General features: G+C 36.7%; 1 pseudogene; it reads left to right on the top strand.

Moving 5' to 3' along the window:
• The first annotated feature begins 43,162 nt into the window (after positions 1 to 43,162).
• LOC117033694 (40S ribosomal protein S2-like) lies at positions 43,163 to 44,060 on the top strand (annotated as a pseudogene).
• The last annotated feature ends 28,029 nt before the right edge of the window (positions 44,061 to 72,089 follow it).

Genomic DNA, 72,089 nt, shown 5'->3' with positions numbered 1-72,089 from the left:
GTATCTATCCGGAGAAATCCAAAACTTCAATTCAAAAATCTTTATGCACTCCTATGTTTATTGCAGCACTATACACAATAGCTAAGACATGGAAACAACCAAAATGCCCATCGGTAGATGACTGGATTAAGAAACTGTGGTACATTTACACAATGGAGTATTATGCAGCCATAAAGAAGAAAGAAATCTTACCATTTGCAACAACATGGATGGATCTAGAGAACATTATGTTAAGTGAAATAAGTCAGACAGAGAAAGATAAGTACCATATGATCTCACTTATTTGCGGATTCTAAAGAAAAGAATAAGTGAATGAACTAATCAGAAACAGTTTGGGAGACAATGAGGAAAAACTGAGGGTTGCTAGATGGGCGGGAGGGGTGGGGGGTGGGGGGGAGGGTGAGGGGATTGGAGGGCAATCGGTGACCATAGGATGGCCACGGGCTTGAAAATTAATCTGGGGAACGTAATTTAGTGGTTACCAGAAGGTAAAGGGGTTGGGGGATGGGGGATGAGGGTGAGAGGGATCAAATGTATGTTAATGGAAGGGGAGCTGACTCTGGGTGGTGAACACACAATGTGATTTATGGATGATGTGATACAGAATTGCACACCTGAAATCTATGTAATTTTACTGACAATTATCACCCCAATAAATTAAAAATAAATTTAAAAAAAAAAACATATCCTCAATTTGCTTTTGTGTTTAATTTTGTAATTAGCTTTTGTGTTTAATTTTGTAAAATTTTTGTAATAATTTTGTAACAATCATCATCCATGATTCTCTATTTCTTCATCACATGGTGATTCTTGGAGTATGTTCATATTTAAGAATAAATCACAGGTTAGCTGGTACAGGTTTTCTTTACTATGTTCTAGGAAGGTCTGTCTCCGCATTAGGTTTATGTCTTTAATGTGAAGTGTTTCTAGAGTCCTAGATATTAAGTCCTAGACATTACAAAATATGTAGTATCTTCTTCTAGACTTTATTTTAAAGCATATGTTTTGGGAGTGGGGAGTGGGGAGACCTCTGATTAGGTCTGCAGTCCTTTGAAAGTCAGAACAAAAAAGTTTTACTCTGGAAATGATAAGCTTACATATTTATCTCCTTATTTATTAACTTTAGATAATAGTTCTTCACCTTCTCTGAAAGAGATGTGAAACTTGGGCTCTTTTCCATTCTTGATCTTTGAAAAGTTGTAAACTTACTATAATAAAAAAGTTTTCTCTCTATTCCTGGTTCCCAAGCCTGCCTCCCTGTTTCCTGCTTTCCCATATCCCAGTAATCCTCCTTCTGGTTTTTGTTGTTGTTCATTCGTTTGTTTGTTTGTTTGTTTGTTTGTTTGTTGTGTTATTGTTGTTTCATCACTCAGAACCTCTGATGGAGTTCAAGTTTCCTTACTGTCCACTATTCCTTCCTTTATATAAAATTTTTCCTCTCCTGGATAAAATTGTCTTAAGGAACTAGTTGAAATTAAGTTAATGGGACAAACCATTTGATGCTAAAAGATGCTCGAGTCAGCTTCCATAAGAAATATTTGCATTTTAGTCAACTCAAATCAATAGTTCAATCCAATGTGCACAGGTATGAGTGAAAATGGATTTGATGATTTTATATCCTAAGCAAGGTTTCTAAGAGAAGTACTCTGAGAAACTGGAGACTGAAAATAAGAGGAGTGAAGGATTTGGAGTGTATTTGGAATGCTGAAACTAAAAATAAATAAATAAACCAAGTGAGTTGAACAATAAGGAGATTCTATTTTCTCATTTTAAGGAAGTTCCAATGCTGGGCTAATTCAAAGAGTGAATTCAACAGCTCAAAGATATCATCAAGGAACAGGTGCTTTACATCTCTCTTCTCTGCCAGCCTCAGGCCAGCACCTTCATAATTACAAGGTGGCAGCTCCAGTTCCAGTAATAGAAGCATCATGCTGTTTCTTTCTCTAAGTCTCTTTCTTAAAAAAACTTTTTTTAAATTTCAATTACAGTTGACGTTCAATATTATACTAGTTTCAGGTGTACAGCATAGCAGTTAGACATTGATATGACTTACAAAGTGATCCCCCTGATAAGTCCAGTATCCACTTGGCACCATACGCAGTTATTACAATATTATTGACTATATTCCCTGTGAATACTTTACATTCTTAAGACAATTTTGCAACTGTCAATTTGTACTTCTTAATCCTTTTACTTTTTTACTCTGCCCTCTTATCTGGCAACCATCAGTTTGTTCTCTGTATCTATGAGTTTATTTCTGTTTTGTTTGTTTATTTTGTTTTTTAGATTCCACATATAAGTGAAATCATATGGTATTTTTCTTTCTCTGTCTGACTTATTTTTTATTCAGAAGCCCTCTGAAACCTCCCGGTTGCAATCTTCTTCTTTCTCATTAACCAGCATTGAGTCACAGGTCCTCTCCTCTGCCAATCACTATTGGAATAAGAATAAAATCACTATTGTTGGCTTAAATCGGTCAGGATTTACTCCTGAGTTATGTGTATATGTCTGGTTGGGGGTTGAAAATTTTAACAAAATTGGAATTCTGCAGCAAAAAAGAAGGGAGAAATGGTTAAGGGACAGCAGGCAGCCAGTAGCATCTCCTTCAGTCTTAAACATTGAAGCATCAGAGAACCAAAGGAGGAAGCTTCCTTTTTTTTGCCCCGTGGCTAGACAGAGTGCACTTGTATGCTGAGATGTGGATATGGAGAAGACAATTAGAATATTAACAACATATCACTGATCGTGATTGGAGAGTAACATTCTTCATAAAATTATTCATCAATTTGAACAGAGAATCAACGAGAATTATTTTTCCTGCAGCTATGAAATGAATTTTTCTCTTCCTCCTACCTTTTTTTTTTTCTTTTACTGCCAGTGAATTCCAATACATCTTCTTACACCACAAAGATGACAGGCTGTCTAAGGTACAGTTCTTCTCCTGACATTTTTTGAGTTCAGTATTCCCGATGGTAACAATTTGAAGTTGCTTATTCAGTGCAGGGGTGAAGGTCCTCACTAGCAGCCCATGCAGCCTGGTACAGCCTGATAAGGGTTGCCAAGGAGACAGGTGGCTGGTTTAATGATAGCTGATAACAGTCCTTTCAAAGGCTTCACACAGTGAAGGAGGGGAGGAAAAGTGAGGTAGAAACAAAACAGTGCTGAGCTGAGTAGTGCATTGAGAAGATGTCTCCTCAGTCTTGCATCCCCCTCCCAACTCAGTACTTAATGATATGATGGTAATATAACTTGCATATGACTGAATAGCTTATTGACAGGTGCACAATGCTCTCTCACCAAGCTAATTTATGTTCTGCTTATGTCGGCCAGTGCACAATGCAATAAAAATTATATGGCTTATGGAAAAGCAAAGTGAACTCTGGAGGGTCTCATTCAATTAGTTTCTCTACCGAACACCATTCCGTGTAAATTGACATTGCCAGTGGAATGGATTCCTCTCCGAGCCCCACCAAGAGCAAAACCTGCAGTGAGCACAGCCTCAGATTCTCCCTGAATCTCTTGTTTGTGATGTGAGAAATTTAATTTTTATATTCGCATTTCTTTCCATGGCTTGTAATTGACAGTTTCTGAGTATAGCAAAAGCTATTTACTTACCTAATTTTAAATGTGGGCTGAGAAAAAAGACCCTATGAGCTAGATAATCTGTTTATTAACACCAAAGCAAAACAAATAAGACAAGCAAGAATCTTTGCATACCCATTCAGGAATGTTTTTTTCTTAAATCAGATGCTGAACTATTTACATAATAAGAAGCTTAACATTTACCTACATTTTCCTAATTAAATTTATTATTCTTTGAATTTGAAGAAATGAAACAGACAAGTGTGAGGTGATGTTCTTTTCAAATTTTTTAATGGATAACACATTTAACATCATGGAAGTTCTGGCTTTGGGATCATAAAATGCTTTTGGCCTTCCCTTTGGCCACCCAATAATTTGGATAACGAGATTCTTGATGCCCTCATGGATCAAATGAATTTTCCAAGTTCTCTTGAAGAATCTGGACTAATTTCTCCAGAATAAGTTTGTTGACACATATAGCTTACCTTGAACACCTTTCTCTTGGTAACTGCTGGTCTTAGTGGATAGTGGGAGAAAGACTTTGGGAAAAGTCTGCAGCCCATCCACAATTTAAAATAAGAAGTTGTTATCCTCAAATTTGGAAGGATTTTAATTCACTTAGTTTTGGAAAAGCAACAAAGAATACAAATTTTTATGGATTTGGTAACCAAATTTCTGAAGGATAAAATCACGTTTCTTAAAAATAAACCATTACATTTTAATGGGTATGAAAGTGTAAAAGAAGAATTGCATTTTATTTAAATTGTATACATCATCAAAGGAAAAATTTTGCACAATATTTGTAATAACATCATGAAACCATGCTATCAGGAAATAGTTGGGGGAAAAAGAAGTACTGTCTTGTCTGCCCTTCTGTTTCCAGGAAGAGGGTCCTTCTTTTAACCCAACCATTTTTTATTCTATAGTAATAAAAGGAAGGAAGAAAGAAAAACCCATCACCACATAACAATTCACATCACGATTCATTTTGAATCTCAAGTATTTATTTAAATGATCCTTATTTTGTTAATCTTACATAATTTATTAATTTTTAGCTATTCTCTGCATGTGTGTACCTGGTGTTTGTATTTTCCTGAGCCTGAAACTAGGTAGCATTATTCCATATTTAGTTGCTTATTATATGTCTCACCAAATAAGACGTTAACTTTCAGCAAGGCACAGTTTCTGTTTTGTTGCCTTATCCTGTAAGCCTGTAGCATTGCCTAAGACTCAATAATATTTGTTGAGTAAATTTAATGAATATAAAAATACTGAAAATATCTGTGATCCAGTGTATACTGACCTTTATTTAAAAATCTGGGAAGTAAAATTATTAATAAAATGTTTTACCAACATATTTTTGAGACTGCTCAAATTCAGCGCCCTTTTAGGGGTTAGCGCTGTGCTAAACACAGTGATATGAAAAACTTACAATCTAATTGAAAAACAATATTTAAAAGGATTAGAAAATAACAAAACATGGCATGTAATTAATTAACTTTAGGAAAAAGGATAAGTGACAGAAGAGTTTTTATCAATATATAATGGAGTCAGAATGTTTAACAGACACTTGGCATGTTTATGGCTAAACTGTGTACCCCCTAAAATTCATATGTTGAACTCTTAACCCCCAGTACCTCAAAATGTGACAGTATTTGGAGATAGGGACTTTAAAGAAGAAATTGAAGTAAAAGGTGGTCATATGATTGGACCTCAGTCCAATAACTGGTGTTATAGTAAAGAGAGGAGATTAGGACATGACCACACACAGAGGGAAAATGATGTGAAGACAAAGGGAGAAGACGGCCGTCGACATGCCAGGGAGAGAGGCCTCAGAAGGAACAAACCTTCCAACATTCTGATCTCACAATTCTAGTCTCCAGAACTGTGAGAAAATTAATTTCTTCTGTTTAAGCCACCTAAGTTTGCAGACATAGCAAACCAATACTTTTGGTACTGAGAAATTGAGTGCTGTTGTAACAAGTATCTAAAAATGTGGAAGTGACTTTAAAACTGGGAAAATGTATAGACGCTGGAAGAGATGCACGTTAGAAAAATCCTAGGTTGTCTGGAAGTGATTATTGATAGAAATATGAATGTTAAAAGTTCTTCTGGTGAGGTCTCAGATGGAAATGAGGAACACGTTATTAGAAACTGGAGAAAAGATGATCCTTGTCATAAAGTGGAAAAGAATTCGGCCAAATTGTATTCTAGTGTTCTGTGGAAAATCGAACTTGTAAATGATGAACCTGGATATTCAACTGAGGAGATTTCTAAGTAGTGTTGAAAGTGCAGCCTGGTTTCTTCTTGCTGTGGAGAGTATAATGTGAGAGGAAAGAGATAAATTGAAAGAATTGTTAAGCAAAAGGAAAGCAGAACTTAAAGATTTGGAAAACTCTTAGCCTATTCATATTGTAAAAAAATGAGGATGTGTGTTTTGAAGAGAACATCAAGAGTGTTGCTGGAAAACAATGTGATAAAGAGACTGCAAGCATGTGACTTATAGACACACTCAGCCATCCCAACAGAAGCCAGGACCAGAAATGGGGTTGTACTAGCAGAAAATGCCAGCATGGACTGGAGCAGATGAAACAAGGCCAAAATGTGGAAAGGCTATCCGATTCCACAGGACAGGCCAGTAGAGCTATCTGGTGGCAAATATGCATTATTCTTCAAGAAAAGGGACGAATGCAGAGATTGACAGGCTCTCACTGCCAGGGCACAGGCTTGAGGATGAGGCTGTATCCTCCACATTTCCGGAGGGGTCAAGTCTATCGCTCAAGGCTGAGGGGGCAGCGTCTTTGCCATGGTGAGCGCAGAGCCAGGGCCACCCCAGTGAGCCTGAAGGATAGAGCATGGAGCCAAAGAAGATGATTCTTGAGTCTTAAGATTGAATGGAATTTGCCTTGCTAACTTTCAGACTTGCTAGAGACCTATCACCTACTTCTGATTTCTCCCTTTTAGAATGGGAATGTCTATCTTATGTCTATTCTTATGTGTATTTTTGAGGCACATAACTTGTCAGATTTCATGGGTTCATAGTGGGAGAGAAATGTTGCCTCAGGATGAATCATATGTCGTGTCTTACCCATAACTAATTTAGATGATATTTATGAGATTTTGGATTTAGAGTTAATGTTGGAGTGGATTAAGATTTTGGAGGCTGTTGGGATGAAGTGAAACTCTTTTGCATGTGAGAAGGACATGAATTTGGTTGGGCCAGAGGGCAGAATGTTATGAACTGAATTATGCCCACACTCTCAAATTCATATGTTGAAATCCTAACTTCTGATATCTCAGAATGTGACTTTATTTGGAGATGTGGCCTGTAAAGAGACAATTAAGTTAAAATCAGGTTATGTGATTGGGCCGTAATGCAATATAACTGCTGTCTTTATAAGAATCATAGATTAGGACATAGATATCCACAGAGGGAATACACACAGATACATACAGAGACCATGTGAAGACACAGAGAGAAGACAAGCATCTATGCGCCAAGGACAGAGGCATGAAACACGCTGTTGACATCTTAGTCTTGGACTTCCAGCCTCTAGAACTGTGAGAGAATTAATTTCTATTGTTTAAATCACCCAGTGTGTGGTACTTTGTTGTGGCAGCCTTAGCAACCTAACACAGCTTGGGTGCTTCAGATAATCTATTAAAAGAACTGGAAAATAATTTTACCTGCAGTAGCAGAATACTCATTACTTTTTCATCTAGAAAATTTGCTGACATTAAGCAACAATTGTGCTTTATTGCATTTCCAATAGATAATTTTGATCCTAATCTAAATGATTTTTTTTAAAGTGTTTTTCACTATTCCAAGTCTTTGAAGAGCTGAGAGATCTTTCTTATCTCTTATCTCTTACAGGTGAGATGGCAATGCAATGCTTTCCCCTTCACATTATGACATAGGTCTTAATAACATAAGATCATGGCCAATAAATAAAAATTTGGAAAAAAATTGTAGAGCAGTTAGAATTTAGATAAGCCCCTTGGATTCTCATCCCTTGAAATTTTGCATATGGCAGTGTTAACACACATAAAAATTTAAAAACAAACACATATTAACACTGAAAATCTTATGTTGCATAGCAATATTCCCCTGTCCCACAACTTCAGTCCTGAACCAACAAAAGAAATTGCTTCTTAAAATGTTTTAAACTACTTATTTTTGTAACCACCCCTATATCTGCAAATGACATGATGTTATAGTTTGGAGAGTCCTTCTGTTTCCATTCTGATAAATGATCCTGTAGTATTATTTTTACATTATTTTCCTATTTTCTCATTTTATTACTTCTGAAACTGATATTAAGACATTTGACCACATAGATTGATCAATTATCTAAAATTTTAACTTTTTAAAAACTCCTCTCCTACTTTCTATTGTTTTTTAAATCATTTTCTTCTAGAGGAGTTTTTTAGCACTATTTTGTAAATTACTTTATTGTTGGTTTAATCTATTTTGGTCTTTGTATTTGGCTGTGTCTTCTGAAGACAACATATAAATGGATCTTGCTTTTTTATACAGTCTGAAAATTTTGCTTGTTAATTGGAATTTTCGTTCACTTATTAATATGGTGCATTTTTCAGAATAACATTTTAATTCTTATATTGGCTTTTTAGCAGAAGTACTTAGCAATATCTGTAAGTGGCCACTACAGGGATATAATATACTTTCTTAACTAAATACATGCTCCTTAAATTTAATATCTTACCAATTCAAAAGACGATAGTCACAAAAGACCACATATTATATGATTTCGTTAATATGATAGTCCAAAATACAGAAATCTGCAGAGATAGAAAGTATATTAGCGGTCACTTATGGCTTTTCCATTTCTGCAACAAAGGCTGTTGGGATTTAAGTAGGGATTACATTTAATGTGTAGATCACTTTAGGCAGTATTGCCATCTTAACAATATTAAGTCTTTCTACCTATGAATACTGGGAATCTTTACATTTATTTAGGTCTTTTTTTATTTCTCTGAACAATGTTTAGTATATTTCAGTGTACAATTCTTTCACTTCTTGGTTAAATTTATTCCTCAGTATTTTGTATAGTTTAGATACTGTTATAACATAATTTCTTAATATCTTTTTTAGATAGTTCATTACCAGTATATAGAAATACAACTGACTTCTGTGTGTTGATGTAGTACTCTATGACTTAGTTGAATTCATTTTGCTGTTATTTGCTGAGGATTTTTGCATCTATAATCATAAAGGATATTGGTCTGTAATTTTTCTTTTCTTGTAATGTCTTTATCTGGTTTGGAATTACGGTAATATTGGCCCCGGAGAATGAATTGGAAAGTGTTTCCTTCTCTCCTATTTTTCTGGAAGAGTTTGAGAAGGATAAGTGTTATTATTATTCTTTCTTAAATATTTGGTAGAATTCACCATGGAAACCATCTAGTCTTAGACCTCTAAGGAAGATTGTTAGGAAGATTTTGTTAGGAAGATTTTGATGCTGATTAAATCATTTTACATATTATAGGTCCGTTAAGATTTTTTACTTTCCTTTCATCAGGTTAAGTAATTTATGTATTTCTAGGAACTTTTCCACTTTATATGGGTCATGTAATTTGTTGACATAAAATTGTGCAGAGTATTCTCTAGTAATTTTTTTTTTAATATTTCTATAAGGTCAGTACTAATGTCGCCACTTCATTTGTGATTTTAGTTATTTTCATACTTTATTTCTTTGTCAGTATAGCTTAATGTTTATCAATTTTGTTGATCTTTTCAAATAACCGACTTTCAGTTTTGTTGAATCTCTGCTTTTCTACTCTCTGTTTTATTTATCTCTGCTTTAACCTTTATTCCTTTTTTCTGATAGATTTGAGTTTAGTTTGCTTTTCCTTTCGTAGTTCTTCATGGTATAAAATTAGGTTATTAATTTGAGATTTCTTTTCTTTAATGTAGGCATTTATAGCTATAAGTTTTCTTTTCTGCACTGCATTCACTGCATCCCATAAGTTTTGGTATGTTGTAGTTTTATTTTTATTCATTTTTAACTATTTTCCAAATTTCTGTGTAACTTCTTCATTGATTCACTGATTGTTTAAGAGTGTGTTGTTAATTCTACACACTTTAAAATCTTAGTTTTCTTTCTCTTGTTAATTTCTAGCTTCATTTCATTGTGGTTGTAAAATGCACTTTGCATGATTTTCATTTTTTTAAATTTATTGAGACGTGTTGTGGCCTAACATATAAGTATATCCTGGAGAACGTTCCATGAGCATTTGAAAAGAACGTGTATTCTGCTATTGTTAGTTGAAGTGGTGTCGTGCAGGGCAGCCTGCGGGGTCTCTGCTCCCGCACCCCACATAAGAACGCAGGATGTGACTAGGCCAAAAAGAACACCCACGGAGCCATAGGTAGGGGAGTCACACCACTATAGTCTCACTGGAGGCTGGATTCACACAACGTGTGACCTGCTGTCCGCTTTTCTGCCAACCAACCGACTCCCCTACCGGGAGTCAACCGGCCCCTACCGGGAGTCAACCGGCCAAAGCTCTCCGAAGGGCGATGGAGCAGTTTGTGTCTATGAACCCTCAGTCTCCGCAAGACCAGGAAGAGCAGCTACCGGAGAGCTGGACTCCATGGAAAGGTAGGAAGACGTGGACGGTACCCGACCAGCAAAGGCTGGAGAAAGCGAGGGTCCTTGCAGCCCGGTGGGCTGGGAAGTGCTTGCTGAGGCAGCCCGGATACAGGACTTATAGTCCCAGGAGGAAACGCTTGCTGAGTCCTCCGTGGGAGCTGAGGGTGAGGTCAAGGTCGTCGCTCACCCCCAGGACAGCCTGGCGAATGACTATGGACTATGGGGAATTGCCTTCTATCCCTAATTTAATGGACCGCTTGACTGTTTGTTTGGGAACGCACCACCATGTAATGGAACTGGCGGATGCTTGCTTTGGTTTCCCAGCCAGCCGCCGTCGAGAATATGTGAGAAACCTTGGCTGTGCCCAGGAAGACTAGCGGTACCCTGAGGAACCCTGGCTGAGTCCAGGAAGTCTGGCTGTGCCCAGAGAGAGTGGCAGTACCTTGTGTGGGGACAAAGCCCCAGAGAGCAGTTTCCAGGCTCTCGGCCTCACGTGGACAGGTGCTGGCTCAGGGAGTAGACGGCCTTCGGCTGTGGCTAGTTGGCCGTCAGCTGTAGCCGGTTAGCCAATTGGCCACTGATATAACTGCTGTGGCTGTGGTGGAGAGAGAGAGTCGGTTGGTTGGCAGAAAAGCGGACAGCAGGTCGCACATTGTGTGAATCCAGCCTCCAGTGAGACTATAGTGGTGTGACTCCCCTACATATGGCTCCGTGGGTGTTCCTTTTTGGCCTCACCATATCCTGTGTTCTTGTGTGGGGAGCGAGAGCTGAGACCCCGCATTACACCCCGCGTGACACCCTGAGAGCCCTGGCTGAGCCCAGGAAGTCTGGCTGTGCCCAGAGAGAGTGGCAGTGCCCTGAGAGGCTCTGGCTGTGCCTGGAGAGATTGGTGGTTCCCTAAGAAGCCCAGGAAGTCTGGCTGTGCCCAGAAGGACTGGTGGTGCCCTGAGAAACCCTGGCTGTGTCCAGGATATTGCATTCACCTCCAGGCTCCTCGCACAGGGCCCCTCGCAGAAGACACCTGTCGCATAGATTGTGAGGTGAGACTCTGTAGGGGTGGAGTGTGGGGACAGAGCCCCGAAAAGCAGTTTCCAGGCTCTCGGCCTCACGTGGAACGATGCTGGCTCAGGTAATAAACGGCCATCAACTGGGATTGGATGGCCATCAGCTGTGGCTAGTTGGCCATCAGCTGTAACCAGTGAGCTGTTGGCCACTAATATAACTGCTGTGGCTACGCTAGCAGAAAATGGGGTCTAGCAAGAAGATGGTGGCTGAGCTAGCGAGAGCAGATTGCAGAGAGGTGAATGCCATCAGCGAGAATATAGTGGTATGACTCCCCTATCTATGGCTCCGTGGGTGTTCCTTTTTGGCCTCACTGTGTCCTGCAGTCTTATGTGGGAGCAGGACCAGAGACCCCTCAAGCCACCTCATATAACAAATGGCACAGCAAGCAGGGTCTCCCGCATGACTTCCTGCATGACAAGTGGTCTACATATGTCTGTCAGATTTAGTTAGTTTATAATGTTGCTTAAGTCCTCTGGTTTCTTATTAGTCAGAAGATATTCGATCCATTATTGAATAGTATATTGAAGTCTCTATTATTGTATAACCGTCTATTTCTCTATTTAAATTCTGGCAATGTTTTTTTAACATATTTTAGTACTGTTTGGTGTATACATGTTTATAATCCTTATTTCTTTTTAAAGAATTGACCCTTTTATCAATGTTTAATATCATTGTTTTCTCTTGTAACAGATTTTTTTTAACTTAAACTCTATTTTGTCTCATAATATAGCCATCCCAGCTCTTTTTTTATTATTTGCTTTGAGTGTCTTTTTCCATCCTTTACCTTCAATCAATTTGACTTTGGATCTAAAGTGAGTCTTTTGTAGACAGCATATAGTTGAATTGTGTTTTTTTTTTTTTCATTTTGCTCTCGTTTTGTTTATCTATTCTGCCAGTTTCTGCTTTTTAATCAGAGAGTTTAATCCATGCACATTTGAAGTAATTAGTTATAAGGAAAGAGTTACTTCTGGTATTTTCTTTTTTGTTTTCTGTATGTCTTATACCTATTTCATTCCTCATTTACTCCATTACTATCTTCTATTATACTTAGTTGAATTTTAGATTTTTATAGCGAATCATTCTGATTCCCTTATCGTTGTCTTTTGCACATGGTTTTTAGATATTTTCTCTATAGTTATAATGGAGATGAGATAACATTTAACCAAAGACCAAGGTTCTACTCTGGGAACATGGGCTTCTCTCTTTAAGATGACCACTGAGCCAGGTAGGGGTTGGGGTAAGGGTAAGTAAAAATGCCACAAAGCTTTTCCTAACAACTTGAAGTTGCCTTTTTCTGGATTAACTGTTATTTGGCTGCTGTAAACCTTTGACTCTTTTCCAGAGTTCTGATAATGTTAGTTCTGACATTTTTGCCTGTTTTTTAATATTTCAGTAGGGGAATAATAGCTTGGAACTGCCCATTTTGCAATTTGGCTGACATTACTTCTGTTTATTTTCGTAACCAGAATTTACTTTAATTTTGTTTGTAATGCAATATGAAGACCTCTACTTTTATTAGAAGAAATTAACACATTTAATATATTGACAAAAATAACATGCTGTCTTAAATCTTAATTTTAATGCTTCATTGTTTATTTTTGTTTTTAGCCTTTTTCTGTGTGAGCTTAAGCTGTCATTTCTTAATTCTTTTTTCCTCAGTTTTAGAAATTATGCATTCTATTTTAATACTACTATTTATTGCTTTTAAATTTTGAAAAATATTTCTTAATTTCTTCTTCTCTGTTTCTGAAGGTAAAAACGGAATAATATATTTTGGACTTCCCTAATATAAAACAAGTATATTTTTACTGTTTCCTTGTTTCCCAAATACCTAGTTTTTGTTAGTGTAACATAAAGTACAAAATCCAGCTCAAATGTTATTAAATTATTATTGTAAAGTATATGCAAGTTATGTTCAATAATTATACGTACATTTGTAACCACATTTATTACCGTTTAGGTCTGACTCTAGATTACAAAGATTCCAATTCTCACTGTACATCTTTACACACTGTCTTAATCAGTTCATGCTGCTATAACAGAATACAAAAGACTGTGTGACTTAAACAACAAACATTTCTTTCTTGCAGTTCTAGAAGATAGAAATCTGAGATGAGGGTGTCAACATGGCACGCTTCTTGATAAGACTCATATTCCTGGTTTACAGATAGCAGCCTTCTTGCTGTATTCTCACACTGTGGAGAGAGAGCTCTGGTCTCTTCATCCCCTCGTAAGGGCACTGGTTTCATCAAGAGGTCTCCACCTGCATAACCTTATTCAAACCCAGTCACCCCCAAATACCATCACATTAGGGATTAGGGTAATATGGATTTTGGGGGACACAAACATTCAGCCCACAGCACATGCCATGACATCTTTGTGATTTTATTTCAATACAACTCTCCGTTGACTAAATTATGTCTATTAGTAATTTTGTTTTAATATATGCATATAAATATATCTTTTCATTACAGTCATATCTGTCCTCACTATACATTTATGATAACTTAGCTTCTCTTAAAATGTCTAAACATTACTTTTTCAAAATTCTGGAGCAAATACAGATTCTATTATTTCTGGAAGTTAGTAATCTTGCCAGAATTATTTTTATTTCTCTGCAAATAGTCTACTTTTTCTTTTGAATAATTTTAAAATTTATGCTGATAATTGATAATTTTAGCTGAAGAATATATAGATATGGGTCATTTTTCATTAATAGTTCCTGGGCAAAAAAGTACTTCTGCCTAAATACACATTGTTTTTTTTTAAAGTCTGAGAGGTCTTTCCAATTATGCAAAATTATGACCTCTATTCCCGTTGCTCTAAATTTTTCCTCAGGAATACCTATAATTTTTAAGACTATTTCTTTAAAGAGGTTTTAGGTTCACAGGAAAATTGAGAGGAAAGGTACAGAGATTTCCCATATTTTCCCTGCCCCAGCACCTGCGTAGCCTCCCCGATTACCGTATCAACATCCCCCACCAAGGAGGTACATTTGTTACAACTGATGAACCTACATTAACATGTCATAATCACCCATAGTCCATAGTTTGCCTTAGGGTTTACTCTTGGTGTTGTACATTCTATGGGTTTGGACACATGTTTAATGATATGCATCCATCATTATAGTATCATGGAGAGTATTTTCACTGCCTTACAAATCCTTTGTGCTCTATCTATTCATCTACCCTCCCCCGCCGCTCCACCGCAATGCCCAAAGTCACTGATCATTTTACTATCTCCATCCATAATTTTGCCTTTTCTTGAATATCATTAGAGTTTGAATCATACAGGATGTAGCCTTTTCCAATTGTCTTATTTCATTTAGTGACGTGCATTTTAAATTCCTTCATGTCTTTTCATAGCTTGATAACTCTTTTCATTTTAGTACTTAAAAATATTCCATTGACTGGATGTATCACAGTGCATTTATCATTCACCTACTGAAAGACATTTTGGTTGCTTCAAGCTTTGACAATTATGAACAAAGCTGCTATAAACATTTCTGTGCAGGTTTTTGTTCGGACATAAGTTTTCAACTACTTGGGTAAGTACCAAGGAGCATGACTGCTGGATCATATGGTAAGAATATGATTACTTTTGTAAGAAACCACCAGACTGTCTTCCTCAGTGGCTGTATTATTTTGGATTCTCACCAGAAATGAATGAGAGTTCTTGTTGCTCCACATCTTCACCAGAATTTTCTGTTATTAGTGTTCCAGATTTTGGCCATTTTAATAGGTGCGTTATAGTTTCTCATTGCTGTTTTAGTTAGCATTCCCTTGAAGACATATGATGTGGAGTATCTTTTCATATGTTATGTTTTATCTGTATATTTTCTCTGGTGAGGTGTCTATTAAGACACCTATATTTTAGTTGAGTTTTCTGTTATTGTTGAGTTTTAAGAGTTCTTTGTGTATTTTGGATAACAATTCTTTATCAGATATCTCTTGCAGATATTTCTTCCTAGTCTGAGGCTTGTCTACTTGTTCTTTTGACAATGTCTATCACAGAGCAGAACTTTTTATTCTACTGAAGTGCAGGTTATTATTTCTTTCATGAATTGTTTCTTTGTTGTTGTATCTAAAAAGTCATCACCAAACCCAACATCATCTAAGTTTTCCCCTATGCTATCATCTAGGAGTTTTATACGTTTGTGTTTTAGACAGATTTATGATCCACTTTGAGTAAATTTTTGTGAAGAGTATAAGGACTATGTCTGGATTCATTGTTTTGCATGTGACTGTCCAGTTGCTCCAGCACCATTTGTTGAAAAGACTATCTTTACTCCATTGTATTGCCTTTGCTCCTTTGTAAAAAATCAGTTGAATATATTTATGTAGGTCTAGTTATGGGCTCTCTATTCTAGTATGTAATTTTTAAGTTGGACTTCTTCTCTCTGCCTTTTGTAACTTTTAGTTTCCTCTCTTCCTTTTCTTCTGTCCTCTGAAAGTTTTCTTAATTTTTCCCTCCATATCACAATTTAATATTTGTACCATTTCATTTCTTCTTCTCTAACTATTAATAATTTCAATGCAGCATTTGATTCTATCATTCTATTGTGCTTTTTTTTTTGCAGTCCTTGTGTATTGCACTCAAATCTGTTTTAAATTTATTTCTTATGAATCTTATTATGCTCTGTTTTATTTTAATCTCATTCTTAGTGGTCTTTGCTGATTGCCTCTTCAGTTTTCATTTCTACTGTTCTAAGCTAAGACTCCTGGTTTATCTTGAAAATTATTTGTGACCTGACAAGTCTCAGGGGAAAGCAAGAGTCCTGGACTGAAACCAATCAGTGAAATCATCTTCAGCCCCAGCAACTGATTCCAAGAAGAGCACCTGACCTTGACCAGCCAATGAAGCTACAAGAGAATATGCTGGGTGAGAGGCTGCTGCTCTATTTCCATGGATACAAAACCTGAAAAGTGTGACTAGAACTTTTGCAGCCACCCTTCTACTGAAAAGAAAGAGCTTTTCTGAGGATAGAACCCACAGAGAGGAAGATGGCTCTCCTCTTAAAGCATGGATGGCAAGAAATCATTTTGTGAGAATATTATCTGGGCCCCTCTTTGGAGCAGAATGTAAAGCTAGTGTACTCTTAGACATTTCACTTATAGGAGTTAGTTAATTTTTTTTTTCACTACCACCACTTTGCATGGGTCTTTCTGTTCACTGCAACAGAAAGAATCATAATTAGTACAACCCAGTCTGTTCTTATTGCTTTTCGGACCTGTTTCATACAGATGTTTTTTGTTTGTTTGTTTGGTTGGTTGGTTTTTTATTCTACTGGTTGATATTCATTTAGGAGATATTCTAAATATTCTTATGGTTCTTACAGTAAAAGATTTTAGAAGGTTTGCTGTTCTGCTGAGCCTTTAAGATAATGTTTTCTGTTCCTAGGTTCAAGAAAAGTTGGATGATTATTTTCTCTTACTGGAGAGATTTGACCAGTGTATGGGTTTCCCTTGCCCACTGCAGAGGTTAGTAAGTGCAGTTTCCAGTGGAATTCCCAGTGCCCAGCAGCATTCACCCAGTGCTGCTCTGAGGAAGGACCTCCACTCTTCCCACTTGGGCCATTTGCTTTGCACAGTCTTGGAGTAGCTGCAGCTTTCTAGCTAGAACTTTATTAACCTCTGTGCCCTTTGATTAGACTTGTGTAGCTGTGGAGGGGGTCAGGAATGACCCCCTCCAATAATCAGTGTGAACTGGCAGGACAACAGGAGAGGTAGGTTCTTTGTAGTTTAGCTGTTATCTCACAATGGACCAAGATTTCAAGTTTCAAGTTTCTTGTTTTGCTATTTTTTTTAAGTTAAAAAAAAAAAAGATTTAAGGATATTTTTGTGATACTTAGTCTCTAGTGGTACTGAGAACCCTGATGCAATCTCAGTACACCTCAGTCACCTTTGGGGAAAACCCCTCTGTGTTTTCAAAGCTTCTCCTGCTGCTCCCCTCCTCTCATTCCCCACTTATCATGCTCTCCATCTATGGAAGTTACAATATACGTGAAGACCAACATATTCGCATTGTCTCCCAGCTCTAAATACAACTCTCTAATTCTCCCCTTCTTCATTATTTCTTATAGAAAATAGCTTGGGGCGGTCGGGTGGCTCAAGTGGCTGGAGCACTGTGCTCCTAACACCGAGGTCACTGATTGGATTCCCACAAGGGCCTCTACAACTAGATTGAAAACAAGGGCTGGACTTGGAGCTGGGCTGCTGTGAACTGCCGTGAGTGGTGGCAGCAACTGACTCGCTTAGGTGGGTAGAGCGCAATGCTCATAATACCATGAGCTGCATCCTCCACAACTAGACAGAACGACGGCTTGACTCGGGGTGAGGGGGGAAGAAAATTGCTTGCACATTTTAGATTTCTGAAGTTTTCTTTAAAGAATGTAGTTTTTATAGGTTTGCCTGTATTCTGATGAAATATATTTTTAAAAATTCATTTCCCTGAATATATTCCTTTTACTGCCAAAGGTTTTCTCGAATCCGTTCTCACTACAGCTCTTTGCATGTGGGAACTGTAGTTCTCAAGTGAGAGAAAACCACCTATCTTTTGCCCCAAGCTGTTCTACGTTGCTGAATGCGGAATGATGTAGAAAGTAGGTGCTTAATGGAAAGATAGAGGACAATATTCTGCACTCACTTAGTAGTTGATGTGTTGCTTGTTTGTTTTGTTTTTATTTGATTGTTGTTGCTACTTTATGTATTACCGACCCTGCTAGGGTCCCTGAGACATGAGCAGTCCTGGAGAAAGAGACAAATCATATTTCTAGTTATTTTTGAGACAGGTCAATCTTCCTTGTTTCATGAAGTTAAGTGTATCCCACAGCCTGTTTTACTTTTTGAATTATATAGCTACATTTGCCCTCTTGTTGAATATTCTTCTCAATCTTTAATATTTGATTTCCTGTCTTAATTTTCCATGGGACTCTGTTTTTATATTTTATGTTACTTCCTAAGTGTTTTACTGAAAACTTGGAAGAGGGCAAGCAAGAAGTCATTTTAAAATATTTGTCTGATTTACCTTTAAAATCAAAGATAATCTGGAAATTCTTCTATAAAATAAAGAAAGGCTAATATTAGAAACTGGTCTCTGAGGCAAAGAACACCAACTGTATAGCAATAAAAGAAATGACATCCAGCAATAGAATTTCTACTAGATAACCATACAGGCTTTCACCTCTGGAATAAAACTTCTGCATAGGTCGAGAAACTCAGTTTTAGCATCTGTTTCTACCCTTTGAGGGTTAGATTATTCATGTCACGAACACTTCACCCAGTTTACCTCCACTTACAGTTGAACTGAAGAGATGTCTGCAGTTAGAACTGCAGAGTTCTTTCATTCCCATCAGTCCAAGGTGCATTAAAGAAAGACTTCACTGCTTGTCCTGTGAGACTGGCATTGTTACATTTCCTAACTCCCAAGCTCCATAGCCACATATATTGAAAGTTTTAAAAGATTTGTTGAGGAAAAAAGATGTCAGAAGTCTTGGAACACAATAGCAAGTTCAAAACCATTTGTGGGATCATAAAGTATAGTAATAAATAAAATTGTTTACAGAAATGCCCTAAATAATATAAGATTATACTAATAAATGAAGCTATACAAATAGATAGACTACCTATAGCTCCTAGAGAGCTGAAGGTCAATAAAAATCAACACTTTTATAGCCTCATATTTCTGCTTGGCATTTTATTACATTTAGAAACTTCAACTGCTCTTGTTTTAGGTTTTGGCATTTGAAAATAAAGTCTAGTTTTATGGATAGTACTCAAGTTTTATTGGTGATTATGAGTAATGAAAAGCACTAATATTAAAAAAAAAGTTATGCCAGGATCAACATTAGGGTGTTCTATTAGCACAATAGAGGTAGATTTCATGTTCATAATTTAATGGAAACTTATTACTCTAATTTCTTTTCCTATAAAGCCACTGGAATTCTAATGCTCTCTGACATAACAAACAAACCCACATTACAGTGCATTTCTGTGCGGTAACCTATGTGCTATTTTGGTGTTTAGTGAGGTAACATAAGGCTTTTCTGCCTTAGAACTGTTTTCCTTATATTCATAAAATATACTTCTGACAGTCTCCAGTTAGCCTTCTGGGAAGGATTAAAGAAATAACGTCAGTAGGTAATTCAGCACAATGAGGTAAACTTAAACATCACTCTTGCTTTTTTTCCAGAACTAAAATTGTCTTAGAATTGTTATTGAAAATGCTTCATTCCACTGAAAGTGATATCTACGTATATATAAAACCTCTAATATCACTGACAGAAGAATTGCTGAAAATTAAAATTAATTAAACAGAACATCACTGGGTTAAAGGGATGAGATAAACAGAAAGAACCACCAAGTAATAAAAAGAAAAAAATAATGCATTATCAAGTGGCGTGTGGAATGTCAAAGTAGTGGGAAAAGAGAGGACTAGCATAGTCAAGTATGGCTTTCCTGTAGGAATATTTTATTTGGCAGTTGAGTTATAGGTAAAGGGGTGGCAGAAAGATTTATCTCTGAAACATGGTTCTACTACTACTGGGAAAAATATTCAAAGGGTATATTTGGCATTGGTTCCTTAGAAATTGATATATGAGGAAGCTAGTTGAACTAAACAAGTATTTGTCAAATGAAGAAATGAATGGATAAATGAATACATCTGATTGATCTGGCAGCTTAACTTGAATAAATACTACAGTCCAAAAACCCCTGGTCAAATATTATTTGGTGTCATTAGTCACAGCATATCAATCAACATCGTATTACTTTCCTAGGTTTGCCATAACAAAATATCAAAGGTGGCTTAAAACAACAGACATGTATTGTCTCATAGTTCTGGAAGCTAGATATCTGGAATCAGGTGTCGGCAGAGCCATGCTTCTTCTAAAACCTGTAGAGAAAGGATGCTTCTCTGCTTCTTCCAGCTTCTGTTAGCCCCAGACATCCCTTTGCTTATGGCTCCAGTCTTCACACGTTTGTCTTCTCCCTGTGTCTCTTCATCCAGTCGTCTCTGTGTATATCTCTGTGTCTAAATGTCCTCTTTTTATAAGGACACCAATCATATTGGGTTTGGGCCCAGCCTAATGACTTAATTTTAACTTTATTACTTCTATAACAACCTTATTTCTACAGAAGGTCACATTCGGAGTTACTAGGGATTAGGACTTCAACATATCATTTTGGAGGTACACAATTCAACCCATAACAAGCACCTCCCTTTCTCCTGATGTACGAACAGGACTCAGTGAAGATATCACAGTTGATTGGAGAGAAGAACTCTTAGATTTTAGTCATGAAGATCAGAAATAATGATGACACTATTTTTTTGGAAGGCAGAATAGGATTACCTACCAGTCATTCCATCACTGGAGTCATGTGTCCACCTTCAGATTTCCCTAGTCTCATGCTCCTTGAGGACCCTCCTCACTTTCTGAGCCAGTCTCTGAAGATGTTATATGTGTGTGTTCAGATAGGTAAGGGTCCATTTGCAAGGTGGGCTAGAGTACGTTCTTGGCTCTTGACTGATTTATTCAGTCGAGAATAAATGGTAAATTAACTATATTGTGTGATTAAGTACAAAAGCGAAATTAAATCACACAATACCGTTAAGAAAACACCTGATTAAAGGACCAAATAGAATGTATCCACTTCCAAAGACTGATTAGCATTGAAGGTTGATTACTAATAATAATCTCATGATAGAAATGCAATCAAAGTTTTACATGGAGGAATAATAGTCTTAGCATTATTTCTAACAGCAAAAAATTAAAACCTAAACGACCAATAATTAGGAACTGACTAAATAAATTGTGGTATATTCTTCATAAGATGACATCTGATGCATTTATATTAAAAGCACATTGTCAATGAATATTTAATGTCAAGAGAAATTGAGTCATGTTCCTTAAAAGCGCAAAAGAGCTCATTTAATATGACCTACTTTTGCAAAAATTTATTTAATACATGTTCTTATTATTTACACACCCATGAAAGAAACTAGGAGACAATATGTCATATATGTACTGTATATTTCATATATTTTGTTATATATAGACCTATATACGAGGTCAGACAGTTAAGTTTGCGAACTTGTTGCAATGATGTTGTTAACCTTTTTTGACATCAGAGGGATTATTCATTATGAATTTGTACCAACTGGACAAACTGTTAACCAAGTTTACTATTTGGAAGTGCTGAAAAGGCTGTGTGAAAAAGTTAACCAAACTTTTCGCCAACAATTCATGGCTCTTACATCACAACAATGCACCAGCTCACATGGCACTGTCTGTGGGGGAGTTTTTAGCCAGTAAACAAATAAGTGTATTGGAACACACTCCCTACTCACCTGATCTGGCCCCCAATGACTTCTTTCTTTACCCAGAGATAAAGGAAATACTGAAAGGAAGACATCTTATTGACATCCAGGACATCAAGCGGAATACGATGACAGCTCTAATGGCCATTCCAGAAAAAGAGTTCCAAAATTGCTTTGAAGGGTCGACTAGGTGCCGGCGTCGGTACATAGTTTCCCAAGGGGAGTACTTCGAAGGTGACCATAGTGATATTCAGCAATGAGGTATGTAGCACTTTTTCTAGGATGAGTTCGTGAATTTAACTGTCTGACCTCGTACATGTGTATTTCAAAATGTATATTTTAGTTATGCATAGTACTGTTTTCTAACTCACACAAGCACTTCTGAGCCTGTAGTGGCCCTGGCATCGGGCAAGCAGACCTGGTCACTAGGAGACTGTCCCTGGGTATCAGGGCCCTATGCACTGAGCTGAGAAGTGGGTTATGGCTCAGGCTTCCTGGATGCAGATTGCCCTCCCTCCAGAGTCAGTGTTCAAGACAGAGCTATAAGCCCAGGAAAGACTATTAAACTAGCTAATAGTTAACTAGATAATTAACAGAACTAAGAAAAGTTCTGCTTAATATTTTAGGTCTGTTTGTGGGAAACAGATGCCCATGCAACATTACTGGAGGTGTGGACTCCCAAGTCTAGTGTCAGCAAAGAAACCCAGGCAGTAAATTTATGGGCCCAGCAAGCAGGTGACTCCATTCAGTTCTGTTTGAGGAACAGGTTTTAAATGAACAGAAGCCAAGTCCTCCTTCTTCTAGCTTACTTGTCAATAAGCCTCTTGAGGACAGAGACCAGGTCTAATGAATCTTTGTAAACCCAGCATCATAATTTCTTCCTTATCTCATCGAAACACTTTATAAATAGAAAGTTTCTTCCCGCTGAGAATTTAGAATGGAAAGAATATTCACATATACATTATGTTTGAAAATAAAAACCAACAATTTTTAAGGAACATATAGTTTCCGAAAGACTTTGATTTAGATTGACACCTTCTTATCATTTTCATATCTGTCCTTGAACCTTTCTTGAGCAAAAATGAAATTGCTGCTTCAGAAGACTAGAGTGGACCCAAACCGTGGCCTTGTAACCAGGCAACAATGTTTAAAGTGAAATCAGAAGTCTGTGCCCATCGAGAAACTGATGATCCTCTAATTATCCCCCAGTGCAAGCTATTAATGAAAGAATTATTAGGAATAGTGATAGCAGTTAATAAATGCTGATATCAGGAAGTTCAAAGCTGGCCATTCCAAACACATTCTTCCAAAAGCAAATATAGATCAGACCGTCTTCTATCATAGCCAGATATGTGTGGATCTGAATAGTTCTTAATAGCTATCCATATAATTTCTATCCCCAGTTTGTATTATTTTTAAGGCTTTTCCTTTTTTTAGGCCTTTCTCACTCCCTGAAAGAAAATATAAAATTACTCCAGATGGTTTTGAATGAATAGATATTTGTTATCTTTTTTGAATCTTAATGAACAATTCTAGTGAAAATAAGATTGATAAATACAAGATTACACTTTTTCATAATAGAACAATTATTTTCCTAAATTTGAAGAATTATCAACAAGTTTGGAAGCATAATGTTTTTAATATGATAAATTATATACACTGCATGGTTTATATTTTATTAAGTAGGAATTAAGATCTGTTATGTTCATTTAAATTTAAACTATTAAATTTATATAATAGTTGGATATTTTATTTATACGTGTTTGAAGACCACCATAAAGCTAAGTCATGGAAATAACTGAACTGCCTCAAATTTAGAAATAACATTTTAGTTTCCTTTCCTTGAGATCCTTCACTATTTCCCATAAGTGAAGTCAGAGACAATATAACAAACATGCAGACAAAGATTTAAAAATCGAATCACATGAATATGAACACATAATTGTCAACTTCAGTCCATTACTAAGTTTTTGCACAGGATCCTTGATGTTGCAAGAGCTGTTCCAGACATAGGAGATACAGCACTATAGAGTGGACAAAACTGACCAAGTCCATGTTCTCAGGAAGTTTGATTCTAGTGGTTAAATGCTGTGTTATATAAAAGTTATTTGTTCTCAATTATACATTTTTAAAAATATTCACATGTGATTTTGAAAAGAGGGTTTTTTCCAAGAAATTATTTTTGCATTTTCAATATTACATTTCTTTATTTCCATTGCCTCTGTCCTGGACTGAAATTTATAGTTTATAAATATCATGCATAACCAAGAGACAGTTGTTTTTATTATGCCTATATTTTAAAATAAATCTTATTTTTTGATTCAACAGAATCCAGAGTCTTGGCAAATGTCCGGTAATATAGGCTATGTGGGGAAAAAAAATTGGTCCAGACTGCCAAGTCTCCCATTTCCATTAGCCTGTAACGAGATCTCTGCTCATATAGCAGAGACCTCCAAGAAATCGTCCTGCTTCCAAATCGTGCATCCTTAATTCTAATGTGAGCCAAGGTATGAGAGCTCAGAAAATCGAATCAGTTATAATAGTCTAAAAGCTTGTTCAATATCGTTCTCTCACAACTGCCCTCTCTGTGAAGCTGAAAAAAGTCTTATCTTCTCGACATCTCATTAATCTGCATCTTTCATTCCCACTCACTTTATAGGCGTGAGAGAAGGTAAGGGATTCTGTCGGTTTTCTCATTGAGGAGAGGGGGTTGGAAGGTAACACCACAAGCTAAGCAGGAAAGTCTAGGTAAAGTTGCAGCTAGAAAGGCAAGGCAAAGTGTTCAGTCTGGCATGTGGAGTTGGATGTGTGTCTGTGGAGCATCCAGCTGGAAGTATTGCCTAGCAGAGGGGCATGCCTTTCAAAAGCTCCGGAGGTTATAAAGTTATAGTATCGAGGCCACAGCAAAGTCCACCAGAGAAAGATAGATTATAGGTGAGAAGTCAAGGGGGCCAGGAAGAGAACCATGCAGACGTGGGTCACTCTTGAAGGAAAAGCACTCATTAGACGAGGCAGAGAAGGAGCAATCAAAGGGTGAAAAAGTTTTAAGAAAAAACAGGTTGTCTATAAAATGCTGAAAGAGAAGGAATAAGATGAGGGCTAAAAAGTGGTGTTTGGGCTGGGTGTTAGGAAGTCCTCCGTGATGTTTTCCAGAATGGCTCAGCGGAGAAGAGGGGAAAGCTTAGTGGCCGAGGGTTACTACAGGGAATGAGGTGAAGGAGGAAAAGACTCCTTCACATAGACTCCTTCATAATGATTAGATGAAGATTTCTTAGAGCCTAAGGATGACAGGAAGGAGAGAAATAAGCAGGCACAGAATAAAGGAGGCTTTTTTTTTTAATGGTATGAAATATCTATTAGATTTAAACTATGAAGAAACAGCCAGGAGAGAGGAGACGTAAATAAAGAAGAGAAGTAATGATGAATGGCGCAAGAACACAGACACGTAGTAAGTGGAGGAGGTGGAATTTAGAGCACTAGTAAAGAAAATGAAAATGAGAGAAACTGAAAATGCAGATACAGATAAGTCAAAGTGTGAGGGCCAGAAATTGTAAGCATTTCTAATTCATCTCTTTATTCTCTGGATGACTTCAGTTTCATTCAAGTGACACCCAACTCCTGCAAAATAAGCAAGCTTCAAGCCATCAGCGACCTTTCTTTTGAGAGGAAATAAGTTCCCGTTTCATTTTCACTGCCCACTTTGAGTGAGTTATACAAATGCAATTTTAAACACTCTCCAAAGTGATGTTTTTCTTTAAGCTTAAAAATAAAAGGTATCATGGCTAAAATAAACTGTTTCTTGCTTTAGTAAATTGGGATATTAATGAGCTGCCTTGGATGTAATAACTTTTATTTATGCCTTATTTAGTAGTTTGTTAGTGATAATAAGAACTGGTTGAATTTCTTAAAGCTTTTTTTGAAAGAAGTTGAAGAGCATCAATTACCCCAAAACTAAAGCTATTTTATTTGACAGGCATTTACAAACCTTTAGACTGTCACTTTGGCTTTTTATAGATGTACTCAAAATAGACAGGTAGCTAATCCTGGAAGGACATTTTAAAGAATCTAAAAACAAGAGTCTTATTAATGTGTTTTAAAGGAAGGGTTAAAAAGCTAATTTATTTTTAAAATGTTTAGACTAATCTCATACTCTTGTGTTATAAGACATAGACTACACTTTGGTGGGAAAACCAATCACTAGAGTGACAGCTTGAAATTCCAAAACTTTTCTTGAAAAAAAAAAAAAAAAGAAAGTAGCCTCAGCTGCTCTACTCTGCTAAGAGCTATCTGGGGAAGGCACAAGTCAACCCACAAACATCCACGGCCAAAAGCAACTCTTCTTTTCTTATAACTAGTGCTGCACTGTTCACTCTCACTGCAATCAATCATGTGGTATCGAAGTTTTTCACTGTTCTCATTAGAAGACAATTGTGAAATGACTAGAATTCAGAATCTATTCAAAGATTCAGAAGTCATATTATTAGAGTTTTCTAGGTTCTTGCCCTGCATTTAAAGTGAATTATGAGAAGACAAAATATTTGTTCTATGCTAACACACTCCTCCCGGATTCCCTTTATTATGGTTTAATTCAATATTGTGTTTTCTTCCTATACGGAGAGTAGGTGCAAATGTCCAACCAAATGTTTCTTGTAGAACTAGGTTTAAGGATCCTTCGAAATAGGATCCCTTCAAATAGACCTGTTCAATTTTTTAAAATATTTTGTTCCAAGAATGTAATCAGAAGACAGATGATATAGATATATAGATATAGATATGTTTTTTTAAAAATAAAGAAAAATTTACCTAATGTGTTTTGTTTTTTGCCTTACTTGCCCAAAATCATAGCATTAATTTTAGTGTCCAAGTATAAAACTATCCTTTATTGTATAAACCTTTTAGAAGTTTGTAAGTTTCAAATCTTAAAATACTTAAACTTAAATATCTGTTTGCTTAAGAAAGAGTAGGTGACCAAGCCTCTCAGGTAAGGGTACGATTGTCTGATTGTCTAATTACTCGCAGGGTCAATTCGTAACTCCACTCCCCTTCACCCACAACAAGCACTTCAATTCAGAAGGCGCAAGCCTCCACCCTGGCCCAGTTTAGATCATCTCTCCCAAGCCTCGTAATCCATTCCATTAAATAATACTCTCAACAACTTAGGCCTGGGAATGAAATTACATCCCTCCCTCACCTGTCTCTCAAAACATTGGAGATGAACCAGAAATAGATAAAATAAAAGGCTGCCTCTGAGGGTTTTGCTTCAGTGGTTAGTAAGCCTCCTGTGTCATTATAGCTCTTCACAGGTTGATGTGTCTGTATTCTGGAGCAAATGCTGCTTGAAAGTAACATTTCAAGTTCACATAAATTTGTCAACTTTTTCAGCCACTGGTCGAGTTACAGCAGCAGTGATGATTAAAGTAGACAAGTAAAAGACCAGTAGAAGAACAAGCTAAAAATCTAGCTCTGTTCTGATTGCTGTCATGTCTACATCTCTACCTAAAGTCAATTTGCAAGCTGCTGCCACGTGATACTGTGGTCAAGTAAGGAGCAACCATGCTCAAAGTCCAGCCACCTGCTGCTGCAGTTCAAAAATAAACAGTAAGGAGAGCTGGTCTGGAGCAGGAATGGTGAAGTGGTTAGATTTTCTGGGGTAGTGTGGGCTTGTAGCCTGAAGCATTTGAAGAGCCTGTGATCTCAGAACTCTCTGGGTGATCCCACCCTTCAGGATAGTTGACAGTCCATATCAGCAGAGTAAAACAGCCTCCTTGTCCCTTCAGATTTGAGATAGCTACTTTCTAGACTGTTCTATCTTTCCATATAAATAAACCAAGCCTGGAGAGTCTCAAGGTCACCCTTGTTAAACAAGACAGAATTTGAACAGCTCCTTAGAGCTTTCTGGTAACAAGATTTCCAATCCAGTGAAGAAAGTTACACAAACCATTGTAATGGTGACAAAGCACAGAGACAGAATATCAAGAGTTACGAGTTGTTACTTGTTCAAGTGGCTACTTCAAGCACATGAATTTTCTATTCCTTAGTGAAATAGATATGAATTTTACCTTTTTAAAAATCACGACGTCCTGTGTGTTTGGTTTCGTGCTAGCCTTCTTTGTTCATGAAGTAAAATAGTAAAATAGGAGTTTTCTATCCTAGTCCCAAAAATGTTATGATGCTAAGAAAATAAAACCACTTTTATTTTCGGTTGCTTTTAAGTATGCAATCACAACCCCAAATGATAAGTTTCTTGTAGAACCATGGATCTTCTTCTCTTGATTCCAATAACTAGCATTGGCCTTACTGAGTAATTAGAGCTCATTGTCCATTGAATCATGTTGACAGCATGGTGACAGGAGGTTCTCTTGACCAGGGTCCTAGGGTGCCTGATGCCAAAAGTCAGAACAGAGATGTGCAAGTCAGCAAACGGGGTATGCGTGTGGGGTGCGTGCATGTGTGTGTGCATGCATGTACACGTGTGTAAACTGTTGGTCTAGCAGACACCACTGTTGCTATCTGTGATGCATGTCTATCAACAAAGATGTAGACACAGGACCAAAGCAATAGCAGAGAAAGGAAACTCACTGAACAGTAGCGTTAGAAGAAGTAAATACAATTTTGGATATAGGATATCAGCATATAGAGAAATGAACATCTCCTAAAATTATACTCATGTGTCCCTCAAAAATTCATGTATTGAAAGCCTAACCCTCAGTAGCTTTGAATGCTACTGAATTTGGAGATAGACCCCTTAAAGAGGTAATTAAGGTAAAATGAGGTCCTATGGGTGGGCCCTAATCCAATATGATGGGTGCCCTTGTAAGAAAAGATTAGGACACAGTCACACCCAGAGGAAGACCAAGTGAGGACACAGCAAGAAGGCAGACTTTTCAAGCCAAGGAGAGAGGCCTCAGAAGAAACCAACCCTGCCAACCTCTGGGTTTCCGATTCTTGTTTCCAGAACTGTAAGGAAAGAAATTCTGTTATTTAAGCCAACCAGTAGATGGTACTTTGTTATAGCAGTTCTAGCAAATGAATACAATCTCCTTGTCTGACTTCCTTCTAATGCCCAGTGGCTTCTTCCTCTGATAAAGGCCCTTCAGTCTTAACAACCCATCACGGGCAGCGGTCTGGGTGACGTGTAGAGCAGGGAGACGGCACCAGGAGCAGGTGGAGGAAATGCCCCTTCCTTCCACGTCTTCCGTAATCCATACTTATTCTGGATTCATAGAAAACAGAAACCGAGTTGTTGTTACAGAAATATCTTCTCTGCATTAAGCTTTTCTGAAATGCTCTATCACAAGTCAGTCAGGCTCCTTTTAAATGGTCATGAGGGGAGAGACATTAATAACACATCCCTCTCAAGAAACAAGAATGCCTTTCTGCCATTGAAGGTGAGTCGGGACTTCTGTGTAACACATTAGGCAAACACAGTTATTTCTGTTTTAGTAACATAAAAGAGCTCTCTTGAAAGAATTATGAAGCATTTACAAACATAAGAAAGTTAAATGAAGCTAAAGGTGTTGTTGTGTTTTTTTCCTACAGTGTATCCTTCTCTGTGATTGCCTAACTGTGATTCATTTTTCCCTCTTAGGGAAGATGTGAGTTACATATGTAGAGTAGTAGGAAAATAGCAATTATCTTCTTAATAGCAAAATATACCTACATAAATTCTATAAGACTAGATGGTTTGAGAGATTTAATAGCATTATTGAAGAAATTATGTGCATAGCAAATGAAAAGCTAATCAACTAGACCAGCAAAGGATGTAAATTTGTCTTTTGTTGCCAGTTGTAAACAGTAACAAAAGCTCAGATTCAAACATCCATCCTTCCTTTCTAATAATTTTCTGTGGAAGGCAATATTGATTGGCTAACTCAAATGATATTCAAGCCCCATTCTCCTTTGTCTGTCTTCATTAGTGTCTATAAATATCAAATACTTTCTAACCTTTCTTGCAACTGAGAGGAACCAAGTGCTATACAGTGAAATGAAAGCAAATGTCTCTGGTCTGGGCGATGAAGTGGCTTCTAAAAAAGTGTTTGTATCCTTGATAAAAGAAATCGATGGTATTGCACCATCCCTCTTACCCCGCTCTCTTGAGTATGCATGTGATGCTTGGAGTTATGCAGCCTTCTTGTGACTAAGCGGTAATGTGCATAAAAGTGAATGACTGACACATTAAGGAAAGTCTAATAGAAAGACCGGGAAAAAGAATATTGGGTCTTGCTTGGCATTGAGGAGAAACCAAATCTAACACTAGAAACAATTTGCCTCCAGATTTCCTTTTATATGAGAAAGATAAACCCTATCAATTTAAGGGGCTGTTTTGTTTGTTGAATATTCTGCTACATTCAACTGAAATCATTCCTGATTAACTATTGTCCCCAATTACTCACTCGCCCTTTTGCCTATAGGACGATTGTGCATCTTCACCTGCCGTCATGTAACTGGCACTGACTTCTCAGTGTGGAAGGCAAACACATCCTGTTCCCACTGCTGCTGGGCTTAGCTATGTCATGCACTTTGGCTAAGAGGCATCAACAGTTTCTGCCAACCAGCTTGTTCTTCTCCCTCTGCCATGACAATGGTATATCTGACATGAGAATGCCATGAAAATGGCTTCTCCTTCAATGTGTATCAGAAAATGAGAAGACACATGGAGAACAGACGCAGCAGCCAACTGATGGTAACTCATGTGGAACATGAGTGAGATTTGGAGTTTACCTGTTACCACAGTTTGTTACAAAGCACACAAATACAAAATCAATACAAAATCAACCAGAAATGGGTATGGACATGTGATATGCTTTGACCAATAGATTACGACTCAAAGTTACGTAATTAAGTAAGCAGACAAATCTTTGGAGAATTTCTATCAGCTTCTTGCTATTTTCCCTTTGCCATGAGATTGTCTGGATTCCAGAATGAGGAAAAATTAGAATGAAGCCACGACAGCCAACCATCCATGGATAGTGTGAATGAGAAATAAATGTTACTACAATCACTGGGATTGTTTTGGTTTAGGTTTTCACAATAACGCTAAATAATGATGCATGTTTCTTAATTTTCTTTCTCCTTTTCATTAGCCTTTCTTAAACCCCCGTCCTTACATCCTATTCCCAGAGAGGCAAACAGAAGACAGGGGCTCACATAACCCTGGGCTGACCTCTCATGTACCACTTAGCAAGTACATGGTGATTTGCCTGTAAGATGTATATAATGCTAACAGAACATTTCTCAAAGGATGTTCTGTGTAACCTAATTTCTTCAGGAAATTAACAAATGTATATTAAAAAAAAGATGATCCATGATCAACCAAGTTTGGGAGATACTGACCTAAACAAAAATCAAGGAAGTTTATTACCTTGATTTCCGAGGTTTCTCAGAACTTTTAATGTATTCGCTTCGTCTCAATTGCTTTCAGCTCAAAATAATCCTTATATCAAAGCGGCTTATTTTGGGGTGGCATATTTTGCTATCTTTTATGTCTAAAGAGGATAAAGAGATTTGTCAAAGCGTGAGCAGTCTCCTCTGTGTTGAAGGCAGAGTACTTCCCCTTAAATCCAGTAGATCGTCGCACACACTGGACCCTCTAAGAATTTTCATACTGATTACATTTCAATAGTGGAAGAACCTGAAATGACTTCCCTAGCTGCCCTAACTGTGAATTTACTTATGGAAACACTTTCTTTTCCTCCCAGTTCCCTATTTTCTGCCCACACCTCAGTGGGTGGACAGTTTGTTAAGCATCCTTGTTAGCCCCAAAATACAGAGAGATGGTGCTGTCAGAGAGGGGCAACAGAAGCCAGAGAAAGGTCACTTTGTTTTTAGCTGCTCTGCTATGGAGAAACTAAAGGGCTGAAGTCTCTCCAGTGATCACAATAGATGCAGTGCCACTGGCCACTCAGGGGTAGATGACAGAGACAGAAACCACCTAGAGGTGATGGTGAAGAAAGAAAGGGAGACTTGGGAGTTGGGACTTCAGGATATTCATGCAAAATGACTTCATAGAGTAAAAAGGCTGAATGAGAGTCAGTTCTCTATTATCACCATGCACCAACAATTCTCAACAATGTCAGTGATAGAATAGTTCTTTACAAAGCATCTTTTTTAAAAATAAAAATCTAAATTCTAATTCATTGTTATACTTCCTATTGAGTTTTTCTTAATTGTGGTAAATTTACATAAAATAAAAATTACCAGCTTATTAACCATTTTTGAGTGTATAATTCCGTTTGGTATTAAGTAAATTCACATTGTAGTGCAACCATTAGCACCATCCATCTCCAGAACTCTCTTCATCGTGCAAACTGGAACTCTATACCCATTGAACACTGACTCCTTTCCCTTCTCCCTCTAGCCCATGGCAACCACCATTCTACTTTGTTTCGATAAGTTAGACTGCTCTAGGCAACTCATATAAGTTGAATTATGTGATATTTGTCTTTTTGTGACTTGCTTATTTCATTTAGCATAATGTCCTCAAGGTTCATACATGTTGTAGTCGGTGTCAGAATTTCCTTCCTTTTTAAAGCTGACTAATATTCCATTGTATGGATATATATTTTGTTTATTGATTCATCTGTCAATGGATACTTGGTTTGCTTCCACTTTTGACTACTGTGAATAATGCTGTTACGAGTATTGGTGTACAATTGTTTCCCCAAGACTATATTTGTAATTCTTTTGGGTATTTACCCAGAAGTAGAATTTCTGGATATGTTAATTTTATTCATTTTTTATTTTTTGAAGAACTACAATATTGTTTTCCATAGCAGCCACACAATTTTCATTCCCACCAAGATAAGAGTTCAAATGCTCACCAACACTTATTATTTCCTGTTTTTCTGTGTGTGTGTTTTTTTTTTATAGTAACCATCTGAATGGGTGTGAGGTGATATGTCATTGTGATTTTGATTTGCACCCCACTAATTATTAACCATATTGAGCATCTTTTCATGTGCTCATTGGCCATTTGTATATCTTCTTTGGAGAAATATCCATTCAAATCCTTTACCCATTTTTTTGTTTGGGTTGTTTGGTTTTTGGTGTTTAGTTGCTGAGTTTTAATAATAAATATATATGTTTCAAGTTAGCACATTTTTATTACTTATCCTTTAGTGAACATTACATTCTATAAGGAAGTTAATTCAGAAAACTTCTAGATGTACATCAGCCCCCAATACAGGCAGACTCAACTAGTTTATCAACTAGTTTATAAACATATTCATAAACTAGAATATGTATATTTATAACAGTCAGGAAGTTTTCATGTTACTCCAGGTGCAGTTTAGTTCTCCAATCCTTAGAGAGCAATGTATCCTGCATTTAAATAATATATTCTAACTAAATAATGATAGCACAGTGATGGTGAAAACAAAGAAGTGGAACTTAAGTTACTTCAAAAATCTGCCACCCTATCTGACCAGTTGGAGTTTTTATTTATGTCTAAAATTTAAAACAGGGATATGCACAACATCTTTATTTGAGAAATGCAAACTTTTGTTGATGCATGAAAGGTTTTACTGAATTGGAATAATATCTTTAAATTTGAAATTTGTTTTTAACTGTTAACGAATGAATCAAGAAAATAAAGTGTAATATTTTTGATGCTTACCTAAATTGGACTTTGTGTAGACATTTTAGTCTTATATTTTATTTATTATTATTGTTTTTATTGGCATAATTCAAGAGATTCAATAAAATAAAATTCTTATTGTCTATATTTCTTTTTTGCCCATTGTTATTATTTGTGTCATTCCAAGATTATTACTGAAAAAGAAAGATTATTACTGAAAGTAATTTTATCACATAGAGAAAAGATGTTAAAAGTGGTCCACACACTAAGTGTGTCACTACCTTCTATATCTATCACCTTGCCTTTCACTGCAGCAAGGTGGCAGGGGGTGACTAATGTGGCCTGTGCAGAGCTGTCCTTGCCACAGAAAAGAAGAGTATAGCAGGGTCTCAAATGTTCAAAAATCCCCCAATAAATTACTTTGGCATTATTAAAAGCATTCCTTGAGCAGAATGATGTTTTAAATTAATTCAAATGTAACCAGGGAATGAGACAAAAGAAAGAGGGTTGGGAAGCAGCTTTAACACAAATGTCCTCTATGTCACAATGGTGCATTCCCTAAATGGCTCTCATTGAATTTCCTTCACGAATGAGGGTTTCTTGCTTGAACCATGGGTTAAGCTGCACAAAGTGTGTTCAATCCTCAGGCACTTAGCCTGGAAAGTTTCTCAGAGCAACCAGATATGAAGAGGAGGAAAGAAAGACAACCACCCAACTGTTTGGAAAGCGGCATGAATCTGGCCAGAACGATCATGGTGGAAGCCATGTGTCAGTTGTTGAATGTTGGGCTCAGGCTGGTATAGTCAACTTTCCTTATCCTTTCAGTTGGCTTTGGGGAGTGAAAAATCAGTGTGTTTCCATATATCCAGAGCTGCCGTAGGCCCCTTGTCCAAGCTGGTCAGTACCCTTTCCGTTCCACAGAAAACCTTTCTGCCAATGCTCTGAATCTCTCTTTCCTTCCATAAAAAAAATGTGCTTTCTGCTTTTGGCTTTTCTATGAACTCCTCTAATGTGGGGTAGATAAAAATCTATGTGATTTTTAGGAAAAAGACTGAATATTTTCTGATATAGAAGATTTCTTGGAATCCAATCCATTTCTTAATTTTATACTAAAGTGTAACATACAACAGAAAAGTGCACTAATTCCAAGTGACTGGCTTGATGAATTTTCAAAAATTGAACCCACCCTTGTAACCAACATCAGATCAGGAAATGGAACATTACTAGCATCCTTCTAGCCATGAGTCCCCAATAAGGGCAACCATTATCCTCACTTCTATCAACAAAGATAAATTTTTTTCTGCATTGAACTTCATGGTATTTTGTCATGTGTACTCTTATGTATCTGGTTTTTTAAGCATGAGATTTTTGCATGTGAAAGTCATTTTGTTTCATGGGTTCATTTATTCTTCTTGCTGTATAGCATTCCAGTGTAAGAATATAGCACAATTAATTTCCCTATTCTTCTACTATGGGCATTTGGGATGTTTCAGTTTGGGATTATTATAAATGTGTCACAAATAGACATATTTATCTGAACAGTATGCTTCTCTCTAGGACTGAAATTGCTAGGTCATGGCATATGGTACATTCATCTTTCATAGATACTATCAAACAGTTTTCCAAAGTGGTTGTGTCGATTTACACTCCCATCAGCGGTGTAGTCATGTGCTTGGTGACTAGAGGCATTGAATTATAGTTTGCATTTCCCTAATAACTAACAAAGTTGAGGGTCTTTTCATATGCTTATTGAAATTTTGGAAATCCTCTTTTGTTAAATACCTGTTCAAGTCTTTTGCCCATTTTTCTATTGGGTTCTTTGCCTTTTTCTTGTTTTTTTGTTTTTTGTTTTTCATTTTTTATAGTAGTGAGAAACAAAGGATATAAAAGAATCCTTTGTCAGAGAAATGTATTGCATATATCTTCTCACATTCCACGGCTTGTCTTTTCATACTCTTAGTTATATGTTTTAATAAGCAGGAGTTCTTAATTTCAATGTATACCAACTTAGCAATTTTTTTTGAGTCGGCCTTTTCTATGTCCAATTTATTAAATCTTTGTCTTCTTTAAGGATCCAACCTGCTATTGGTCCCCGATCCAAAATTGATACTTAGCACTCTAGCTAAGTATCTTATTTGAAAACTGTTGCTCCCTGTAGTAATCCCTCTGAACTCAATTTGTCCTCTTTTCTTCTTCCCCAAAAAGACATAACAGCACAGACAACAATATTCAATTCCATGAGTTTGACTGTTTTACTTTGTAAAATACATAAAAATCTCACAGCACAATAGTGAAAGTTGTCTCTTGAGTCTTTTACAAGCGTGATATTTCAAACCAGTTGTCTTACTGCCACAAGATGAAGAGAGGAATTACCTCCCTGGACCTACTGCTCTGGTGCATGTGTCTATTACTAGTTTTTCCTAAGAAAGAAGCAATTGTTCCTACACTGACAGAAACAGCCAGTGAGAAAATTCTTAATCTGCTTTTTTTTTTTTCTTTTAATGCTCTTCCTCAGTAATGAGTTCTGAGATTTTGATACATAATCTGCTATACGAATAGCCAAATTGCATTTGTGGCACAGAGAAGAGTACATGGGTTTGGAATGAGAAAAATGTGTACCTACCTGTACAAATTCCATCATTTGTTTTTTGTTAGCCATTGGGGAAACTAAAGTACTTAAACTTTCTAAACTTCAGTTTCCAATCTCTGTGAAAGGGAGATGGTAATAATAAAGGGAGTCCAGAAGAGGCTTAAATTAGATAATTTGTCTGAAAATATTTGCATAATCTAAAACACATATACACACAATAAATTTGCCTGTGATATTATTGCAAATGATTAGGAATTTTAAACACTTAAATTAATTAGATTGGTAATAGCAACTAACATTTATTGAACTATATACAAAGCACTGTTTTAAGCATTTTATATGTCTTAACTCATCCAAGTCCCCTCAACAACCCACAAGGCAGTTTCTGTTAACAAACTCATTTACAGATGAGGCAACAGAGGCACAGAAAGATTCAGTAACTCATTGTAGGTCACACAGCTAGTGAGAGTAATAGAATGTTAACCGAAGCAGATGGCTGCAGAGTTTGCACACTTAAAGGAAAAAGAAATGTGATATCCATGGCCTTGAGCTTGATTGATAGAGGCACCTCCCAGCTTTATGATGAATACATTAGAAGGAATATGAAGCTTCTGACAAATACTATCGTTAGATCACTTTAGAGATAGGGCATCTATCACAATTTCACAAAGGCATGTTTTAGAAGAAGGAAGGGAATTCATAAATGTTGAACAGTTACCTGAATATACCATTAGGTACTTTACAACCTTGGGAAATGATATTATTATCCCCATTTCACAGATAAGAAACAAAGACTTACAGAGATTAAATGATTTGCTCCAATTCACAGATTTAGGGATAGCATCACAATTCAAACTCATATAAGCAGCTGTTTTCCCTAAGCCACATTTCTCAGGGCATTTAAGAACTTCTAGTCAGAAGTGATGTAGGACTTATTTGTACCTTAGGATTCAGAAAAACAGAAATTAATAAGCTGCTCTTACCACCACATTAAATATTATGCAACATTAGTAGTTCTTATATCTAACTAGAATTTCTTTCCTTAAACATAGAATTGAAAAGGGTGGTAAAGGGCAAGAAAATGCATGGGATCTTCCTCAGGAGATATGAAAATGACTAAACTGTGAGATAATCATGACAATAAAGAAATCTTTCTATATTAATGAATGACCATTCATTCATGATTTTAACCATATCAGTGAAAACCAATAGTTGCCTCTAATTGTTCAATCCATTTCTTCCTGGGCTGCCTTAGAGGGATCCTAAATTAGATACTAGTCAAGTTAATATTCTTGATGAAGAACCCCTCTGTAGTAGTGACCGTCTGAGCCATCTGAGTACATATTTAATAATAAGAGAAAGTTCTGGAAGCTGAATAAGTGGCAACAAACTCATTAATAAAAAGTAGAGGAAAGACACTAATTTATAAACATTTTCTCTAGGATTATAAAACCTATCAAGAAAATTAACAACAATGGCAATGAATTGTCCTTTGGTTGTATAAGACAAAAAAATGGAGAAAGCAAATTTATTTTCTAAAATTTATACACATCCACACAGATGAGAAATCAAAAGTGTACGTCTAAAAACAGCCAAAAATGGGCTTGTATGTCTACAAATAAGATGGATCTGGTGTTTTCTCCCCTTTTAGAAGGGAAAGAATGCTTATATGTGAAACTTTTTATCATTTATATTACAGATTTAACATATTTAGGATGCAGAACTATAAACTTAAGCTAGCAGTCATTTCATAGCCTTGCAAAATAAAACATTATTAACCAACAAAAAATTTTATTAAAATATATAATGAGCATGATCATGCCACTTGTAGGTTAAAGGTTAAACTAAAAATAACACAGCCATTTTACGGGGTTCTTAATGGCATTCATATCTTCATTCTACAGGATAACAAAAGCAAAAAAATATATGCTCTCAGTTGTCAAGATAGTATTTCTTCCTATAGTAAACAAGAAAAAGAGCGTTTGTGGGAAAGATTACTAGTCCTAAAATATGCAGATTTGAAACAAAATAAACCAGTGGCTAGGCTTCACCCTAATCAGTCTTCAGTGGGTGTTCAAAATCTAGGGACTGGGCGACACTGGCCTCAAGTCTTCGATTTTTGTGGTCATTCTCTGCTCTGCAGCCACTATCACACCTGGAGCTTCCTCCACCTTCCTTTGTCTTGGATTCAGGGATACCACAGAAGGAGGAGCCTCAGTAAGCCAGTTCCTGCACTTTCTTGTCCCTTTCTCAAGGCTGCCACAAAACAATGCTGTGATTTATCATCTATACTGCCAACTGCATAGGAGAGATGATGGAAGTCAGTATAGCTTAGATCAACAACTGAAACTTAAAACAGGTATTTCTTAAACAAAAAGGCAACAGTTAAGATGAATGGAATTGCATTCTAGAAGTTACCTTACATCTGTATGCAAATACACAAATGAAAGATTTGGATTGAACAGGAGAATTTTTTTGGAAGTCTGGGGGATGGGGAAGGAAAGCATTTGGGAAAGAAAAGTAAAAAGGCTCAAATATAATTGAGTAACATCTGTGGGAACACAAATTGAGGAGAGGACAAGCAAACATTGGATTAGGGAAATGTCTTGCTTGGATAGAGTTGGGGGAAATGAGGAAATCTAGTGTTTTGATATTCTAAAATAATGTAATGGGAAACAAAAAGTAAATAAATATGTTAGGCTGCGTCTATGGTTAAGAGATGGGTCCATTTTCTCTTTATTGATTTTCAAAGTCAGGCCATTTCCCCTTAATGGATTTTACTTTTTTCTGCTGACATGGTCATGTTTATTAGGCTTTCTTTTTATTTATTTATTTTTCACAACTCTGCAATAACAATGTTAAGTCCTGTTACAGCAGAAAACTCCCTTAGCAACAATTAATTGCTCTTTTTCTGCTCCTCTACCCCCAATCCATAGGGCCTATGTAGAAAAGGTAAAGTCCTACACTCCATTTCCTTTTCCCTTCTGTCTTAATATATTTGGTGATAGCACACATGAACTCCTTTGTCATGGTGCACAAGGCAAATTCACACATACTACCCATTCATTCATTCAATTAACAATTACTGGAACTATATTATGTTCCATCATTCTACTAGGCACTAATCAGATAGAACAGTCATATTAGGTACAAGGAGTAGATAGTGTTATTTTCATTTGTAGGCAATAAAACTACACACCAGATTGGTAACTGGATGAGGCGAGGCTAATGGGAAAAGCAAGGGTAAAAGAGACCAACCTGCTCAACTCAGTTATTAATCAAGGGATCCTGAGTTCATGATTTAATCTCTCTAAGCCTCAGTTTTCTCGTCTACAACACAGAGACAATGATAGTGACCTCATAGTGTATTCTGAAAGTGAAATCAGACACTATATTCAAAATGCTTAATGCAGTGGTGGCACCTAGTATACACTGTAAGGGACAGTCATCATAGTAGTAGTAGAGAGAGCCAAGTACTGTCATGGAAAGAAAAAAGACGGAAATCCTGCAAACATGTGCTTGAATCTTTATTCTGGCCCTGGGGAGAAAGATGATTAAAATTCTGCCTCTGTATCTCTATAGCTATAAAATGATAGTCATATTCCTTACCTTAGACAAATAGTAACAAAGTTAAATGAAAAATAGCGCATTTGCTAAATGAATCATATGTTCAGTGAAAGCTAATTGTGCATTTGTACAGCACACATTTTTGATGCCAGGCACTGTACTCTGCCCTAGGCTTGTAGTTATTGAGAGCGCAATAACTTGGTTAATTTCACTGCTACCTACAGTGACAGCAAGAAAGAGAGAGTGACCCTCAAGTCCTCTGAATCAAACTTCACTTTCCTGTATACATCCATACTGCTTTGCAGGGGGAAGGGGAAATGCATTATTTAAAACTGTAGAGTTTAATCTCATGAGTAACCAAAAAAATAGATGGTAAAGAAAAAATAAAAGAGAGAGAGAATTAGAAACACCTACATACATTTACAGAGAAAACTGACTAAAAGGAAATACACCAAAATGCTGTTTAAGGGTGGTACAATTGCTGTTGATTTAATTTCCTTTTAAACTTTTCTTAATTATTCAAAAACTTTACCAAAGAATATGCACTGCTTTTATCATATGAAAAACAAAGAAATCAGAATAAGAAAATATAGGTATTTTCTAAAATTGAATAGAAAACATATACTATAGCACACATAGAATAATATAATTTCTCTTAATGCTTTCTACCACACCATTGGTTTAAGTTTCAATCAAATCAGTCAGCTAACCTAACTGCAATATCTTGGCTGGGAATATGCAAGTTTGCAGATCTTCTTCAGTAGAAAGCAGATGGCTCTTTTAAAGATATTATGGTCCATGTGAGACTAAAGGGAAAGTTAGGCAGGGAGCTAAAATACTGTGAAGTCGTTTGGGGAGAAAATGGCAAGTGAACTGGGAAAAATTGTATCATTTTTGGTGGCAAAACAATTTTAAGTCACACTTTCTGAACAAGGAAATAAATAATTCTTATTGAGTTATGGAATGATAACCTTGTACAATAATTTATGAGGTTGTGTTGTAGATGTTTACTATAAAATATTTGACTTCTACATGTAAATTCAGGAAGTAACCGTTTTTGTAAATGGGAGATGCAGCCGCCTAGCTGTCTCTTTTTTCCAGATGAAAACAAGCCAGGTCTGTGAACGCCTGTGGTAGTGAGAATGTGCTGTAACCAGGAAGAGAGGACACATCAATCTGACCGAATATTTCATTTCCATGCCATGAAGTGCTGTACAATGACACAGCCGCATTCAATAGTCCAGACAAAATACAAAAGGGAATCTGTCATCCCTTAAAACTATCAAACACTGAAAAATAAAGCTGGAATCAGGACATGTGGAATATGCTTTTAACACACTTATGAGTTCTCAAAATAAGCCGGGGTTCATTCATGTGAACTCTACTCAGCTTCCCAGCACACACAACCTTCTGCAAAATTATTTCAGAAATTGCTCTGAAGTAGTTTCCTATATATTTTTTTTGAAAGAGAAGCATTGTCTAAAACTATCCCAAGCGTTTTATTGTACAGCACAGGAAATATTTTTATCATAAAGAGAGCAATGGTTTCCTTAGATGGGTAGTGATTGAACAATTAAAATGGATTTGATTTAGCTGGGATGGTTTTGCTTCCAGAAGAGAGCCTACATACTATTAAGAGCGTGCAATCCTAATGTCTACTGTCTTCATAGCTCTCACGTACCCAATCAAAAGACCTCATGACCACCCTCTCCCTACTCAAATAACCTCCATTTATTGCTTCGAGAGCTCAGACAGGTTCTTCCCATGGGCCCACAAACCAACCAGGCAGCATTATCTTTCCTATTGTCCTCTCATTCTTCTGACCCCACTTGTCCTTGTCTGCATGAAGTCACTTGGAGAAGTCTTATCACCACCACCCCACATCATGAAAATGTCACTGTCCATGCCAAAAGACAGTTTCTTCTTGTCCCTACAATGTGTAGGCCTCAACATGCCAAAGTGCACAGGGCCCTCTGCAAAGCTGGGGGGTGTGAGCTTCTCCCATCCTATGACACTGCTGTTGAGATTCACAAAGTGTCCCCTGAATACTTGTTAACTCCTATCTTTTACTTCTTACCCCAAATAATACAATGTTTCTCAAGATAATTACTTTCAAATATACATAGTCATGGTATCTCAAACAAAATCTGCAGAATTTGAAGGGGGATAGTTGCCATAATATCCCCTCCATATGCTATCACTCTCAAATAAAGCCCCTCCCTCCTTCACCAATTACACAAGTTCCCATCCGTGTATCAATAAATTCAAGTAGATACTGGGTTGGGAAAGGAGAAGGGTGAAGAAGGTATGGAGGAGGAGGAGGATGTTTATATGTTTAGTATCTTTGTCTCAGCTCAGCTAAAAGTCCCAGTTGTAAGATTAAGGAATATTAGTTTTTTACCCACACTCAAAGATGAAAGATTCCCTTCTCAGAATCATTCGTCACACTTGACATTCGCCCTCTAGCTGAAACTATACGTTGTAGAGTCCAGAGCTACTGACCTAAAAATTAGGAAATTTTGATTCCAGTCCTAGCTCTGCCCCTTTCTTGCCTGTGTCCATGGGCACACATGAGGCAACGTACTTTGTCTTATCTGGAGCTCTATCCACACAGCTTAACAACTGTTCAATTAATACTTCTAGTTAAAATGTATTTGAGATTCCTCTTCTCCCCATCCATAAAGTTGAAATAATAACAGCTATCTTATCTGCCAAATGTGGCTGTAAAAGTAAAGATACAACATATTACATGAGAACATGCCCCTTCTCCTTATGAGTCAAAACTCAATCCTAAATGATGTCTGATAAACGTAAGATCACGCTACTGTCACTCCTCATCTAGGAAGAGAACAAAGGCCTGGCTTTTCAAATCTTTCCTGGAAAGTACTCAGACATCTCCTTCAGAAGATGCCTTCACTCATAATACATGAGCACCTCCTCCTCCAAATAATCTGCTTTAATGCAAGCACTAGTTTTCAAGAAGATTTTTAAGTGTTTATTATTCGTTTTATCACAGGTTTGCATATCTTCTGTTTTTCACTATAAAATCTGTGCCACATACTAAAAAGGCCACATGTGCCTGATAATGCAACTACAAGATGATGGACCCTGCACTGACCTGGGGTCTCAAATTACTGCAGAGAACAGTTTTGGCTGACCCTCACTGGACCTGGAGCAAAAACAAGAAACAAACTTTTGTTGTGTTCAGCCACTGGAATTTCAGGATTAATCTGCAGTCTCAGTGTAATTCAGCATATCTTAAGAAATTCAACCTCATGATAAAAACCCACTTGTGTTGGGTTTTTAGTTTTTAACTATTGCATGAGTTAAGAACATGTTAAGAAACAAGGGCCACATTCTAGGTGTCAAGACCCCCCCCCGAGATTCCAGCCCCACCTGAACAACTAACTGGTTGTATGGCCTTGGTCAACTCATTATATTGTTTAGGCCTCATTCTCTTCTCTTAATAAATGAGAAGAGAAGACTCAATCAGCTTTAAAGAGCTTGTAGGTCCAGCATTCTATAAATGAACTTCCAGTTGCTTGCCTAGGAACCTACGCATTATTTATAGTTTTCTTTTCGTGGCGCTACACTTTCTTTAAAAAGTTAAAATAAAATCTTAGCTGACAATTGTTTGGAACACAACCTATTTATGAGCGTGGGATTACATTAAAGTCAAAATCCCACTTACTGTCAGGTTACTTATAAATCCTGTATTTATATGGAAGCAGTTCTACCTTTCAAAGTAAGTTGTGTATGTAGCTCTGTGATTTTCAACACTTCCACAATTTATGCAATTAGGACACACAAAAAAGTTAATCCAACGTTCTTCGAGAAAACACCATATGGCGAATGACAGCATGGTGTGCTGTGGGACGGCCCGGAGGCCCTGGAGGCCCTGGAATGGGAGGCGGAGGTAGTTTCCATGCAGGATAGGATTTGGCAGTAGCATCCCAGTCTGAGGTCATGGTTGGGGTCATGGTCCGGGTCTGGGCGAGGCCTCGGAGCTCACAGAGGCAAGGCCGAGGACAAGGAGTGGATCCCCGTCACCAAGCTGGGCCGCCTGATCAAGGCCAGGACATGAAGATCAAGTTCTTGAGGGAGATCTATCTCTTCTGCCTGTGCATCAAGGAATCTGAGATCATGGTGTGTTTCTTTTCCTGGGGACATCCCTCAAGGACAAGTTTTTGAAGCTAATGCCAGTGCAAAAGCAGACCCGTGCTGCTCAGAGGACCCGGTTCGAGGCATGTCGCCATTGGGGACTACAACGGACACGTGGCTCTTGGTGTTAAGTGCTCCACGGTGGTAGCCACTGCCATCCCCAGGGATATCATCCTGGCCAAGCAATCCATCGTCCCTGTGCAGCGAGGCAACTGGGGGAACAAGATCTGCAAGCCCCACACCCTCCCCTGCAAGGTGATGGGCCTCATCCCCACCCCTAGGAGCACTGGCATTGTCTCGGCTCCTGTGCCCAAGAAGCTACTGCTGAGGGCTGGTATCGATGACTGCTACACCTCCACCAGGGGGCTGCACTGCCACCCTGGGCAACTTTGCCAAGGCCACCTTTGATGCCATCTCTAAGACCTACAGCTATCTCACCCCCGACCTCTGGAGAGAAACCATGGTCACCAAGTCTCCCTATGAGGAATTCACCGACCATCTTGTAAAGACCCATACCAGAGTTTCTGTGCAGAGGACCCAGGCTCCAGCTGTGGCCACCACAGAATTGTGTGCAAGAAAAATAAAGTAAACAAAGCCTGAAAAAAATTTAATCCAACAGAAATTTAAATTACATGTATTATCAGTGAATGAACTAGCAAAATGATAATGATTATAGTCAGAATAACAAAGGAGAAGGTGCTCTAAAAAGAAACAGAAAAGAAAAATAATAAAACCAAGTTTTGGTCAAAGAAAATTGAACCAAAGCTGTTGGGCAATTTCCCATAAAATAGGGAAGTAATCCTTTTCAATCTATGACGTCCAGTTCTGGCTTTTCATTCTTTTGCTACAGAGCTTTCAGAGGGCTTTAGAAAAAATGTGTTGCAGCAAGCGATCACATACAATGGTTTCTGGAAGGGGTGTGAGAGAGCCAAGACTCTTTGGTTTGATATGAATTACATTTTCATCTCTGGTTTTGGAGTTGAAATACTGGCGCATGCTCAGCTTTCCCCGCTAACATTTGCTTTGGCTGTACTCTAAGTTTCAACTGCATCAGTTAACATCTCCTGCTTTGCCCAATCCATTTCATGCTTGTCACCTAACATTTCACTTGAATCGTTTTCAAATTCTCTTTTCTGAACAAACCTATACTTATCCCATGATTGGGTACCGACATAATCAAGTCATGTTTTTTCATTCATTTTTACTGCTTAAACCTGTGTTTGGGGAAATGAGTACCTTCACTTTTGAATAGTGGATAAAGAATGTAAATTTGTGCAGGTTGATTTTGTCATAAACACTAATTACCATCCCTTGAGTGAGTTGCCTGAGTCATAACTTAAATATGATTCAGGCCAGCCCAAAACATCCATATGTCTAGGAAGAAATTAGTATTTCTCCCAGAAAGCCCTAATGAGAAAGAATGAGGCAATATTTAGCATCTTGTGATGGACACATGGCTCTTGGTGTTAAGTGCTCCATGGTGGTAGCCACTGCCATCCACAGGGACATCATCCTGGCCAAGCAATCCATCGCAAGATTTTACAACAGGACAAGAGACTTGAGGGCCAGGCATTGTTGAGAAGGAGAGCTTTTTCCAATCCCTTTCATCCTCCCTTAGCATACATACCACAAAGCTGGAAGACACAAGCTCTGTGTGTTCTGTAGTTCAGAGATTGTCTTTCTGCCCGAGGTAGAAAAAAAAAAAAAAATGCTAAGAAGAGCAAAGAGAGGGCGAGTCATGAGCCAGTTAGATGCATCTGCCCAACTTCCCCTGAGGGCCAGAAAGAGGATTAGGTAAGAGTTAAGGGACTGAAACACCAGCGATGGCACTTTCCTGGCTTCCATTCTCCCCATGGGTTTCTGGGAGGATCCCTTCCTGACAGCAGTTCCCGTGTGCAGTATAGTGAGGCAGAGGGAAGACTTGAGGTTTTAGTTTCCCAAACTGTCCTTGGTTTCATTACAGCATAGACAGAAAACTCTGCCAACTGCGGGGTCTGGCTGGGGAGCTTGCCAGAAGGGGTTGCCATAGTGGAACAATGTTTTGTGGTGAGGACTGTGAGAGGACTGCCTGGCCTGTGGACAAATGATAACTGCAACCAGGCCATGGAGGAATCTATGGTCCCGGGAGGGCAGAATTGAGGAAGAGTTGGGGGCACCACTGGAAAACAGCCAAGTATTCACCAGCGACAGACTTCAGCATTGGGGACAGCAGGGACCCAGCGCCCAGACTCACACATCAGAAAAGCTGGAGGATATGGGGCCTAAGGACTCCCAATGTCTCTTCTTTGCTTTACGATCAATAAGTTTTAGATATCATCTTGAAAAGAAGCAGCCAGGAGAGGGATGCTTGACTGGAAACCCAAAGACACAGCACATTACAGAGGTGACTGTTCAAATTACTATCTCACTATTCCTCCACAGAGACTTAAAAGTTAGTTCTTTTCTCCCATTGGTGAGAACTCACAAAGGAAATAAGATCACTATAAACACGGTAAAGAGCATTTTTTTTCTTTACAAATCCAAGCTATGTTAGATTTTCAATGCACGACATAAACTAAAATGAACTGAACCTAAAGTAGATTTAAAAGAAAATAATGCTTTTGACTCAAAGTGAAAGAATTACTGATATGAAAGCAATATAAGAAGTTTGTTTTTGTAATCACTCTCTTGCACCCACCCAATAAGGAGCATGAAATGCAATTTTCTGCATTTAAAAATATTTCTATGTGGTGCGGTAGATTGTATTAGTATCAGTAAGTGTTAAGTGCCTTTCCTGCAAGAGGTTCATTCATCTCACCCCATTGTACTATGGGCCATGTGATTTGTGTCGGCCAATAAAAAGTGAGGAGAAGTGACATCACTCACTTCCTCAAAGATCTTTAAGAGCCAGCTCATGGTTCATTGTGATTTGTTTTCCCCTTATCTTGGGGTTGTGGTAGCACATGTCAAGATGGCACCCTCATCAGCCTGGGCTTTTAAGAGACTACAATGAGCAGAGCCTCAAGCTGACCCAAAGAGAACATGTAGCATGTACAAAAAATAAACTTTTTATAAGCCACTGAATTTTTAGGCTGTTTGTTATTACAATATACGCTAACCTGTCCTGATGTATGCATATGGCATAGAATTATAGTTTTTGTGATGGTTATGTTTTGCTTTTGGTGAATTTAAAGAAATTTTATAGGATGGATTTAAAATGTTTCTCTTTTATTCAAATTACTTTAAAATTTGTCTGAGACATGCTCATACTAAGATTAAAGAATCAGGTTTAAAAACCTATTGTGAGTGGTTAAACTGGTAATGAATAATATTCATTATTCTGTGCAAAGTAGCTTTCGAAGAAATTCTGTGTTAAGGGAATAAAGACCATATAAAGGATATCTTTTTTTGCCATCATTTTTCTGAAAATTATTTTCTTTTTATCATGAAAATTTGCGAACATATATAAAAGTAGGCAGCATGAGCCCAAATGTGTCCACCACACAGCTTCAACACCATCAATTCTTGGCCAATCTTATTTCTTTATTCATAGCCATCTCAACCCACTGCAAATTATTTTAAGCAAATCCCAGGCATCATTGTGTGTGTGTGTGTATATATATATATATATATATATATATATATATATATATATATATATAAAATTTATCATGTACAATTGTTTTGTATATACCCTTAAAGGACAAGAATTATTCCTTTAAACAAACAATGGTAGTTCCTTAATATTATCAAAAATCTAGTCAATGTTCTAATTGCCTTGATTTTCCTTATTTTTATTAGTTGTTTGTTTGCATTGGTATTCAAACAAAACCCATACTTTGAGTACAATTAATGGTATGTTGATATGTCTCAAGTCTCTTTTGCTCGTATAAGTTCTCCCTCCGCTTTTCTCCTTGCAATTTTTGTTATTATTGTTGAAGAAACAGAACCATGATCCTGGAGGTTTCTAATTATTTAGATTTTGCTGATTGTATCATGTGGTGTCATTGAATATGTTCCTCTGACCCCCTATTTATTATAAATTGATATTTAGATCAGTAGTGAGATGAGGCTTGGTCACATTCAGGTTTAATATGGAAAAAATACTACATTTTTTTTAAGTATATTGGGGTGACAATTGTTAGTAAAGTTACATAGGTTACAGATGTACAATTCAGTAATACATCGTCTATATATCATATTGTGTGTTCACCACCCAGAGTCAGTTCTCTTTTTATCACCATATATTTGATCCCATGTACCCTCATCTACCACCCCCCTGCTCCGTACCCTCTGGTAACCGCCAAACTATTGTCTGTGTCTATCAATTCCTGTTTCTTCATTTAAAAAAATACTGCTTCACCGAGTTTAACATAGTTGATGTGTTTCATTCCCTAAACTACCATGCTTATTGATTCTCAAATTGTCCCATCTTTAGTTTATGGCAAACTTTCCAATATAGGTCCTGAATCTTTGTGGCACGACCCTAGTAATCATGGATGCCTTCTTTGTTTGGGGTATGACAAGATGTTCCAGGGTTATTGGTCACTTTCTATCCCAGACCTGGGCTCTGCCAATCTCCAAGAAGTCTTAATTTTTTACCACAAGTCTGCATCCTGGGATACTCATTGTGGAAGAGTTGGTTATTTTTTCCCCAAAGTTTTTGTATGAATAAAGCTAGAAAATATGTATTTTAAGATAAAATACATCATGAATTGATACTAATTTTTTTTTTTAGGAGGGCACAGCTCACAGTGGCCTATGTGGTGATCAAACCAGCAACTGTGGTGTTATTAGCACCACGCTCTAACCAGCTGAACTAACTAGCCACCCCTATACTAAATTTTTAAATTAAAAATTAGCTCTACAAGATTTTGTACATAATCTCATCCATTTTACATCTCCTCTCACTCTGCAAATCCCAGTTTTTAATGTCAAAAAGATAATTAGCTCATTTGTTTCACTGTACACTATACACACAGTCTCAGAATAACAAACCAACACTACCATGAAAAATTTAAGATTTTTGGAAGGAGCAATTTTTTCATCCTTATGGTATAGTGTTACTTGGAATAGTTACTCTCTGAGCAGCTATGCTATCAACTGGATACACAGTGCATTTGTTTCATTTTACTTCTGACTTTTAAGGGTTACTTTTTCAAAATTTATTTTTTTCTAATTATAGAAAAGATTTGCATTGTTTTAAAACTGTAATATCAAATCTGCAACATAGGACATATTCAAAGAAATCTAGCTCCTATCGTTATCCCCTTCATTCCATTTCCCCCTTCCAACTTTTTATGTTTCAATTTATAACTATTCCTACATTTTTAATATAAGAATATATATGTGGGTTTGTGTATGTGAATATATGGATGAATATATATTTATTCCTATAGCTAGATTGTAATATATTGTAAACAAATTTCTTCATCTTGCTTTTTCTCATAAAAGTATTTTTTAGAGATTGATCCAAGGTAATATGGAGAGATAGTCCTCATTCCATTTAAAAGATACATAGTACTCCATCGTGTGACTATGTTATAGTTTATTCAATGAGACCCGTATTAGGTCAAAAGGAAAATGCTTATATAATTTTGCTAGATATTGCAAAATTCTCTTCCAGAGAGATTGCATAATTTTGCAATCCTACCACTAAAGTATGAAATTGTCTGTTTCTGCACAATCTACCAAATTATTTTAATTTTTTGGACTTTTGCAATCTGATAAATGAGAAAATATATTCCATAACAGTTTTAATTTGCATCTTGCTCTACTATAAGAATTGTTTTTCATATTGCCGTGAGCCATTTAAATCTTGTTTTCTTTGGACTGTTTATATCTGTAGCCCATTTTCTTTCGTTATGGTTGTTGGCCTATGTTTTTCTCTATTTTTAGAAGCTTTTATATATTAGGGATATTCATATTTTGTGAATACGTTGCAAATATTTTTCTAAGTTTTTTTACTTTGCTTATGTTTTTGTTGTTGCTTTGTTTTGTTTTGACAAGGAGGCAATTGAACCCAATAGTGATTTTCAGTGTAATCACATTTATGCATCTTCTCCCTTATTACTTCTGAATTTTGAGTCACACTTCAAAAAGTTTTCCTAACTACCAAGTTATAGAGAACACCTATATTTTCATCCAATACTTCCTTGATGTCATATTTCTACATGTAAACTTCTGATACATTTGTAATTTATCTATAGTTCAATATGAGGAATAGAGTTTTTGTAGTATAATTTTTCAGTAATCTCAGTGCTACTTATTAAAAGTCTATCTACCACCCATTTATTTGAGATGCTGCCTTTCTTACATTGCTAAATATCATTATGCACTTGAAGCTGTTACTAAATTTTTTATTTTCTTTCATTGCTCAGTCTATATAAACCAAAAACAAACTTTAATTATAGAAGCTTTATATTATCTTTCAATATTCAATAAGGGACAGTCCAATATTTTACTCATTTCCCCTAAAGGATTTTATAGCTATTCTTGCTTATTTTCTGACAAATAAAGCCCCCCCCAAATATCTAATGGCATTTTTATACAGAGTATATTAAATATATAAATCATTTTTAGGAATAACTAACTTCTTCATGCTGTTGACTCTTTCTATTAATAAACAAGGCATGGCCTTCTATTTATTCAATTTGAATTTTATGTCTTTTAGGATATTTTATAGTTTTCGTTATAGAGAATTTTGAAATTATTAACTTATTAAGTTAATGTCTTGAATTTTTTTTGTTTTGTTGTCATAAACACAGTCTTCTATTCCATTATATTTTCTGACTGGTTTGTGTTTGAATACATGAATACATGAAGCTTTATATAAGCTGCTACTTTACAAAATTTTTTTAATAAACTGTCTTATTATTTCAAGTAACTTTTTTTTTACTCTTTGAGGTTTTCCAAATATATAATTCCATTATCTTCAAGTAGAGACAGTTTTACCTTTTCCTTTTCATTCTTATGCTGTTAATTGCTCTATTTTTATCTAATTGCATTGAGTAATTCTTCTAACATAATGTTAAGTATAAGACCTTTATTTTTGACTTTAACAAGAAAGCCTTTTGTGTTTCTCCATTAAGTACGGTGAAGGCTTTGGGGATAAAATACACACACACACACACACACACACACACACACACACACACATACACCATGAATATTGTAAATTAAGGAAGTATCCATTAACTCCTCCTTCATTTAGTCTTTTTCACATGAACGGGTATTGAATTTTGTCAAATGCATCTGTAGAGACAATCATATTATTTTTCTCCGAAACTCTTTCAATATGATGTCTTATACAAATAAATTGCTTAATATTGACCTACCCTTGTATTTCTGGAATAAAATCCACTAGGTCATCGTTTCTTAACTTTGACGTACTGTTAGATTGTATTTATTAAAGATTTTTACATCAATACTAATAAGTGAAATGGGTCTATACTTTCATTTTTGTTGCAATCTTTGTCAAGTTTGGAGAGTAATGCTATACAACGTGTAGAAAGAATTTTTAAATTACCCGTTCTTTATATACTCTGGTTTGAGTAGAATTGAGATTATTTAATCTTTAACAGTTTGATACATACATCCTGTGAACTCATATGGGCCACTTTGGGGTGCAGGGAGCTCTTTAACTTCTTTGTTTTACTGTAATTAGTCTGTTTCAATGATCTCTCTCTACTGACGTCAGTTTTGATAATTTGTATTTTTTAAAGTAATTGTCAATTTCATTTAGTCGTCATTGCATTTACTATGAGATTTGCTTTAGCCAATGGGGTTTCGAAACGTGACACTAGCTTGAAAAACAGTTTTGCATTGAGAGTTCCTCTCTTGCTGCAGTTGAAGCATTGAGACCATTATGTAAATGAGCCTAAGCTAGCCTGATAAGAGATGAAAGATGACATGGAAAAGAACACAGATGCCACAGCCATCAGCCTATCAACATTCAGCCATGTGAGTGAGTTCATCTTAGATTGTCCAGACTCCAGCTGATCAGAGAACCCAATAAAAATTAGCCAAGCCAGTCTAAACCAGAAGTCCATCCAGTCAAACCACAGAGAGAGAGAAAATAAAGTGACTTTTTAAGCTGCTAACTTTGAGGCTGTTTGTTATACGGCATGAGCTTACTGATACAGATTTCAATGTATAACAAAATCACAAAATTCTACTGAGTGACCAATTTAAATAGTTACTGAAGAAGTAATGCGTATACTGAGACCTGAAAGATGGAAACAGCCACGTTTTTGAATGAGGTGAAAGTGAGTTGGGACTGAGGATGAAGAAAGAAGACAATAATAAATGCTGAGGTTTGAGCTGTAAGACTATGCAGGGGATTGATTATATTATAAAACAACATATGGAGTTTGGATTTTACATGCAATGAGAAGCCATTTAAAAGGGCTGTAAAGAGGCATGTGACATGATCTGATTTTCAGGGTTGTTTTGTTTTTTTGTTTTTTTCAGAGAAAGTCAACAGAAGGACCCCTGAAATAAATTGCTAGATACTTTAACCTGTGTGTTCACTCATTTCTTTAGACCTTTGTTTAGTTTCTACTGTGTACCAGGCATAGTACCTAGAGCTAATCATCCAGCACGTAGAAGCTAGTGATACCAAAAGAATGATAAATGGCCTCAGTCTAGTGGGACAACAAAATAAAAATAAATAATATTAATACTAATAAAATTGTAACTTTGACTAAAGTGAATACTATGGCTTATATGCTGAAATTATCTTAAAACTTTCATAACTTTAATTATTTACTTGACCTGTGAATACTGAACAAAATTAGGAAAAGATAGGGAGAGGTACTACAGAAAAATAGAAAATAAACAAAGGCATTGTAAAATATAGAGGCTCAGCATGGGTAAGTCAAGGTGGAGGGTAAAAAGGAAAAGTGTCACCAGCATCCAGGGATCCACTCTAGAATCAAAATGCGAGTGTCTAGTGAGAAAGGAAGGAATAACTCAGTTCAGGTCAGAGACCAGGCTCCAACCTCCAAGAAAGACGGATTTTGTTGGTAGCAATTCAAACTTTCTAAGGCTTGGGCATGACTGGAGGTGTTAGGGGAGCAGAACCCTGGGGCCTGGGCAACAGTGGACGTGGTCCAGCAGCATCAACCCAGCCCAGCCCCCATTGGACATGTCGTTTTCAATTTATAATCTGATCTGGCCAGGGTTGACTCAGGAATTTGGTGAGGGTCACACAGTAGGCTGTAGTTTGAAAATATTGAGTCTGCGGGGTGGTCAAATGTCAAAAGTATAGGAGTCAGGTAAGTAAAGTAAAAAAATAAATAAATCGGGAAATTTTTAAAGTTGGAATATTCTACTGCTATCATCCTGGTTTTGATTCTCTGGGTTTTAGCTATGTCTTGGGGGATAATAGAGAGTAGTGGAGACTGTAGCTAACTGGGATCCATACATCTGACTAAAGGCAGCTGCCAAGACTCCAGTCACCTTTTAAGCGGAATGCAGGCCCCGTGTTACCACAGCTTTTGATTTTTCAAGAGAAGTCAGGAGATAACTAAAAGAAATCTTCCACTTTAAAAAAAAAATATTGTGACTTTTGAAAATTTTGAGTGCTCCCTCTGCAAACAAAACAAAACAAAACACAGGTAATATATCTGTATACTGATTTAGGTCCTCAAGTCCCAATTTGTAAGACTTGTGTTCTATAAAAATTTCAGTTGAATGGGAGAGAAAGACACAGAGTCTGACAAGTGAGGTTTTGTGTGAGGAAAAAGAAATCCCTGCTCCTCCAGGGTACAGACAGCAGAGGTCCAGGGCTTGAAAGAATGGAGGTGGACAGGCAGGAACTATGCACTTGCAATAGGAGCCTATATTAGTGTTTGGGGGTCATTAGAGGCTAAAAGCAGACCTTGGATATAGAACCCTAAAGAAAACAAAAATTCAGGATGTCTTTGACTTCAAGAATATCTTTTTTCTCTATCATCTTTCTCTGGTTTTTTAAACAATTTTTCCTCTAAACACTTCCAGTTCCCTAGTCAAATAAGTTTATTGTACTCTCTCCCCATTCCAGGATTGATTGCTTCAAGATTCTTCAAATGAACTATTTTCCCAACCTCAAAAGTATATCTTATGGCAAATAAGTACATAAAAAGATGTTTGACATCATTAGCATTCAAGGAAATGCCAATTAAAACCGCAAGGAGATATTACTACACACTCATCAGTATGGCTGAAACGAAGAATCGGGATAACACCCAATGTTGGCATGGCTGCAGAAAAACTGAATCACTTACATATTTTTGGTGGGAATGTAAAACAGTACTACCACTCTGAAAAACAGTTTGACAGTTTCTTATAAAACAAAACACGTAATTACTGTGAGTCCCAGTAATTTCACTGGTGGGCATTTCTCCCAGAAAAATGAATACTCATGTTCACATAGAAGCCTGTATACAAATGTTCTCAGCAGCTTTATCATAATAGCCAAAAAACTCAAAACAACCTAGATGTCCTTCATGAAGTGAATAAACGAATTGTGACACAAATTAGCAGGAACAAACAATTGACTTTATAATTTGTCTTTCTTATTAAGATCTTTAACCCATCTAGATTTCTCCTTTGTAAATAATGTCATAAAGAAATTTAATGGTATTTGTCCTAGTTACTATCCAGTACTACCTACTGAAAAACCCACCACTTACCCAATTTTTTGAGGTTCCATCTTTATCATAAATCAAATTCCCCATAAGTACATTTCTAAGCTTCCAACATGTTCCATGGGTCCATTTGCATGTTCATGAACATGAACTTGAGGGTTTTTATTATCACGGTTTTGTAGTACATATTGCTAGTTGATCTGGTCCTTTTCACCTCATTGCTCTACTTCATAGCTATCTTAGCTGTTCATGGATATTTGATATCCCATATACATTTCAGAGTACATCTGTCAAGTTCTATAACAAATCCTGCCACAAGTATTATGGAAATTGCATGAGTTTGTATATAACTTTGTGAAAATTTACACAAATGCAGCTGAGTTGTCCCACCCATGAACAATGCCCACAGTTTAATATAATCAAATGTTGGAACACTTTAATAATATCTAAAATTTTCCCTGTAAAGTACTTACTTATCACTTGTTAGCTAAATTCTTAAATACATTATATTATTGGTTGGTTTTGTAAAAAAAATCTTATTTTCTATTATATTTTCTAAGTTGTTTTTGTAGTATAGACGAACAGTATATATTTGATACATTTATCTTGAATATAGAAAATCGGTGGAGTTTGTTTTCATTATTTTTCTGTTCATTTCACTGCTTTTTAAGGTAGATAATCATATCACCTGCCAATTACAGCATTTTATCAAATTTATTATATTATGACATTTCCAAATCTTACTCTTCTTAGGAGCTTTTCATGTCATACAGCTTTAGCATCACCTCAGCCGTATTTATCAGTCACAGTAATATTGAGAATCATTGCCATATCCTAATCTTAATGGAACTGTCTCTCTAGCTTCTCCACAAACTGTGATGCTGCTTTATTCTGGGGTATAGCTCTTGTGCCAGGCAGAACTTGTTAGCCCTCGAATCCACTCCTTGATCTTCCCCTGCTAAGTAAGCCCCTTATTACAGATGAAAGACCCCTATGGTTGCATATCCCAGTGCCAGTCTGTCACATGGTCCCCAACTGGGTCTAGCCAAAGGCACTGGCAGGAGATTAGAACATGAGAAAAAGAGAGAACTGGGGTATATCTTCACTTTTCTCATGACTTCAAGAGTCATGACTTCTCATGACTGCTTCTCTCCTTTGGCTCTCAACCCACATTCTTGCTGTGATTCCCATTCTGCCAAGTGGCCTCCTCAGACCCTGGTCTCTGGTAACACCGTCTCCTCCTTGTGACCTGCAGTGTTGGGGTACTAGTGCCATCTCCTCCCTGTGGCCCCCAGTGTTGGGGTACTAGTGGCTCCTACTTGCTGGTCTCCTCACTATCCCGTGCTTGATATTCCACGCATTACCTTTGTAAAAAATTCCCTGCACTAAATTTCCTCTGATGTAAATATTAAAGTGGTTTCTGTTTTTCTGGTTATATCCTCGGAAAGTGGGATAAAAGGTAGACTGTTTATAGGGTTGATAAATATCTTTTTATGACTAGTTTTCTGAAAGTGTTTTTAAAATAATTACATTTTATCAAGTACTTTACTGCACCATTTGAAATAATCATATGTTTCTGCTCCTTTAGTCTATTAATGTAGAGATTATACTGATCATTTTTCTGCTGTTGAATCATCAGACCATTGGCTTACCTAATATTTCAATTAAAATCATTGAAATCCTCCTGCTACCACTGATAACGTAAGTTATGTCTGTACTCCTTAGGCATGACTGGCCGACAGTCCAGCAGCCCTTCTTTATTCGCATCTATAGCCAAATCCCACCTGGCCAAGGCTGCTCCCAGTATCCTTAACCTCTGCTCTCCCCCACCCTCAACCCTGCCAACAAACAGAATTCTATCTGGAAGCAAGCTTCTTTTTTTGATTTCCCAACTCATTTTGGGCCACCATCATGAATGGTCCTAAAGTTCATATGCATTCAGTCCTTGTCAATTGTTATTATCAGAATTGTGTTCCCCCAAAATTTATATGTTGAGATCCTAACCCACAGTATGTGAGAATATGACTGTATTTGCAGATAGGGTCTTTAAAGAGGTCATTATGTTGAAACGAGGTCATTAAGGTGAACCCTAATTCCATATGTCGTTGTAAGACGAGAGTAGGAACCTAGATATACACAGAGGGAAGATCATGTGAGAACACAGGGAGAAGGTGACCCACTTCTAAGCCAAGGAAAGAGGCCTAAGGGGAAACCAACCCTGACGAGACCTTAATCTCAGACTTCTGGCTTCCAGAACTGTGAGAAAATAAGTTTCTTACACTCAGTTTAAGTCACCCAGCCTTTGGTGCTTTGTTACTGCAGCCCTAACAGACTAATAGAGACGGACGCAGGAAAGTGTGTGTGTGTTGAGGTTGGGGTGAACCTGGACATGGCACTACCCCCACAAGACAGTTTATGTGTTCACTTTCCTTTATCCACACACGTACATAAAAAGCATTAATTGAGAAACAGCCAATCTACATATAAAACATTTTCAATAAGTAAATAATCACTATCATATACTTTTAGAGAAAATGATATGAATGAAATAGTAACAATAATAAGAAATAATAGCAATAATAATAGTTGAAAATATTAATAATAATAGAAACTGGTGACTGGGCATGTACTGAGCATTGCTCAAACACTGCACTGTGAGATTTTCAAACATTGTTTTATTTTGAATCCTCTGAATCTAATGAAGTGATTCTCATGAGCCCCCACTTAACAGATGGGGAGATGAAATCTCCCCAAGATACTTGCTGTAGTGTAATACGGTAAATGGCAAAAGCAGATTTTACCCAAAGGGCTAACTCCGAAGTGCATTCTCTTTCCGTTACAGCACATGTTTTTAAAAAATGATCTATCTTCAGTCAATTTTTATCAGGAAGAATAAATGCAAATAATTTAACACTAATGATAAAGTTGGAAATGATTTTAAAACTTGCCCTGAGAGGAAAGTAAACCTATAATCAACAAAGATAAATCATCTTTATCTTTCACAGAAATAACTATAATCAAAGCTGTTCTCATATCTTAGTGATGCTGACCTCCTTTTTAATGGCTTGTATTTTAAACTTGAGTTCAGGCACAAATAGTAGACAAAATGGAATATGAATACATCTGCATTGGCCAGAAGAATTCTCAGAGTTCTAACAATTTTATACTCCAAAAGTTTTACCCACATTCAAAAGTATATGAAAAAAGTTTTAATTCAAAAATTTAAAAATATTATTCAGCTTTCAGTGGATGCAAGAACTTTAAATCTATATATAACTTACTATAAGAAATAGTAATAAATACTACATTCTAGTTGGAAAAAAATTGAAGCATAATTTAAATACACTATTCATATTAGCATATTCTAGGGAGATCATGTTTTTACCTAGAATTATTTTCATGTGTTCTTTTTAATTGAAGAGGATATATTCTATTTAGGAGAATAATAGGAATTATCTTGTATTAGTTTTATCAAGCAGTATCTTCCTTTTTACCTTTTATATTTTATATAAATTCACCTAATTTAAGAAAGCTGTGTCTCACTTTCCCTTTATTAAAGTACCTTTTATTAAAATTTATTAAAGTACTCTTGCATTTACTATTTGCCATGTATATAGAGCTTTAAGCTCAAGGGAACATGTTATAAAGAAAGGGCACCATAACTTAATGAATGCGCTTCAGAAGACAGATGGAATTAAACATTTGAGAGAACAATGTTGATGTCTTTTAACTACAACAATAAAGATGTTATCTTTGAACAAGGATGAGTTAATATTTTATAGGTAAGTTCAAGTCTGAATAGAATGTCTGTCTCCCCGCCCACACCCAGCCCTCCAAGATCACTATTGCCTGAGATTTTAATGCTATATAATTGGGTTGTTTGTTTGTTTTCCGGAGAAATGTTATGACTTGAGAATCTGAAATCAAGAAGTAATTAAGTCATAGTGGTTTTTAAGAAACTATGGAGAGATTTAAAATTGAGCGATCTTCTGTTTTCTTCCACAGGCAACATATTTGAAGGAATTCCTGGTGAATGGTTGGTGGTTTTGGATACTGCTGTCAGTATTTCTCCAGGAGGATCATATTTACATGTTGTACATGAGTTAAGTTCTATTCGCACCCCCATTGTACAGATGAAGAATCTGGAGCACACTTTCCTGCCTAAATCTTCTGATTCACGAGTGGAAGTGTAATTAGTTATTTACCGCTACATAACAAATTACCTCAAAACTTAGTTTAAAGCAACACAAATGTATTATCTCACAATTTCTGAAGGTCAGGAATTTGAGAGTGTTGTACTGAGTGGATGTGGCTGGAAGCTCCCATGAGGTTTCAGTCAAGATATCAGCTAGGGCAGCAGTCACTTAAAGACTTGACTGGGACTCAGGGAACTACTTCTGAGATGGCTCGCGCACACACTGCTGACAGGGCACCTCAGTTTATCTCTGGTTACTGGCAGAAGACCCAATTCCTTTCCATATGGGCCTCTCCACAGGACTGACTGTGTCCTTACAATATGGCAGCTAGCTCCCTCCAGAGTGAGTGATCCACGAGAGTGAACACGAGAAAGCCCCAGTGCTCTTTAGGGCCTCGTCTCAGAGGGGACACACTTCACTTCTGCAACATTCTATTCACTAGAAGTAAGTTTCTACTCAAAGGACAGAAAATTAAGATTTACCTTTTGAAGGGAAGGGACATGTTAAAGAATTTGTGGACATATTTGAAACCACTGCCCAGAAAATCTGTCTTAACTGATTATTACAATTTTGAGGTATGCATCGATTCAGTAAGGGACACATAAGTAAACCGCTCAATGAGTACATACATACCACACAGATCAAACTGTGAACATTCCCTGCACAGACAATTCCAAAAACATAACTACTATTTCAAACTACTACTATCTGACTACTAGCATCATAAGTTAGTTCTGCTGAATCTTAAAATTCACATAAATGAAATCATACAGCATGGACTTTTTTTGCTGCCTGCCTTCTTTTACTGAACACTGTCTATGAGATTGACCCATATTAGTTCTGGTGCTATAGTTTATTTTTCCTCATTGTTCCACAGCATTCCATTTTTAAACCATAACACAATTTTATTTATCCATTCAAATTTTGATGAATATTTTGGTCATTTCCATGTTGGGTCCTTTACAAATTCTTCTCTATCTATATTCTTTTTCACGTCCTTTGGTGGATAAACACATTCATTTCTGTTTGTAATTTAACTAAGATAAGAATTGCTTGGACATAAGATAGGTTTATGTTCAGCTCTAGCAGGTAATGAGAGTTTTCCAAAATAGCTGTACTAATTTTCACTCCCACTGGCAGTGAATGGCAATTCCAATTGTTCACATCCTGGTTAACACTTGGTGCTGTCCATTCTTAAGATTTTAATCTTTCTGGTGGGTAGGCATGTTTTTAATTTCATTCCCCTGATTGTAACTTATATTGAGTGCCTTTTCTTATGTGTAGAGGTCATTTGGATATATTCTTTTGTAAAGTGACTGTTTTAGCCATTTCCCAATTTTTTCACCGTAATGCCTTCCTCATATTAATTTTTAAACATTCTTTATGTATTTGTGTGAGTATGAAGTGCATATTTTGGAAAACATCTTCTCCAAGACTTTAACTTGTCTTTTCACTCTCTTCCTAGAGTGTCTTTTGAGGAACATAAGTTCTTAATTTTAATCAATCCTGTTTTTGAGGTGTTAAAGCATATATTCTTATGATCTGTATGACTAGACACATAAAAAATATAAAGTTTAGCAGAAATTAATGGTAATATCTTTTGCCTTCTAGATAAGTCATTCAAAATATAATTTCCACATTCAGGTCTTCAAAGGAAGGAATTATGGTTTTTAAGAATGAGAGCACCAATTATTTTTTTTCAGTTTGAACATAAATGTCCAAGGAAAGATAAAGTGAATATAGGGGGAAATCTCAAGTATATCTGATAAAATATGGGTACAGATACAGTTTTAGGACTATAGACTGGCCCCTGTCAGAGATGGGGTGGTAGAACCCATCGGCAGTGCCTGGTCCATAGCTTTGCAGGATTAAAACTTAAGTAAGTAAGGACTGTGTCAGTCTTGCTTACCCATTTGTCTTGAATTCCCAGCAGTGTCTGGTTTAAAAATATGTATTTAATGAATCGATAGAAATAAGCCATTACTCAAAATAAATGTGTTCTCCCAGTATAAAGAGATTCGTCAGCAGGGAAAATATGATTTGCTGAGTAAGCGGAAAATTTAAAGAAAGAAGTAAGGAGAAGACATTTCAGTAAAATGGATATCAAAACTACACTTACACATAGATCAATGGAACCAAGAAAAGAGCCCCAAAATAAACCCATACATACTCGTACATGGTCAATTGATATATGACGAAAGGAGTCACAAATATACAATGAGGAAAAGACTGTCTCATCAATAAATGGTGTTAGGGAAACTAGACAACCACACACCAAAAAAAAAAAAAAGAAAGAAAGAAACTATACCTGAATCTTACACCATAAACAAAAATTAACTTACGGGTTAAAGATGTGAACGTAAGATCTGAAACCGAACGTAAGATCTAAAAATCCCAGAAGGAAGACAGTGAACTCCTTGACATCAGTTTTCATGATGATTTTTTAAAAGTAACAACATATGCAAAGGCAACAAAAGTAAAAATAAGTAAGTGGGTCTACATCAAACTACAAGGCCTCTGTCCAGCAAAGGCAACCATTATCAAAATGAAAAAGCAACCTATGGAATGGAAGAAAATATTTGCAAATCCTGTATCTCATAAGAGTTAATATCCAAAACATGTAAAGAACTCAAATAACTCAATGACAAAAAACAAGCAATCCAATTAAAAAATGGGCAGAGGATCTGAATAGACTTTTTCTAAAGAACACATACAAATGGCCAATAGGTACATGACAAGATGTTCAACATCACTAATCCTCAGGGAAATGCAAATCAAAACAACAGTGAGATATCACTTCACACTTGTCAAAATGTTTATTGTCAAAAAGACCAAAAATAACAAGTGTTTGTGAAGATGTGGAGAAAAGGAAATTCTTGTGCACTGTTGGTAAGTGTGAATTAGTGCAGCCACTGTGGAAAAAATTATGGAGATTCCTCCAAAAATTAAAAATACAACTACAGTGTGATCCAGCAATTCCATTCCTGAGTATTTATCCATAGGAAATGAAGACATTATCTCAAAAAGATATATGCACCCCCATATTCATTACAGTATTATTTACAATAGCCAAGACATAGAAACAATTTAAGTGTCCATTGATGGATGAATGGATAAAGAAATTATGGTACAGGCAGACGGGTGGCTTAGTTGGTTAGAGCACGAGCTTTGGGCAACGGGACTGCCAGTTCAATTCCCACATGGGCCAGGGAGCTGTGCCCTCCACAACTAGAATGAAGTCAATGAGCTGCCACTCAGCTCCCGAATGGCTCAGTTGGTTGGAGCACAGGCTCTCAACCACAAGGTTGCCAGTTCGATTCCTCGACTCCCACAAGGGATGGTGGGTGCACCCCCTGCAACTAACAATGGCAACTGGACCTGGAGATGAGCTGTGCCCTTCACAACTAAGATTGAAAGGACAACAATTTTATTTGGAAAAGTCTCGGAAGTACACACTGTTCCCCAATAAAGTCCTATTCCCCTTCCCCAATAAAAAAAAAAAGATAGAAACTATGGAAAAGAAAGAAACAAATTATGGTATACATATACAATGGAATATTATTTCAGCCATAAAAAAGAAGGAAAATCTGCCACTTGCAACATAATGGATGGACCTTGAGGACATTACGCTAAGCGAAATAAGTCTGACAGAGACTCATACATATAAAGAACAGATTGGTGATTGCCAGAGATGGAGAATGGTGGGTGGGAAAAGTGGGTGAATATGGTCAAAAGGTGTAAACTTCCAGTAATAAAATAAATAAATCCTGGAAATGTAACATACAGAATGGTGCCTATACTTAAGAATATTATATTGTATAATTAAAAGTTGCTAAGAGAGTAGATCTTCAAAGCTCTCATCACAAGAAAAAAATTGTGACTATGAGGTCGGACAATTAAGTTCATGAATTTTGTTGCAATGATGCTAACCTTTTTGATATCAGAGGGATTATTCATTATGAATTTGTATCTACTGGACAAACAGTTAACCAAGTTTACTATTTGGAAGTGCTGAAAAGGCTGCGTGAAAAAGTTAGATGACCTGAACTTTTCACCAATAATTCATGACTCTTGCATCACAACAATGCACCAGCCTACATGACACTGTCTGTGGGGGAGTTTTTAGCCAGTAAACAAATAACTGTATTGGAACACCCTCCCTACTCACCTGATCTGACCCCCAATGACTTCTTTCTTTACCCGAAGATAAAGGAAATATTGAAAGGAATACATTTTGATGACATTCAGGACATCAAGGGTAATACAATGACAGCTCTGATGGCCATTCCAGAAAAAGAGTTCCAAAATTGCTTTGAAGGGCGGACTAGGCACTGGCGTTAGTGCATAGCTCCCCAAGGGGAGCATTTCAAAGGTGACTGTAGAGATATACAGCAATGAGGTATGTAGCACTTCTTCTAGGATGAGTTCGTGAACTTGATTGCCTGACATCGTATGTGTGATGGTGGATATTAACCAGACTTATTGTGGTGGTCATTTCATTATATATATATATAATGTTGTATACCTGAAACTATTATTTAAACTATTATTTAATTATGCTATACATCAATTATATCTCAATATAAAAATAGAATGAAACTACTTCTGTAGACAGAATAGTACCCTCTCAACAATATCTATGTCCTAATCCTCAGAACTTTGAACATGTTATTTTATATGACCTTCTTAATGTGATTGAGTTAGATGCTGAAGATAGGAAGGTTGTCATGGATTATTCCTATGGGCCCAATTTAATAACAATAATCCTTAGAAGAAGCAGACAAGAAGATCAAAAGTAGAAACAGGAGCTGTGACAACAGAAACAAGAGATTGGAGAGATGCAAGGATTCAGGAGCCTAGGAATGCAGGTGGCATCTAGAAGCTAAAACAAAGGTAAGAAACAGATTCTGCCCTCAGACATTTCAGAAGGCACCAGCTCTGCAAACATCTTGACTTTAGCCTAGTGAGAATGACTTTGGACTTCTTTAGAACTGTAAGATAATAAATTTGTGATGCTTTAAGCCTCGATGCTTGTGATGATTTGTTACAACAGCAATAAGAAACTAATACAATCACTAGAGATATTATCACATACCAACTAGACTGACAAAAATTAAATAGTCTAACAGTATTTGTGTGGCCAAGAGTATAAAGCAGTAAGAATTCTCATATACTCATGCTAGAAGTGCAAAAGGGTGCAACCACTTTGGGAAACAATTCGCCATTAGGTAGTAAAGTGTAAGTCTCTGTAGTGAGTAGTTAGGTAGTAAAGTGAAACCCTCCAACCCAACAGTCATCTTTCCATACATGTACCCTAGAGAAAAGCTTGCACAGGTACCCCAGGAATACATGTGGAACAAATTTACAGCAACACTCTCTGTAATACTAAAGTTACTGAAAACATCCCAAATATCCATTAGGAGTTGATTAAAGAGATATAATGTTATAGATTCATAGGGTGGGAAACCGTACAACAGAGAAAGTATATGCACTAGAGTAAGATGTGTCATTCTAGTTTCATGCCCAACATAGCTGGTTGTAGAAGGACACATACGATAAGATTCCATTCAGATAAAGTTCAGAGCAGACAAAGCTAAATAAATAGTTAGAGATGCATAACTATGTGTTAAAAAAAAATAAAGGAAAGCAGGGTGACGGGTAACACTTCAGGAGAGAAGGTCTGGAGCACGCAGGGCAAGGAGGGGCTTCAAACAGATAGACTGCTAGTGTCAGGAAGCTGGTAGGCAGGAATTCCTTTTTCAAAATGATTCTTTACATTTACATTTATGATATATACACTCTTGTGTACCTGACATAGTACAAAATAAAAGGGCTATTCTCTGATATCTTTTGATCATTTTTATAATGTACTCAACCAAGTTCTTGTACATCATTTGTTAGGTTTCTTCCTATGTATGTGTACCTTTGTTTGTTTGTTTGTTTGTTTTGGTTGCTATTATAAATGGCAGTTTTTAAAATTGCTGGTTTGTTAAAATGCAACTGACTTTTTTTGTATATTGTTTTTCCATCTGGGGATATCGTTAAACTCTCCTATACTAATAATTTGTCTAGATTATTTGGGTACTTTTATGTAGATAATCATGTCACCTGCAAACAATGACAATTTGTTCTTTTCCTTCTCATCTGTATAGCTTTATTTTTTTTTCTTGGCTTATTACAACGAATAAAAGTTTCGGAGCAGTGTTTAATTTACATTGTGATGGTAGCTGTTTTCAGCTTTTTCCTGATTTTAAAATCTCATTACTGAATATGATGTTACTATACATGTTTGTAGACATTGTTCATCAGGGTTTAAAAGTTCTCTTCCAATCCTGCTTCACAAAAAGTTTGTAATCTGAATGATTGCTCAATGTGACCAATGCTTCCTTTCTGAATCTGCTGAGTTGACGACATATTTTTTCCTTTGATTACTGAATATAGTAAATTACATTCATAAATTAGTCAGATTTGATAATAATCTCTATAGCATCCATGCTTATGTCTCATTTTAATTCCAACTCATGGAAATTTTTGTATGTAGAGATCTATATAGATATATAAAATGTGTATATATAAATTTCTATATATCTTTCAATATAAAACAGATAAAATCAGTCTCTAAGAGAAACATTTTCAATCTATGGGATGTATCTTTACAGATTTATTTTGTGTCCTTCACAAAGATACAGAGTCTGAAATTCTATAAAATCCCATCAACTTCATTGCCTAGAAAACTATTATTAATACTATGGTTACAGCAACAGAAGATTACCTTTGAAAACTATCTAGTAGTGTCATTAGAAATGCCAACTGTGTTCAGTCCTCGTCCTTCACTTACAAGCAAGGTCTTTCCAGGACTGCAGGAAGTCCCTCTCAAGGTGTGGGATTAAAATTTCGTCAGATATTTTGACGAGTCAGAAATAAGAAACGTGTTATTTTTCCTGTTGATTCGCGTACTCCGTAGCAACGACGGGACTCGCACTTGCCCATCTGCTGGGCGCGTACACCACTTGTACTCAGATCAGCTGTCCTCTTGCTACTTTCCCAAACGCATCACAAGCAAGAATGCTCTATGATTCTTTCACCCAAATTTTTACTATGAAGTTATTAGAAACTGCGAAAAAAGAAAACAGACTAGTAGACGTGGGGCGGGGGAGGGGAGACTCACATTTTCATGTGAGAGAACTTAGCTTCAAAGCAATGGAAAGATTTACCCAAATACATTAATAATAGTAGGTAGGAGCAGATCCCCAGTCTTGGCAGAGCTGGGACGTCAAATCACGTGGCTCTGTCAAGCCACGGGTGTGACTGAGGATTGAGTCCTGCCATAATAGGAAGGTCCCAGATAGGCTGGTCTTGGAATATTACCTTCATTCTTCCTGACAGGTCAGATGTCAAACATCATTCTTTAGTCAGTTGAAATCAAAATGGAGTATATTGAAAGGAACCATTATTTACCAAGCTTTGCCCTAGCAGTGTCACCAGTCTTGCATTGACTAAAAAGCTTTTATTACAGCATAAATAAAAAGTGGACAGATGGCAGTCAAGTTTTCCTGAGAGGTTTCAAAAGATCATATTCTTTAGAAGAACTAGGACTTCCCTTGGAGCAAAGCAATAGGTTACTGGGCTCTAGAGAGAATAAATAAAATGGTCTGGTGTTCATTTTTCATTCTCAGTAAAATATTGATGGAGTACCACTGTCAAAATCTATTTGGCAAACTGCATAGTGTGCCTTAAATTACCACCCTTTATGTTTCCAGACACAAAAAATATCATCTTTCAAAATGTTCCAGAATAGTAGGTGTAGGAAAGAAATATTGAATTCTGGTTTATACATTTGATAATAAAACCATCGATATTATATTTGAAGAAATTTGTGTTTGTTATAAAATCTAGCAAAGGTCAATGAAGTTTCTGACTGTACTTACATATGTACTGAATATTTATTTTTTCTTTCCATTTAATTTCAAAAAGATCATTTGTCTCAAGAGTTTTACAAACCATTATTAAGCATTTTAAACATTTTATTTCTAGCATTCGTTACCATGTGCTTTGCCAGTTTAAATCCCACAGTAATAGGCAAATAACTCAGAGTTAACATGCATTTATTCATCAAATACATAAAGAATATTCTTTTGGGATTATAGTAGATAAAATGTTTTTATGTGCAGAGACAACATTTTTTACAGCAGTGGCATAAAAACAGTGGAGAAAGCATTTTTTTTTCATGTATAATGTTCCCTGCAGAGCTAACCTTTAGTTTAAAATGTTCTTATTACTTACAGAGGACACTGAAAAGGCAGCCAGACATAGCTTTCAATAAGTAATTAAGGGTTCTGTTCTCTTTCAATTTCTTGTACTTTCCCAATTACCCTAAGACAAAGCACATGAAAACAGTTAGGAAGAAGAATATCCATCTTAGTTTAATAAAGCATTAGAATTACTTTTGCAAGTTTTAATTGGATTCATTTTTAATAACATTTATATTTGAGAACAGTTTTGGATTTACAGAAAAATTGCAAAGATATTACAGAGTTCACACATACAGCACACCCAGTTTTCTCTATTATTAACATATTAGTATGGTACATTTGTTACAATTAGTAAACCAATATTGATAAAATATTGTTAACTAAATTCATACTTTATTCAAATTTCCTTAGTTTTCATCTAATGTTCTTTTTCTTGCCCAGCATCCACCCAGGACAACACATTATATTTAGTCATCCTGTCCCCTTAGGCTCCTCTTGTCTGTGACAGTTTCTCAGACCTTCCTTGTTTTTAATGACCTTGACAGTTTTTGAGGTGTACTCATCAGATGCTTCATAGAATGTCCCTCAATTTGGATTTGTCCATTGGTTTTTTCATGATTATACTGGGGTTTTATAATTTGAGGAAAAAGATTGCAGAGACAAAGTATCATTTTTATCACATCATATCAAGGGTACATACCATTGACATGATTTAATTGCGTGATGTCAAACTTGAGGACGTGGCTGAGGTAGTGTTTGGCAGGTTTATCACTGTAAAGGTACTCTGGTATTTTCCCCTTTCCATACTATACACTTTAGGAAGAAGTCAGACTATGTGCAGCCCACATTTCAGGAGTAGGGAGTTATGCTCTACTTCCTCAAGGACAAAGCATCTATGGAAACAATTTTGAATTCTCCTGCATAGGAGATTTGCTTATTCTCCCCATCTACTTATTTATTCTTTTATTTATATCAATATGAACTCAGGGATATTTATTTTAAACTTTGGGTTATAATCCAATATTGCTTTATTTATTTTGGTGTTCAAATTGTTTCAGCTTTGACCAATCATAACTCCTTCCTTTGGCTCATGCCCCTTTGACATACCCTCGTCATTATGTGTCTGTGGGGTTTTTTGTTTGTTTGTTTGTTTTTTAGCACTATCTTATTTTCTGACACTATAAGATGGTCTAGGATCATTTTGTTTATAACCTGCTTCAGTCCTAGAATCAGGCATTTCTACACATAGCCCTAATTCTTTTTACTGGAGAATGGCATTGGAAACCAAGATCTGGGCACTAGGTCTGATAGCTGCTACCAGGGCATCATTTCTTTTAGGACCCCTCAGCTAAAAGAGCAAGGAAATAGATGTATATATATTTATGATTCTGTATATTAACATATGTAAACTAATCTGTGTATATACACATCTATAAGTATTTCTATAAGTAAATGTGACTATCTACATCTGTATAACTGTCTATATCTATATTTAGCTAAACATGAGTTCATACTGATGTCTCCAACTCTTATCTATTATACCCTGGATTATTCTAGCCTCCCCTTCTTATATACAGGAAAGTCCCACTCCAACAGTGAGAGAACAATGCATCACCCACTTATTCAATTGCTTAATTCTAGTACACATGTATAGCAATATCAAAATTGTTAAATCATAACCCATGGGAAACACCTTTATCAACTAGAGTGCAGTGCTTATGTACAGTGTCTTTTGCCTGAGTCTTACAAACTCATTCCTGAAGTTACTTCGGTCAGCACCTGCCTCCCCACAAACCCCAGCTGGCTTTATTTTTGAAAGAGAAAGGAAACAGAAAATAGTCAGCTGGGAAACTTTGACACTTTGATGCTTCTACTTACAAGTTAGAATATTGAAACCGGACTGAAGAACTCATCATGCAGATCACAGTTCTAATAATTTATGTAAAAATCTTTTACAAAAAGAATTAGACAGGTAGGCTCTGTAAGGAAGTATTTTCTTATTTTTTGAAGAGAAATTTAGAACACAGCAGTTCAGGATATTGATTTTATTTAACCTTAACTACCCAGTTGTCACTTTGTCTCAACAGGCCAGCTACATAAACAAAAGCAGAGCATAGGAAAAGAAATAAGAAAGGATTCTTATGATGGAAGCATTTTTGCAAGACTCCTTTAGACTGCTCAGGATAAAGAGCACAATTGTGTAATTTATCTTTTAAATTCAATATAGCCTCATATTCAAATATATTCTTTTAACATGCTTTTGGTGTAGTGATAGGATTGTGAAATAATAGCTTAAAATCTCTTAAAGCTACCAAACTTTAAGGAATCGAACTTTAAAAAATATTCTCTTTGTAAGTTCAACTCTCAAACTAACCTAAATATCTGAGCATATTACTGATTGGAAATTAAGGTTCTTATTACTGAAAAATAAAGACAGATAATGGTGGACTAATTCTTATCTAATTAGTGGGTACCTGCCCCAGGCTCTGTAGTGTTTACATTAAATAGTGCTTTCTCTAAACTAATTTTCCTTTCTTCTTAGTTCTATGACATCTAATGATAGTCTATTGACATAGATGTCTAAAGACATCTATGATACCTGACAGCCTATTTTGAACAAAGATTAAAAAGTTAGTCATAAAAGTAGCCGAATGCATTTATCATGGTTATGAAGTAGTCAATATGTTAAATATATTAATTTATCTAATGTATATATATTTTTTGTAGCTCAAGGTAGAATATTGACCAATAACAACAACAAAGTCTAATTTCTTTTTTTTTAATTGGGTAATATTGGGAAACAATGTGTTTTTCCAGGATGTCAAGTCATTGTTTTCAATCTAGTTGTGGAGGGCGCAGCTCACTGGCCCATGTGGGACTTGAACTGGCGATCTTGGTGTTATGAGAACGGTGCTCCAACCAGTGAGCCAATTGGCCGCCCACTGGTTGCTCAGCTCCAAGCTCAACCTATTATTTCCAATCTAGTCGTGGAGGGTGCAGTTCACTGACCCATGTGGGAATCTAGGGTTTCCAAATTCCCGACATTTTGGATTCTTCGGGAATCGAAAATGGGAAATCATATTTCCTGAGAAATTTCGAGAATTCCTGAAATGATCTTTTTTATTTAATTTTCATTGATCATCTGTAATAATGGCTGTAACAGTAAATGTTAATAAACAGAAAAGCCATAGAGAAGGTAGGATAACCGGAGTTTGTGTCCCTGGTGCAGGCTTTCAGAGGTTTCGATACACTCCTATATGTAAAAAGTCAAAGCACAACATGAGCAAATAAAATTTTCTAAAAGGAAGTCGACCGGAATTTCATGACTAATGCATCTCTTGCCTGGAGTGCTAAACAGGGGTCACTACGGTATCATTTTGGCTAGGTTTCTGCTATATTTCAGGTTTTCTCAAAATATAAACAATGTAATTAATATAAACTTTATTTAACCAAACCTTATAGTATACAGAGAGTTTTTACATATAACACACAATGTATTAACATTCCCAATCTCATTTAAATATTTTATTTATTAAAGTAAACATTAATAGAAAACAAATGCAAATATTATTCATTTGAAAATTTTTAAAAAATACTTCAAATAGTTTTTATTTGTAATTTTTAAAATGAAACTTTAAAAAACATAGAGCAGGCGATTCAGATAAAAATGGCGTCATGAGGTGAGCTTCTGTAAAGCTCCCCTGGAATTTACAACTAATCAAACAACAATAAGTCCACAAAGGACTCCCTGCACAGCAGACAGGCAACACAAAGAGACTCACTACTGAATTCACCTAAAGGTGGGCGAATCACGCTAGCGGGGGAGGAGAGAAGGGGGGAAGTGCGGAGACAGAGCCACGGGCGCAGGACACAGACCTAACTCAGTGCTCTAAGCTCGCTGCATCCTGGAACTACCGCAGCTACGGGAGAGGGAAAAACTCAGACTGCTAGGACTCCGTTTATGGCCCACAGGGCTGAGGGGTCAGCATATAATACGGCTGAGCCCAACACTCACGTCAGAGACCTCGGAGAAAAGACTGAGGGAAAAAGGCTGAAAATGGAGGTTTAAGCCCTCACTGTCGAGCAGAGAACAGAAGCCTTAGGCACTGAGACTAGCCTCCCTACCCTCCCAGAGCTCACACCGCCCCCACCTGCCTGGTGTTAGAAGCGGAACAGTAGCAGAGTCAGATCAAAAGAACAGATTATTTGCTGTTCTGAGAACTGTGGACCACAGACACAGATTCACAGCTCAACTAGTTCCAGCAAAGGAGAGGGAGCTGTGGAAGCAGGATCAGCCGTGGTGGTGGTCGCTGCCATTGCTCTGGGCCACCTCTCACAACTCACCCTGCCCCTGGCCCCACCTATCTGGCCGGATCCCTGCAGGAGTAAACAGAACTGCGGAAACACATGGGCTATGAATCTTGGTGCAGGAAGAGCTTTGGAACTTCAAAAGCTCTCCGCATACCCACACAAACACTGTGCCCTGTGACCCAGGCGAACTATTAACAGAGAAGAAGCCCATCTCCCAGGGAATCCCCCCATTGTGTGAGAAGCTGGAATAGTGCAGAGAAAACATAGCAGTACTGGGTGAGAGAGGAAAAAAAGGCTGCAGTCGGAGAGAAAATAAAACATTCTACAAACAATTACTGCAAAACAAAAGAAAGACCTCTCCTTATCAACCTATTGCAGAAGCCACTCTTGTAGATGTCTAGGAAGAGAAATAATAAATCAGTAACTGGCATGAATAACCAAGGCAACAAGACAGCTCAGAAAGAGAGTGAAAAGTCTCCTGAAAAGGAACTTAAAGATATGGAAATATGTGACTTAAATGACAGAGAATTCAAGATTGCAGTTCTGAAATTTTAAAAAAAGAGCCAAATACAATTTCTTGAGATTAAGAACTCAATAGAAGAAATGAACAATGAAATAGCCAGCTTAGGTAGTAGAGTTGACCAGATGGAGGAAAGAATCGGTGACATCGAAGATAGAAACCTGGAAATTACACAGATGGAAGAAGAAAGAGACTTGAGACTTAAACGAAATGAAAGAACCCTACAAGAACTTTCTGATTCCATCAGAAAGAGCAATATAATAATAATGGGCATACCACAGGGAGAAGAAAGAGAGAAGGGAACAGAGAGTATATTCAAACAAAGAGTTGATAAGAACTTCCCAAACTTGTGGAAAGAACTGAATCCTCGAATCCAAGAAGCAAATAGAACATCTAATTACCTCAACCCCAATAGGACTTCTCCAAGGCACATTGTATTGAAGCTGTCTAAAATCAACGACACAGAAAGAATCTTCAAGGCAGCCAGGGAAAAGAAGATGGTAACCTACAAACGAAAGCCGATTAGATTATCATCCGATTTCTCAGCAGATCTCTACAAGCCAGGAGGGAGTGGAACCAAATATTCAAACTATTGAAAGAAAAAAATTATGAGCCAAGAATAATATATCCAGCAAAGATATCCTTTAGATATGAAGAAAGAATAAAGACCTTTCCAGACAAACAGAAGCTGAGGGAATTTTCTGACACACGACCTGCACTACAAGAAAT

This window comes from Rhinolophus ferrumequinum, chromosome 14, assembly GCF_004115265.2.
Source record: "Rhinolophus ferrumequinum isolate MPI-CBG mRhiFer1 chromosome 14, mRhiFer1_v1.p, whole genome shotgun sequence".
Taxonomy (NCBI): domain Eukaryota; kingdom Metazoa; phylum Chordata; class Mammalia; order Chiroptera; family Rhinolophidae; genus Rhinolophus; species Rhinolophus ferrumequinum.
The sequence above is the reverse complement of the archived record's forward strand: the minus strand, read 5'-3'. Positions and strand labels throughout refer to the sequence as shown.